The 72,089-nt window shown below is 43.8% G+C and overlaps 1 protein-coding gene and 1 non-coding gene across 2 annotated transcripts; one reads left to right on the plus strand and one right to left on the minus strand.

Moving 5' to 3' along the window:
- The first annotated feature begins 5,424 nt into the window (after nucleotides 1–5,424).
- Nucleotides 5,425–35,787, plus strand: ZNF180 (zinc finger protein 180). The gene is made up of 5 exons (XM_066271857.1): nucleotides 5,425–5,774; nucleotides 8,490–8,577; nucleotides 25,626–25,700; nucleotides 31,717–31,840; nucleotides 33,281–35,787. The coding sequence occupies exons 1-5, from the start codon at nucleotides 5,527–5,529 to the stop codon at nucleotides 35,029–35,031; spliced, it is 2,286 nt and encodes a 761-aa protein (XP_066127954.1). The 5' UTR covers nucleotides 5,425–5,526; the 3' UTR covers nucleotides 35,032–35,787.
- Nucleotides 35,788–37,505: 1,718 nt separating this feature from the next.
- On the minus strand, nucleotides 37,506–37,614 carry LOC136332672 (U6 spliceosomal RNA). The gene has a single exon (XR_010730838.1). It is a non-coding gene; the product is annotated as a U6 spliceosomal RNA (small nuclear RNA).
- Nucleotides 37,615–72,089: the final 34,475 nt, after the last annotated feature.

The raw sequence follows: 72,089 nt of genomic DNA on the forward strand, positions 1-72,089 counted from the left end.
GGGAAGAAGCCAACAGAAGAGAATAATTTCTTCAGGGGAGAAGTCAGACAGAGAGCCCTGAAGCTAAAGGTTGGATTCAAGAACAAAGAGAATAAACAATTCGCCATTTAAGATTGCCTTCTAGTCATAAACCTCCAATTCTTAAAACAAAAACTCAAGCCAGGCCTTAAAAACAGACACATTTAGACATTAAACAAAGACTTACACACACACAAATAATGAGCGTGCTTTACTTATCCTATTCAATAGTTTTCTGACAAAGACAAAGCTTCATAGATGAGGGAAGATTTCCCCCTAGTGGCCATTTAGGTGCACGCAGGCCACATCCCTTACATATTAATGCACTTAGGGGTTTTCCTTGGACAGAAACATTAAAAACAAAGACTGAGATCTTGACAAACACAAAGAAGTCTCTGGAAATTCGAGGTGAGATTAATCAATCCAGGCTAGCTCAGTCTCCACTGATTCAGTACGATGCGAGACTGATTAATCCTGAATGGACTCAATCTCCACTGATGTCTCCCTAGAGCACAAACAATTGTCCCCACTGATGTCTTTTACTGAGAGCATAACTAGATACCTCTGGAAGTTCTGGGCAGGATGAAGTCCCTACTGACGTCTCTCTAGAGAAACTGACATCTCTGAAGGCCCGAGCCAGAACTGGTGGACCTGGTCCACTCAGTTCCCACTAATGTCCTTCTAAAGTATGAGCAGATATCCCCAAGAGTCTGAGGCAGGACCTAATCCCCACTAATCATCCTTTCAGAGTATAACCAGATGTCTCTCAGCAAAGCCCCAGGCAGGACCTAGAAACTCTCCACCGACGTCTCAGTCTTGGAGAGCATATTATGTGAGTGAGACCACGTCTGATCCCCACGTAATACCCCACAACAAAACAGAAAAGCAAGAATTCAGAGGAAAACTAGAATTCAGTAAAGCCAAACAGTTGTTTTATCTACCTCCTTGATTTCTCTGCTGAATTGTCCAAATTGTCAAATTTGGGAACCGGGTGGCATCTACCAGAGAACAGTCCAGACCCACAGGAAAACTGGGAGCCCTGAAAACGTCTCAGGTGGTGCCTCTCTTGAGATTCAAGCAGTGTCAGGAGGCTCCCCAGAGAGACCGTCCGATTCGGGGTGTCTCTACCCGGTGATGCAGAACACCGCAGCCCCACGTTGGGTGCCAAATGTTTTTTTTTTTTTAATTTTTATTTATTCATTTTAGAGAGGAGAGAGAGAGAGAGACAGAGAGAGAGAGGAGAGAGAGACAGGGGGGAGGAGCTGGGAGCATCAACTCCCATATGTGCCTTGACCAGGCAAGCCCAGGGTTTCGAACCAGCGACCTCAGCACTTCCAGGTCGACGCTTTATCCCACTGCGCCACCACAGGTCAGGCGGGTGCCAAATGTTTTAAAGTACCCATACCCCAGATGCTGAAAGGTACTGTACCTCAATTCCGCGGGTTTACCTAGAGACACCAAGTCCAGATGAATTTTGGAGAGTTTTATTAAAGGAGGAGATTTATTAAATATGCCAGCCACATATAGCTGACATAGGGCAGTCTGGAAGCCCAAATCATATGTACCCCAAAACATTTCAGGGGCTGTTTATATACCCTTGATCACACATGGGCAGGGGAGAGTATGACATCATGGCACAAGCTTACAACATTTGTTTTGGGGATACACAGAAACGTTGAGACTTTCAAGGTAACACAATCAAAGATGATTACAAATCTTTTAGGGTTCCTTTGCCTAGAGGTATGTTACTCTCAGGATTCCAGGAAGGGGGAGGAACTACAATCAATGTAGGGTTGTAAAGCCAGTAGCCACAGCCACAATCACAGCCACCTGGCCTGTGCAGGCTCGCATTGGATTTGGACAGTTGGTAAAGAAACAATGAAGCCAAAAACTAGTGGGCCATCATCTGTAATCCTAGCTGGCACTCAGTGAGCAAGTAAAAACACACACTGGGCTCCAAAACCCACTCATTCAGCGCTCACAAAGCTACTGACTTATCCGAGTTTCCTAGAATCAAAGGATTCTAGCTCACCAGACTTACTCACCTCTGTTCCCCATCTCCTTCCTTCTCCCTGCACAAACTCTGCACAAACTGGCTTCTCACTCAGCACTCTGCCATCTTGGCTGCTTCTCCTGGCCTCCTCCATGTGGCCTTTCTGTGCTCTCCTCTCTAATGTTAATCTCAAGAACCAAGAGAGAGCAAGCTCCCTGTCTGCACCACTTTATAGTGTAGAAATCAAAACCCTTAATCTAATATACAAATAAGAAATTCTCTGATACAAAGTCACTTATCTGAGGCATCATGGGATTCCTCATGAGAGTGAACCACCCCACATCATGCAATCAGTAAAGGGTGTGGTGAGAAGCTTAGTTGTTTTTTTTTTTGTTTGGTTGGTTTTTTAGCTGGGCCATAATTTTATTTATCAATTTAGAACACCTCTGTACAGCTGTTAAGTCATTTGAATTATGGGGATTTTATAAGAATTTTTAAATTAATTTTAATGGGGTGACATTGATAAATCAGGGTACATATGTTCAGCAAAGACATCTCTACATTATTTTGACATTTGATTATGCTGCATTCCATCACCCAAAGTCCAATTGTCTTCTGTCACTTTCTAACTGGTTTTCTTTGTGCCCCTCCCCTCCTCCAACCCCCTCTCTCTTCTCCCCCCATAACCCCCACACTCTTGTCCATGTCTCTGAGTCTCATTTTTATGTCCCACCTCTGTATGGAATCATACAGTTCTTAGTTTTTTCTGATTTACTTATTACGCTCAGTATAATGTTATTAAGGTCCATCCATGTTGTTGTAAATGATCTGATGTCATCATTTATTATGGCTGAGTAGTATTCCATAGTATATATGTACCAAAGCTTTTTAATCCACTTATCCACTGAGGGACACTTGGGCTGTTTCCAGATCTTCGCTATTGTGAACAATGCTGCCATAAACATAGGGGTGCATTTCTTCTTTTCAAACAGTGCTATGCTGTTCTTGGGGTATATTCCTAAAAGTGGGATAGCTGGGTCAAAAGGCAGTTCTATTTTTAATTTCTTGAGGAATCTCCATACTCTTTTCCACAGTGGCTGCACCAGTCTGCATTCCCATCAGCAGTGCAGGAGGGTTCCCTTTTCTCCACATCCTCGTCAGCACTTATTCTGTGTTGTTTTGTTGATGAGCGCCATTCTAACTGGTGTGAGTTGATATCTCATTATGGTTTTAATTTGCATTTCTCTAATGATTTGTGATGTTGAGCATTTTTTTCATATACCTATTGGCCATCTGTATGTCCTCTTTGTAGAAGTGTCTATTCATTTCTTTTGCTCATTTTTTGATTGGATTGTTTGTCTTCCTGGTATTGAGTTTTACAAGTTCTTTGTAAATTTTGGTTATTAACCCCTTATCAGACGCATTGTCGAATATATTCTCCCATTGTGTAGTTTGTCTTTTTATTCTGTTCTTATTGTCTTTAGCTGTGCAGAACTTTTTAGTTTGATATAGTCCCATTTGTTTATCCTGTCTTTTTTTCACTTGCCCGTGGAGATAAATCGGCAAATATATTGCTGCGAGAGATATAGGAGAGCTTACTGCCTATGTTTTCTAGGAAAAAACTTAGTTTAAAAACTAAGCCTTAGGCTATTATGACCCAGCCTACTTACAGCCTGTCCCCCACACACAGTGCAAACTATATATAAGCGAGCAAACATATATGTCATATTTAAAAACTTATTTGACCAACAAGGGTGGTATGTAAATTCTTTCTCCCATTGAAAGAGAAGAAGTTTCTTGGTTAACCTTTATTTTAGATTTAAAACTAAATGACCCATTGTTCTTGCAAGCCAGAAACGTCTACATTCTTCTCCCTCCCCTCCCCAGAGGAAGGATGGGACAGGAAAGCCTGACAGGAAAGCCTGACCTTTCCTCCTAGAATATCAATATTAATTTTTCAGCTTTTTGGTACCTTACTACACAACCACAATAGCCAGTTATAAGAAATTTTGAGGGTCGAGATTACATTTTAAATAGCCTTTTTTTGGTCATTAAAGGTTAGAATTTATGTGAGGAAAACTATAGGAGTGTCTTAGAAGCATTTAAAGAAACTTATGCCACAGCTTCTTGCCAGCAGTAAAATTACTACCCTGGCCAAGCAGCAATAACATGGTCGCCGCCCTAGCCACATCCTTCTTCATTCTCCGGCAAGGTGGAAATTAGCAATTCAATGACATTTCCAAGGCAACCTAAGAACAACCCCACGTGTAGAAAACCCCTCACTATTACTTAACATACACAAAGAAGTAACTTCCTTCTAGTCCTTCCGAGGAACAAGGGAGGCAGGAAGAGCATCACAGCCTTTTGCAGGTTAATCAGGCAGATGAGGTGGGGGGTTGGGCAGACTGTCAGCTCACAGTCAGCTCCCAGCTCCTCTGTTTCCAAAATCCAGACTGCAAAATACCCTGCTGATTTTTCGGTCCCCAACAGCAAGGTTCCAGTTTTCTGCTTCCTCCATGAGGTTTGGTAAAATAAATGTCACAATTTTCAGTGATTGGGCTGGTTAATGAGATGTTGGCTGTTAAAAGTGTTTAATATAGAGCCAGGAACCTATACTTATTCAAAACAAAACAGGTATTTATTGAGCATCTATTATGTGCCAGGTACCTTAGGTGCTGGGGATACAGCAGTAATCAAAATAGATACAAATCCTTTCTCTTATGGAATTGACAGTCTAGTGGTGAAGGTGATGGACAACAGACCACATAATTACCTAAACTATATAGAATTTTCAATTGTGAAAAGTTCCCTAAAAATAAAGATGAGGTCAGAGGCAAGGATTATGTGGGGAGTAGGGGGTTTGTTTGCAAATTTACAACGGTTGGCAGGGGAATGGCTTATGAGAAGGTGACATCGACTCAAAGACCAGATGGTGGGGAAATCCATGCAAAGGTCCTGAGGTGGCAGTCTGCCTGGGTTGTTGGAAAAGTTAAAAAGGCCACAATAGCTGGAGCTGAGCCAAAAAAACAGGCAGGCGATAAAGGCAAAGAGAAAAGTGGAGGGAGGTACAAGACAGATCCTTGAAGAGCTTGATATGAGCTCCCTGGACTGTGTAACGGATTTGTAGCACCTACTTTTGGCCTGCAGGACCAAAGGAGGCGGTGCGCGCCGCGCTTCTGACCACACGCACTCGGGAGGGGTCCCGGCGGTTTCCAACGGGTCCCGGTTCCTCGCCCGCTCCTGGGCGTCGAGCGGGACCCAGGGTCAGCCTTTCCCAAGTCAGCCACGCCTCTCGCATAGGTGCCCTGGCCTCCGCCTCCAGGTCTCTCGTCGCTCCACACGAACTCCGACACGCACAGACCCAGCTCCCAGTTGGGACCCTAACTTCGACGCCCCCTGCCTTCCAGGCGCGCGCGGGAGCCCGTGCCCAACCCCAGTCAAGTGCTGAAACCCCGCCCAAATGCCGCTTTGCGGCGCCGAGGCTTCTGGGAATTGTAGTTCAGAGTCACCGACAAATGCACTTCCGGGTTCGGCCAGAAGCGCAGCCATTGTCCCCGGTTCGAACGCTTGGAATCCCCGTGCACTTCGGCATTTCGGAGGTTAACCCGAACGGCCTTGCGAATGCCGAGTGGGGGAGGAGATCGAACCAGAGTAACCCGAGTCTGTCGTGTGCAGAACCTGGGCTGGGGTTGCTCCCCCGAGCTCGTCCGGGCACTGAGGCTGGGGCAGGCCGGGCCTGGGCGGCGCGCCCGCAGACGCCCAGGTTGGTGAGGGGCGGGGCAGCGCTAGGTGTCCCCGCCGAGCTCGCGCAGGTTACGGGCAGGAAGCTGGGATGGGGGTGTGGGTGGGTGATGTGGGACCTGCGCGGAGCCGTTTCAGCTTCAGGTCACGGAAGTTAGAGGGACAGGTGCAGCTGCAGATTTCGGGACGTGCTCTGCGCGCTTGAGCGGGTGCTGGGTCAGGGGCTGCTCTTGCCTAGATTCTGAGAGAAGACAGCCGTGAGCACGGGTGTTCGGTGGGGGGGAGCCTGAGAACCCCTCCTCCCCTTCATCTAAGGTTGAGCCTGTTTAATGGCGGACCTGAGGAGCAGTACGTTGCTGAAGTACTTATTTGCAGATTCTGGTTCCTGGAGAAGAGCTGTGTCATTGTCTTTATACCCTTGAGCAGGTGTTTGAGTAGAAGGGTGGGAGGTGAGATTCTGGGCAGTCGGTTCTGGGACCCTGGAACAGACACTGCTCTTCTCGCAGGCTGGGGGCACCCTGGGTGGTGGAGAGACCAGGTGGGAGTTGCAGATTCTTGCCCCTGGAGAGGCAGTGTTGCTTCAGTGAACCCTCAGCGGTAATGGCTGATGGACCTCAGGTCGCAGGAGGGGCAGCGGCCTAGGGGCAGGTTCTAGGCAGAGCGCCCCCTGCACATGCTGGGGGTGGGGGTCTGAACGGGAAATAGGAATTTGGGCTAGTAACATTAGGGGCAGTGTAGGATCGTGCAGGGCCCCAGGGCGTTTAGGTTTGATGGAGATGCTGGGTTGGAGGTACAGAATCAGAGCCCTGAAAGGACAGAGCTGCCTCAGCTGCCATCAGATGGTCAGCTGTCTGGGGAGGAAGCAAGACGCTGCCAGCATGATTATGAAGTAGGTGTTCCCAGAAACTCTGCTCAGGGGCTAGTTTGCTTGCAGGCATGAGGAAGCCCAGGATGGTAGAAGAACAGGGGCTGTGTTGCAGATTTGGACCTGGAAGAGGTTGTATTCAGCATGGCATTTAGGTGTTCACATTTAATTGAGAGGAACTGGAAGATCCCACTTCCCATGGGAGCTGGTCTGTCATGGGCTTGGCAACCTCCAGGCAACTCCAGGTGTCCTTGGGTTGCTTCTGGATCCCTGTGTGTAAACAGCTGTTTGGCTGTTCTGATGGTTTGGTGGCAAGCAGACAGTGTACACAGGTGACCCCAGGACCCTCACGGAGACTTGTACGTGCCTTTTGTGTCTCGGGTAGGTTGAGACACAAATGGGAACTCCAGGTTCTCACCTGAAAAATAGGGACTACACAAGACCTGTAGGCTGACAGAGGGCGTAGGTCCTGGATGCAGGTTCTGGGCATGAACCTGCTTTGTGTATGCCACCTGGGGAGTGGCCTCTGTGCAGTGGTCCCTGCAAAGAGAGCCAGGATAGGCCCCTGGGAGTAGAGCCCTGGGGACCCGAGTCTGGAGCTGTAGGTTCTGGTCTTGGGGCTGCTCTAGCTCACTCTGCACGTGCGCAGACGTTTGGGCAGAATGGGGAAGCGTGGGCAGTCCTAGAGCCCAGGTACTGCCTGAGGATGCTCATGTGGGTGGAGGGAACTGCTGCAGATTCTGGGCTGGAGAGGGGTTGGCTGTATCAGGTCTCTGCACATGCACAGCTGTTTGGGTGAGAAACAAGAAGCTGGAGATGGGCATTAGATACAGGTGCTGGGATCTTTGAGCAGATGGTACCTAAAATCACAGCCTGAAGAGGCCCAGGTTGGTAAGAAGACAGGATCTTTCTGAGCTGAAGGTGCCTAGGAATATGTTTAGGCAGGAATCTAGGCAGGTGCGGCTCAAGTAGGGGCCGGTGGAGGAAACTGAGTGCAGGTTTAGGGTACGGCTGCATGGTGACCTCCATTATACTGTGCGTGAGAATCCAGTGGGGGTGCGGGGGTGAGATACATAGGGTGGGATTTGCCAGCCAGAAACATCTATTTGGTACAAAGACAACTGAAGTATACATTCTGGGCCAGGGAGGGGCGGCATGTGTGGGGTCTGTCAGGAGGCTACCAGAGCCATGCTGGCTCTGTTGCCATTTCAGGCCTGAGCTTATCCAGGTTGGTGGAAGGACTAGGTCAGAGCTGCAGATTCAAGGCCTAGGAAGGTTTTGGGGTGGGAATCTGGACTAGTGCTGTTCTGGTAGGGGCTGGCCGACCCCAGGATGGTGGAGGGACCAGGTCTGGGGTGCAGTGGAGCTCTATGCATGTGCTTGGCTGTTTGAGCTGGGAAGCAGTCGGTGACAGGTTGCTGGAGGTGACAGGTCCCTTGTTAATGGGAGGGTTGGACCCTTGTCACAAGCTTCCTGCATTTAGTTCATGAGTGTGGTTCAGAGCCATTGATCCCAGAGCCCTGCTGCTTGCCCTAGGAAGAGCTGCGGGTCTGGGGCTGCAGGTTTCATGTTGGGAAGGAAGGGGTGCACACTAGGGAGTCCTCATAGTGCTAGGTGTTTGTGGGAATCCCAGGGCCCAGGGTGTAGGGAGAGACTGATTTGTGCTGCAGGTGGTGGTGGGTGAAGGCTGCATTTGGGCATGGGTGGGCCTACTGGTACGTGGTCCAGAGGCCTGCGATAGAGGAGAGACCTTTAGAGTATGCTTCCCATGGGGATGCATCCTGGAAGCAGAGACTAATCCAGGGAGGGGGGTGCCAACGTGGATCTACAGGAGGATGCGAGAGGGTGCTTTACTTAGGGCTTCTCTTGCAGCTCAGGACCTCAAGCCCTTGCCCGCAGGGAAGATAGCATGGAGAATCGGGATGAGAAGCCCCCAGTGCCCCTCAAGGCCTGTGTGCAGGTGAGTGAGCAACCCTCCCCCCAGGGGTCCCAGAGCTTGCTTCCACACAGACCCCACAGCCCGACCCTTTGGGTTTGGCCTGCCCTGCCCTCTACAATGTTTGGGGGGTTTTTGGTCCCTACTGGCCTGTAGGCTCTAACACTTACACACTGTATTTAATGAGGCTTCCTGCATTTCTTCACGCTTTTAACCCAAATAAATCTTTCTGGGAGGAATTTGGCATCCTGTATCAAAAGCCCTTAGAATGTGGATTGGCCTTCGGCCAGCAGCTCACAGCCTTGCTGGTGAGTGAGCATTCAGAAAGAATGTTTGAGACTATGCACTGTAAGATGAGAGTTCAATGAGTTATGGTAAGACCATGAAATGGAATACGCTGTAGTTACTGATATGATACCGTCTATTTACCAGTACAAAAAGATATTAATAGTTTATATTTTGTCAATAACATTTCAAAATGATCACCTTTTAAAAAAGGGATGTAGTTTGTGTGAATAAGAAATATGTTAGGCCCTGACCAGTTGGTTCAGTGGTAGAGCATTGGCCTGGTGTGTGGATGTCCCCCGTTCAATTCCCAGTCAGGGCACACAGGAGAATTGACCGTCTGCTTCTCCATCCTTCGCCCTCTCCCTTCTCTCTATCACTCTCTTCCCCTCCCACAGCCATGGCTCTGTTGAAGCATGTTGGCTTGGGCACTAAGGATGGCTCCATGGCCTTGTCTCAGGCACTAAAACAGTTCAATTGCCAAGCAATGGAGCAGTGCCCCAGATGGGCAGAGCATCACCCCCTAGTGGGCTTGCCAGGTAGATCCTGATTGGGCGCATGTGGAAGTCTGTCTCTCTCCTCCTGGCTTCTCACTCAAGAAAAATTAAAAAAAAAAAAAAAAGAAAGAAATATGTTAAACGACTAAATAATATCAGTTAACAAAGATTACCTGTATGTTACATCCAGGAGACTGTCTTTTCATTTATTTATCTACATGTTTATACTTCTGTACATTGCATTTTAAGGTTAAGAAATTAACAATTTAACATATTTTTATATAGCAGATATTCTTTGAAAATGTTTAATTACTTAAAAATGTTAAATTAGGCCTGACCTGTGGTGGCGCAGTGGTTAAAGTGTTGATATGGAACACTGAAGTTGCTGGTTCAAATCCCTGGGCTTGCTCGGTCAAGGCACATACAGGAAGCAACTGTTTCTCCCTCCTCTTTCTCTCTCTTTCTCACTCTCACCCCTCTTTCTCCAAAAGTAAATAAATAAAAAATTTAAAACAAAAGTTAAATTAGGATTTCGGCTTTGCCATCCTGAACATGGCAGTTCTGCAGCCGCCAGGCAGGCGGAGCTAGGCAGGAGTCTGCAGTGCAGGGAGGGCGCCAGTGTGAGTGTCACACCCTGGTCAGAGCGAGGGGGGTGTCTCTGTGGGGGCAGCAGTGACCAAGTGGGATGAGGAAGATGGCATTGGGAGGCAGAGCCCAAGTGGGGTGAGGTCAGTGTCCATAAGGGAGAGGGGATCTGATTTGGGGTGATGGAGTCAAAGCAGGTGAGAAGGGCTTGCACAGAGGGGATGCCTTCTTGTGGGACCCCATTTGCAGTGAGGGTGTCCAGTGTGGGGAATCGGAGCTGGAGCAGGTTGAGGGCATCTGTGCATGAGGGTAGCCGAGCGTGGAATATCAGAGCCTAAGCTCAATGTCAAAAGCATCCGCACAGAATCCGAGTCCATGGGGCATGAGAGTGAGTCCATGAGAAAAGACCACTCGGCCTGCAGAGTCAGAGCCCTCATGGAGGGCCCCTTGGCAGAGGGTGGCTTCCTGTAGGGCTTCAGAGCCCCGGTGGGCCAAGGAGCATCTAGCCAGGGCTCTGACCATCAGATATGAAAAGAAAGAACACTGGAATGGACTGTGGTGTTTAGTGGGCATTGGAGGTATTGATGTGGCTCACTGCTTTCAGTATGTCAGTGTAGAAACATGTAGAGGTGGTCTGGCCGGTGGCCCAGTGGACAGAGCATCATCCTGGGACGCTGAAGTCCCAGATTCGAAACCCCAAGGTCACCAGCTTGAATATGGACTCATCTGACTTGAGCATAGGCTCACCAGTTTGAGTGGGGGGGTCACCAGCTTGAGCGTAGGATCATAGACATGACCCCATGGTCGCTGGCTCGAGCAAGGTGCCACTGGCTCAGCTGGAGCCTCCTGATCAAGGCACATATGAGAAGCAATCAATGAACAACTAAAGTGTTATGACTACGAGTTGATGCTTCTCATTTTTTTCCCTTCCTATCTGTCTGTGTCTGTCCATCCTATTCTCTCTAAAAAAGGGTGGGGGGGAAGAAAGGAGAAGAGGTGTGTGCTCTGTGTGTGTACTCTAGGTGCCCAGAGTTCCAACTTCTAAATGTGCACCATGGGTTATGGGTTTACTGTTAATGAGCATTTAGTGTTCATTTTTTTTTGCAATTGTGAATAACACTACTGTAAATGTTTTTGTATATGCTTCTTGTACACATGCACAAGAGATTTCAAGGAAGTTATGGAAATATAAATTTACATTCAGATCTTTATCTAAACTACATGTAATACACATTTTGATGTGACGATTGGCATTCTCCTATCAGCTAGTGACTTAATGTGTTTTGTGGGAATCTTAATGGCCATTCTACATCATACAACTAAATTAGCAATCTGGTCGTTATAATTTTTTATTTTTCTACATATTCATTGATTGCCTGTAATGTAGGAGGTCCAGACCCAGAAAATTGATCTGGTGTTGTGGGATCCTAAAGAAACCACACAGAGAACCAGATGGATCAGACCTAGCCTTTATTACTTACATACAAGGGCAGCACCCAAGGCAGCAGGTCGGTGAAAGTTCTGCACCCCACTTAGGGGTGCTGCGGTTTTTATAGATAAGCCCTGGGCAATTGCTTAAGTGAAACTCTGTCTACAAGCAAGCGAGCATATGAGCAGGCCAGCAGGGTGTAGGAGGGTGGCATGTGTGCTGTTCTGTGCTGTTTCTCCTTGATAATATCTGGTGACTCCATTCCTTTGTCCGTAGTAAAACCTCTGCTGCAGTTTTATTATTCTCTCTTTCATAGCTCGTAGCCAAGATCCATGAGCATGGCGCCAGGAACTGTGGAGGGTGAAGGACCATGTCCAGCATCGCCCCTGCAGTGTCTAACCAGTATTAGGCCCTACATGAGGCACTGGGGAGAAAGATGACTTAGTTCTCATGGACAGAATGGTGCTTCTTATATATTCCAAGTTTGCATAGGAAAAGCAAAAATATCTTTTCTCTTGTGTTGGTTACCTATGGTTGCATACCCTGAACTTAGCAGCTTAAAACAGTTGTTATCTCACATTTTTTGAGGGTCAAGACTCTGAGAGCAGCTTCTCTGGATGTTTCTGGTGCTCACGGTCTCCAGTGAAGGTACAGTGTTGTTGGCGGGGAGAGAGATTGATTAAATGTACCTAGCCAAGATGGAGCTCTGGAGTCTCTTATTGTCTGATCTTGGAAGTGACACACCACCACTTCCTCTGCACTCTGTTGGTCACACAGACCCACTCTGGTACCATGTGGGCAAGGACTATATAAGGATGTGACACAGCCAGGAGAGGGGATCATTGGGGGCCATCTTGGAAGCTGGCTACCATTCTTTTCAAATCTGACTGTCCTCTAGTTAATTTTATTCATCATAGAAGATGCACGGGTACTTTGTTTGGACCTGACAGATGTTAGAGCCCCGGCAGGGAGAGAGACCAAGGGAGCCCAAGTCTTGGCTTTGAATGAGGGACGTGAGAGTCCAGTGAGCTGGCCCAGGAAGAAACCGTGTTGGGATGTTGCCTGAGAGATTTCAGTGATTTACACACCAGGAAGTAGCTGGTCTGGGGAAGGCTCTGAGGCGACGGGCCCTGCCCACCTTCAGTGGCTGAGACATTCAGCGAGGGGTAGGTCCTTGGTGACTTAGTGACTCCATGGTGGAGGGTTTGTTCTGTATATGTGAGTTAAGTGAGAATTATTCATGAAGTGGTGGGGGACAGGAGAGATGATGGTGAGTGTGAAAACCAGTGAGACACAGAGAGCGCAGTTACCTTTTGCCTGTACCTCCTCTCTGTGTGGAAGTCTGATTCCTGTTTCCCTTCTATAGAGTGCAAAGGAAGAAGGAGACTATTCCTTCATTGCGTAGAGAGGTGACTGTTGGACAAAAGGGAACATTCAACATGGCGATGGCCAGGATGGGCAGAGCATCGCCCCCTGGTGGGCAGAGCGTCGCCCCTGGTGGGCGTGCGGGGTGGATCCCGGTCGGGCGCATGCGGGAGTCTGTCTGACTGTCTCTCCCTGTTTCCAGCTTCAGAAAAATGAAAAAAAAAATATGTTCCAGAAGAACAGCTGCTAAGTAAAAATAAGCCAGATTCAGAAAGAAGATACTGCGTGGTCTTTCTGATATGTGGAATCTAAAACACTCAAACTTTGGAAACAGAGGGTAGAGTGGTAGCCGCCAGGGCTGGAAGGTGCGGGATGCAGGGAAACGTTGGTCACAGGATGTGGGATGAGGAAGCCCTGAGGCCAAATGTACAACATGATGACTAAACCTAACTATACTCAAGTGTTCTCACCATACAAAGTAATCATAAGTGTGAGAAGATGGATGTGTTAGTTAGCTTGGTTGTGGTACTCATTCTACAACGTGTATCTGTATTCAAAACATCATGTTGTACACCTTAAATGTATACAATTTTTATTTGTCAAGTGTACCTCCAAAGTTGTGAAATAAAATAGTGAAAAGCAAGTGGCCCAGAGCACTGAGAAGTGGGAGCAAAGGCTTTTGATTCTATTCATGTATCTCAACCCTGCACATATCTCTAGTCCTGTCAAATTTGGATAACTCAATACTAGGAGAATACAAAGTTGGAAAATATATAGTTCTTTACAGTATGGATTTCATGACCCAGGGAAGCGGTATACAGAGATGGAAGTAATATGAGGAGAATGATTTTAATGGATTAGTAAGGGTCCAATAAAAACAGCTAAGAAATCTTAAGGAAAGAAGAAACAAGATTCTAGCTGGGAAGAGGTGGCCTTTGGTCTTAGGCTTGAATGATCAGACTCTGAGCTGAGGAGCAGTGGAAAGGGGAGGAGTTAGATCAGGCAATTGTGTGGGCCATCCCTGGTGAACTCCAGGGACTCAAATGAGTTTAATAAACTTTATTACCATTAATTTCTGTGTTCATGAAATAGACATCAGCCCTTTAAAAAAAATTAGACAGTTGTGTGAGATATTCTGTGTGGAAGTACTCTGTGTATACTGTCAAACGTAGTAGGCAAATGATAGCTTGTGGGAGTTAAGCTATAAATAAGATGAATATGGGAGACAGTCCGAAAATAGTAACCCTAAGTGGCCAGAAAGAGTGTAGATATGTATGTGTTCACACACTTGTGTCAAGATGGTTTTTGAGTCTTTAGTGTGAGGAAGTTGGGAGTAGGTTCTGGAGAATGATGCCTTGAATTTTCTGAGAAGAAAGGGCTCCCAAAGAGGTTTCTTGTAGCCAGAGAGCGACTTGTGCTCGGCAATGATTTGGTGACTTTGGAAACCACGGGGACAAATGTGTAGCACATTCCAGGTTCCTTTACTCAGTGGTCGTTTTACTGTCAACACACGTTTGTGAAGTGCCTACTGTGTGTCATTACTGACTTAAACCCAGAGAAGCCATGATGCTCCCTGGTTGCAAGTTTGATGGGGCCCTTAGAGTTTAGGAGATGTTCACCTGAGAGGGCAGAAAGACATGGGCGGGCCCTACACTGGCATCCTTTTTCTTGAGGGTTTTTGTCTCTCTTCTGAGGGCAAGAATCTTAGGGAGGGTTTCAGCAGAATATTCATCTGCTTTCCAGGTGTATTTTTAACATGCTGGTGCATCGAAATGAGCATGTAGGGGAGTTTGGAATTATTCTCTGGCCAGCTTCAGTGCTTTACTTTTATCTTGGTCTATCTGGCTCTGCTTGGGTTTTTGTTATTTGTTCCCCTGACTTCATCCCCCGGGTTTGGCTGGCACAGGAAGGCATTAACAGGGTCTCTGTCCTCTGTCTCCTTGGACAGAGAGGAGAGGTGTAAACCTCTCAGGTGCCCTTGGTTAGAGCAGATAAGGTCTTGAGATCCACTAGCTGCCTGTAAATTGGTCAGATTGTATGGCCTTGTTTAATTGTCATGTCTGTTTCCCAGTTCCACTTGCTTCTTACTGTCCTGCCTCCATCCCACAAGACCACCCACTACTTCATATACCAGCTGCAAGCCCACATTGTTATCTGTGCTTTTCCGACCGACTGGCTACAAACCACAGTTTCCCCTGGCCCCTCCGTGGGTTTAATTTGTTAGAGCAGCTCACAGAAATCAGGAAAACCCGTTTACTGACTAGATTACCAGTTTATTACAAGGGATATTAAAGGATATGAGTCAGCACCCAGATGAAGAGATACAGGGGACCAGGTCCTGAGGAAAGCAGGCGTGCAGCCAGGTGGCTCGTGAAAGCATGCTCGTTCCCCAGTGTGGACACTGGCCGAGGAAAGGGGCTGGGGAGTGCTCTTGTGGGTTTTTATGGAGGTTTCATTACACAGTCATGACTGATGCAGCTGCAAGCCCTTCCCCTCTCCCCGGAAATTGGTGTGGGACGAAAGTTCTCTAAAAATATTGTTGGCTTCTGTGAGCAACCAACCCCCACTCTTGGATGGGGTCCCAAAGTCACCTCATTAACTTATCAAGAGAGGAGATTCTAAGGACCTGTGAGCCAAAAACTGGATGAGGACAAGATATGTCTGAGACATGTATTTTGGTTATCTGAATGACCAAAATATATGTATATATGAAATATAAATACAATATAAGAAATGTAAATACAAGGCTGGGCAAAAGTAGGTTTACAATTTTGAGTACACAGCACAGTATTCTTTATTATCATGTTACGTATTTGTGTTACAACTGTAAACCTACTTTTGCCTATCCATCTATATTTATAAGAAATGTGCACGCACGCACACACACACACACTCAGGAATTATCTTGTTTTAAAGTGATTTCTCAAGAAAAATGCATTTTTGCTGGTTTCTGATGAATTAAGGAAAATAATAATTATTTTTAAAAAATGGTACAGCGTTCGGTTCCTGAGATTAGCAATAGAGGACAGAGCAGAAAAAGAGAGCAGAGAGAAGCCATGTGGAGGAGACCAGGAGAAGCAGCCAAGATGGTGGAGTGCTCAGTGAGAAGCCAGTTTGTGCAGAGTTTGTGCAGGGAGAAGGAAAGAGATGGGGAACAGGGGTGAATAAATCTGGTTTCCAAGTCTCAGCACCACCACTGACCGCCTATACAACCTTGGGCAAGTCACATCTGCAAGCCTCAATTCTTTACCTGTGAAGCTAAGAGAGGACTTCCTTCCAAGATGCAGCGAAGATGAATGATGGAGCTATATGTGCATGCGCCTAACACCGCACCTGACAAATAAGTGACTCCCCAGCTTTTAAAAACTAACAGCAGGAGAGACAAGATGGTGATGGAGTAGGCAGACGTACCAACTTCTACCTCCCAGAACCAAAGTGGATAACAACCTAATTTTAAGAACCATCATCTGGAAAAACCAACTTTGGACTAAACTAAGAGGACTCTTCAACCAAGGAACTCTGAAGAAGCCACACTGAGACTGGTTGGAAAAACAGAAACGCAGAGAGGACTGCCCAGCTCCCCGGAGCGAACGGCAGCTGGGAGAGACTCACGTGGTGGGAAGTGAGTTTAGCAGAGAGGGGAGTGTCCTGAGTCCCAGGAACAAAGCCCCAGCCTGCAGCCCCAGAGCCTAGAAGAGGTGTATGGACAATATTTAGTTGGAAACAAGTCAGGATACTGTTTGTGAGAAAGACACTGATTTCTCAGACCCAGGATTCTTCTTAAAGTGACTGTGCAGAAAACCTCTCTCACAACCACTCACCCAGGGCTCCAGGGGAGTGGGGAGAGAGGAGAGGACTGGATAGCAGGAAGAGAGTGTAATCTAGGAGGCACAGGGAGAAACACTTTGAGAGACAGTCACCCTAACCCCTGGGATTAGTCACTCCCCAATCTAAAGTGAGTATTTCCCCTGGAAACAGGAATACCAGCAAAGGGAAGCAGGACACCAGCCAAACAAGCTCTCCCGCGGTACTTAGAGCAGAGTCACTTAGAAAGAGGGAGCTTTCGGGACTACAGTAGTGAGTCTTAGGGTCTGAACTTCAGCACCCCCACCTACACGGCTGAAGGCTTGCCCAGGGCAGGTGGCGGCGGGATGCGGAAGCACGATTGTGTCAGCAAGGGCGGAAGCCGGCTGGCCACCACTGAGGCCCAGGTGTGAGCTCAGTCTTGCTCAGCTGGGGAGGAGGGGACGTGCGAAAGTGATCAAGCCCAGCTGCAGGCCGCCTGCAGTCCAGCCTGCGGGGGAAGGGCAGGAGCCCCAGAAGGGGTAGATACCTGCCCTTGAGCAAGAGCGCAGGAGCGCAGCCTTACCCTGCCCGCGGAACTGAGCCTTGTGGCCTGACAGGGGGTGGAGCAAAAGCCCATAACAGGCAGAGTCCCAGGACTGGCCGTGGGCACACAGCCCCACCCGGCCCTTGGAGCCAAGGCTCCTCCTGCAGGGGTGGGGCAAAAGCCCGGAATCAAGCAGAGACCCACAGCTAAGCAAAGGTGCTCACCCCTGCCCTCAGGGCCGAGCATAACCCCACCTACGGGGGCGGGGTGAAGGCCGAGGCCACTGAGGCTTGTACACCCGAGGACATAATCACAGCCACTCCTGTGAAGGAGAGGCAGAAACCACAGCAACAGCCCCAGTGGGCTGGCACTGGCAACACCCATACCTGACCGCCCTAGACAGCAAAAGCAGAGAGGGTGGTGGGCCTGCAGACAGACCACACCTAGGGAACACAGAGGCCACACCCAGTGGACTCCAGTGGCCAAAACCTTTTTTACACAGATAAAATGAGAAGGCAGAGAAATGCAACACAAATAAATCAAGAGAAATCCCCAGGAAAGGACCTGAAAGAGTCAGATATAACCAAATTAACAGATGCAGAGTTTAAAATAACAATTGTTAGGATGCTCGAAGATTTTTTTTTTTTTTACAGAGACTGAGAGTCAGAGAGAGGGATAAACAGGGACAGACAGGAAAGGAGAGAGACGAGAAGCATCAATCATCAGGATTTTTTCATTGCAACACCTTAGTTGTTCATTGATTACTTTCTCATATGTGCCTTGACCACAGACCTTCAGCAGACTGAGTAACCCCTTGCTCGAGCCAGTGACCTTGGGTCCAAGCTGGTGAGCTTTTGCTCAAACCAGATGAGCCCGTGCTCAAGTTGATGACCTCAGGGTCTCGAACGTGGGTCTTCCACATCCCAGTCCGATGGTCATTACGAACACCTAAGTAAAGAAATAGCAAATATAAAAAAGGGCATTGGAATAATAAAAAAGAATCAGTCAGAAATGACAAATACAATATCAGAAATGAAGAACACAATGGAAGGAAATAAAAGCAGGATGGACGAAGCTGAGAATCAAAACAGCGAGTTAGAGGATAAGATAAATAAAGGCATGAAGCAGAGCAGAAAAAAGAAAAAATACCAAAAAGTCTGAGAAAACTCTTAAGAGAGCTCTGTGACAACATGAAGAGAAATAACATCAGCATCATAGGGGTTCCTGAAGAAGAGAAAGAACAAGGAATAGAGACTTTGTTCAAACGTATCATAACTGAAAAATTCCCTAAATTAAGGCTGGAAAACATCTCACAGGTTCAAGAAGCACAGTGAACTCCATTAAAGAGAAACCCAAAGAAATCTACACCATGACACATCATAATTAAAATACCAAAGCTAAGTGATAAAGAGAAAATATTAAAAGCTACTAGAGAAAAAAAAGGCTATCACCTACAAAGGAGCCCCCATAAGGATGACTTCCGACTTCTCAACAGAAACACTTGAGGCCAGGAGGAAATGGCAAGAAATATTCAAAGTAATGCAGAACAAGAACCTACAACCAAGACTACTTTATCCAGCAAGGCTATCGTGTAAAATTGAAGAAGAAATAAAAAGCTTTCCAGACAAAAAAAAACAAACAAGGAATTCACTACAACCAAACTAAAGCTGCAAGAAATACTAAGTGGCCTGTTATAAACAGATCAAAGGAGAAAAAGAATATAGTAAAAGAGGAATACAGCATTAAAGAATAAAATGGCAATAAACAATTACATATCAATAATAACCTTAAATGTAAATGGATTAAATGATCCAATCAAAAGACACAGGGTAGCTGTGTGGATAGGAAAACAGGACCCGTACATATGCTGTCTACAAGAGACACACCTTAAAACAAAAGATGCACATAGACTGAAGATAAAAGGATAGAAAAAAATATTTCATGCAAATGGAAATAAAAAAAAAGCTGGGGTAGCAATACTTAGACAAAATGGACTTTAAAACAAAGGCTATAGTAAGAGATAAAGAAGGTCACTACATAATGATAAAGGGAGCGATCCAACAGGAAGATATAACCGTTATAAATATCTACGCACCTAATATAGGAGCACCTAAATATATAAAGCAGACTTTGATGGATTTAAAGGGCGAGATCAACAGCAATACTATAATAGTAGGGAATTTCAATACCCCACTAACATCACTAGATAGATCCTCAAGAAAGAAAATTAACGAAGAAACAGCAGACTTAAAGGACACACTAGATCAACTCGATTTAATAGAGATCTTCAGAACCTTTCACCCTAAAGCAGCAGAATATACATTCTTTTCAAGTGCTCATGGTACATTCTCTAGGATAGACCACATGTTAGGGCACAAAAGCAGTCTTAACAAATTTAAGAAGATTGAAATCATATCAAGCACTTTCTTTGATCACAATGGCATGAAACTAGAAATCAACCACAACAGAAAAACTGAAAAATACTCAAACACTTGGAAACTAAATAGCATGTTATTAAATAATAAATGGGTTAACAATGAGAGCAAAGAAGAAATTAAAAAATTCCTAGAAACGAATGATAATGAGCATACATCAACTCAAAATTTATGGGACACAGCAAAACCAGTCCTGAGAGGGAAGTTCATAGCATTACTGGCATACCTTAAGAAGCTAGAAAGACCTCAAATAAACAACGTGACCCTTCATCTAAAAGAACAAGAAAAAGAACAGCAAGTAAAGCCCAGAGGTAGTAGAAGGAAGGAAATAATAAAAATCAGAGTGGAAATAAATGACATAGAAGCTAAAGAAACAATACAGAGGATCAATGAAACCAGGAGCTGGTTCTTTGAAAAGGTAAACAAGATCGATGAACCTTTAACCAGACTCACCAAGAAAAAAAGAGAGAGGACTCAAATAAAATTAGAAATGAGAGTGCAGAAATAACAACTGACACAACAGAAGTACAAAATATTGTAAGAAAATACTATGAAGAACTGTATACCAAAAAACTAGACAACCTAGATGAAATGGACAAACTCCTTGAAACATAATCTTCCCAAAATTAATCTGGAAGAATCAGAAAACCTAAACAGACCAGTTACAACAAATGAGATTGAAACAGTTATCAAAAAACTCCCAAAAAAGAAAAGTTCTGGGCCTGATGGCTTCACAAGTGAATTCTACCAAATATTCAAAGAACTAACTCCTATCCTTCTCAAGCTATTTCAAAAAATTCAAGAGGAAGGAAGACTTCCAAGTTCCTTTTATGAGGCAAGCATAATTCTGATTCCAAAACCAGGCAAAGACAACACAAAGAAAGAAAATTATAGGCCAATATCCCTGATGAATTTAGATGCTAAAATCCTCAACAAAATATTAGCAAACCAGATCCAGCAATATATGGGGGAAAAAATCATACACCATGATCAAGTGGGATATATTCTTGGAGGCAAGACTGGTACAATATTTGCAAATCAATCAATGTTATTCATCACATAACCAAAAGGAAGGAGAAAAACCACATGATAATTTCAATAGATGCAGAAAAAGCATTTGATAAAAAATTCAGCACCCATTCATGATCAAAACTCTTAGCAAAGTAGGAACACAGGGAACATACCTCAACATGATAAAGGCCATCTTTGACAAACCCACAGCCAACATCATACTCAATGGGCAAAAATTAAAAGTGATCCCCTTACGATCAGGAACAAGGCAGGGATGCCCCCTTTCACCACTCTTATTCAACATAGTTCTGGAAGTCCTAGCCACAGCAGTCAGACAAGAAAAAGAAATAAAAGGCATCCAAATTGGAAAAGAAGTAAAACTATCATTATTTGCAGATGATATGATATTGTATATAAAAAACCCTAAAGTGTCAGTCAAAAAACTACTGGAGCTGATAAATGAACTCAGCAAGGTGGCAGGATATAAAATTAATACTCAGAAATCAGAGGCATTTTTATACAGTAAAAACTGTCAGAAAGAGAAATTAAGGCAGCAGTCCCCTTCACCATTGCAACCAAAAAAGTAAAGTACCTAGGAAAAATTTAACCAGGGAGATTAAAGACTTGTACTTAGAAAATTATAAAACATTGATAAAAGAAATCAGGGAAGATGCAAACAAGTGGAAGCATATACCATGCTCATAGTTAGGAAGAATAAACATCATTAAAATGTCTATATTACCCAAAGCAATTTATAAATTCAATGCAATACCAATTAAAATACCAGTGACTTATTTCAAAGATATAGAACACATATTACAAAAATTTATATGGAACCAAAAGAGAACACGAATAGCCTCAGCAATCTTAAAAAGGAAGAATAAAGTGGGACGTATCACACTTCCGGATATCAAGTTATACTACAAGGCATTGTACTCAAAACAACCGGGTACTGGCTTAAGAACAAGCATATAAATCAATGGAACAGAACAGAGAACCCAGAGCTAAACCCACACTTTTATGGACAACTGATATTTGACAAAGAAGGTAAGAGCATACAGTGGAGCAAAGACAGCCTCTTCAACAAATGGTGTTGGGAAAATTGGACAGCTACCTGCAAAAAATGAAACTAGACCACCAACTTACACCATTCACAAAAATAAACTCAAAATGGATAAAAGACTTAAATGTAAGCCGTAAACCATAGGCATCTTAGAAGAAAACATAGGCAGTAAGCTCTCTGAGATCTCTCGCAGCAATATATGATATTTGCCGATTTATCTCCACAGGCAAATGAAATAAAAGGCAGGATAAACAAATGGGACTATATCAAACTAAAAAGCTTTTGCACAGCTAAAAACAATAAGAACAGAATAAAAAGACAAACTACACAATGGGAGAATATATTTGACAATACGTCTGATAAGGGGTTAATAACCAAAATTTATAAAGAACTTGTAAAACTCAATACCAAGAAGACAAACAATCCAATCAAAAAATGGGCAAAAGAAATAAATAGACACTTCTCCAAAGAGGATATACAGATGGCCAATAGGCATATGAAAAAATGCTCAACATCACTAATCATTAGAGAAATGCAAGTTAAAACCACAATGAAATATCACCTCACACCAATCAGAATGACGCTCATCAACAAAACAACACAGAATAAGTGCTGGCGAGGATGTGGAGAAAAGGGAACCCTCCTGCACTGCTGATGGGAACGCAGACTGGTGCAGCCACTGTGGAAAACAGTATGGAGATTCCTCAAAATATTAAAAATCGGGCCCTGGCCAGTTGGTTCAGTGGTAGAGCATTGGCCTGATGTGCAGGAGTCCCGGGTTTGATTCCCGGCCAGGGCACACAGGAGAGGCGCCCATCTGCTTCTCCACCCCTCCTCCTCTCCTTCCTCTCTGTCTTTCTCTTCCCCTCCCGCAGTCGGGCTCCATTGGAGCAAAGTTTGCCCGGGCGCTGAGGATGGCTCTGTGGCTTCTGCCTCAGGTGCTAGAGTGGCTCTGGATGCAACAGAGCGACGCCCCGCATGGACAGAGCATCGCCTCCTGGTGGGCGTGCCGGGTGGATCCCGGTCAGGTGCATGCGGGAGTCTGTCTGACTGCCTCCCTGTTTCTGGCTTCGGAAAAATACAAAAAAAAAAAAAGAAAGAAAGAAAGAAAATTAAAAATCGAACTGCCTTTTGACCTAGCTATCCCACTTTTAGGAATATACCCCAAGAACACCATAGCACTGTTTCAAAAGAAGAAATGCACCCCCATGTTTATGGCAGCATTGTTTACAATAGCGAAGATCTAGAAACAGCCCAAGTGTCCGTCATTGGACAAATGGATTAAAAAGCTTTGGTACATATATACTATGGAATACTACTTAGCCTTAAGATATGATGACATCAGATCATTTACAACAACATGGATGGACCTTGATAACATTATACTATGCAAAATAAGTAAATTAGAAAAAACTTAACTATATGATTCCATACATAGGTGGGACATATAAATGAGACTCAGAGACATGGACAAGAGTGTGGGGGTTGGGGGAGAGGAGGGGCACAAAGAAAACCAGTTAGAAGGTGACAGAAGACAATCGAACTTTGAGTGATGGGAACACAGCATAATCAAATGTCAAAATAATCTAGAGATGTTTTCTCTGAACATATGTACCCTGATTTATCAGTGTCACCCCATTAAAATTAATTTTAAAAAATTGGTACAGCATTAAAATATAGACAGTGAATCTGCTCCTCAATTCTGCCCCTTCCAAGATAACTGCTTTTAGTGCTTTGGAGATTGTCCTTCCTGACTTTTCAAATCCAGGACATCCATGTGCCAGGCCAACACTCTGCCCACTGAGCAAACTGGCCAGGGCCTGATTGATTTTTTTTTTTTTTTTTTTTAGAGAAACCAAGACAGAGTGGGGGTAAGAGAAGAGAAACATTCCTTTGTTGTTCCACTAGTGCATTTATTGGTTGTTTACCATGTGTGCCCTGCCTGGGGATTGAACCCACAACCTTATTGTTTTAGGACGACACTCTTAACAGACTGAGCTAACTGGCCAAGGCCAAAAATATTTTCATTAAAAAGGAAGCATTTAAGATCTTATTTCTTGGTAACTGTTGTCAGTTTGCCTCAAATAAACTCATAAATAAAATTTTTCTCTAAAAATAAATAATAAAAATATTTTTATTAAAAAGACAAGAATAAAAGCAAAAAGTGTCTACAAAAACTGACAAAATCTAGCCTGACCAGGTGGTGGTGCAGTGGCTAGAGTGTCAGACTGGGATGCGGAGGACCTAGGATCAAAACCCCGAGGTCACTGACTTGAGCACAGACTCATCTGGCTTGAGTGCAGGCTCACCAGCTTGAGCTCAGAGTTGCTGGCTTGAGCGTGGGATCATAGACATGACCCCGTGGTTGCTAGCTTGAGTCCAAAGGTCACTGGCTTAAAGCCTAAGGTCACTGGCTGGAGCAAGGGGTCATTTGTTCTCTTGTAGCCCCACCCCCACCCGCGTCAAGGCACATATGAGAAAGTAATCAATGAACAACTAAGGTGTCACAATGAAGAATTGATGCTTCTTATCTCTTTCCCTTCCTGTCTGTCTGTCCCTATCTGTCCCTCTCTGACCCTCTGTCTCTGTCATAAAAAAAGAAACAAAAAACTGACAAAATCTGAAAAAAGTCTATGCCTGAGTTAAAAATATTGTACCACTATCAGTTTCCTGCTTTTGACAGTGTACTGTGGTTGTGTCAGATACTAGCGTCAGGGGAAGCTGGGCGAAGGGTACACGGAAATTCTTGGTTCTATTTTTGCAACTTCTTGTAAGTCTTAAATTATTTGTTATTTAAAAAATATATTGCCAATCCAGAAAGGTTGTATCAGTTTAAACTTTCTCTAAGAGTTTGTGAAGCTCTTGACCAGTGGGCCACGACAGAGGAATTGTTAGCATCAGGCAGAAGAAACACTCCACAGGTTGGGATTTTGATTAAGTACAGGGGCATTGAGCAAATCAGTAAACAGAAAGCAGATAATGGGAGGTGGAGAAGGAAGGTACAGATATGGCAAAGAGGAAGGCTAGCACTATTAAAATGTGCTGAATTGAATGGAGGTACCAGTGTGAATTTACAGTCTCTAGGATACAGAGATAGTTTTATCTGATTTAAAGAGGCAAGTATCTTTTTGTATATTCACTGGCCATTTTATTTCTTTGTAGTTGAACTGCATTGCATTTTCCTTTGTCCATGTTTCTGTCGAGGCTGCCTTTGTTTTACTGATTTGGAAGAAGTCTTGAGTAGATTTTTATTGGTGGTGCTTTTTGCCAAATGTTTTTATGAAGTTGATTTATTGATTTTTTTCATTGATCATCCTTTAGTCATGCTTTATTCTGTCCTCTTTGCTTACCATTCTGAGATCCAGGAATTTAGGCAGCACTCAGTGGGACAGTTCTTCTCATCTACAGGTGTCTGGGGTCATTCACTCAGCTCCCTTTAGCTGGTAGCTGGGCTGGCCTGGAAGATCCACAGAGTCCTCATGCCATGTCTGATGTCCCAGTGCCCCTCCAGATGTCCCCTCCACATGGCTCACTTGAGCTTACCAGTGGGAGGGAGCAGAAGTTTGGTTGGTGGGATGCATTAAAACAGGTGGTATGTCAAATCCTAGTCTACTCACAATGAGTTGTTTTGGGGTTTTTTTTGTATTTTTCTGAAGCTGGAAATGGGGAGAGACAGTCAGACAGACTCCTGCATGTGCCCGACCGTAATCCACCCGGCATGCCCACCAGGGGCGAGGCTCTGCCCACCAGGGGGCATCGCTCTGCCGCAACCAGAGCCACTCTAGCGCCTGGGGCAGAGGCCAAGGAGCCATCCCCAGCGCCCGGGCCATCTTTGCTCCAATGGAGCCTTGGCTGCGGGAGGGGAAGAGAGAGACAGAGAAGAAGGAGGGGGAGGGGGGTGGAGAAGCAAATGGGCACTTCTCCTATGTGCCCTGGCCGGGAATCGAACCTGGGTCCCCCGCACGCCAGGCCGACGCTCTACCACTGAGCCAACCGGCCAGGGCCACAATGAGTTTGAGCTGTGACTTAGGACCCTTTATTTTCCTTTCTCTCATCTGTTTTCCCTTGTTAGGACTCTCTCCTTCCTCAAGAGAGCATCTTCAAGGTCAAGAGAGAAGATGCTGGCTCACTGGCCGTCCCATCGCAGGTGAGTTGGACACATCACTGCTTTACATTGAGAAATGTGGGGGGCTGGTTGGTGGCAGAAGCCAGATTGAAATGAATTGGGGAGTGAGTAGAAAGCAATAGGAATGGAGAGAAGAGTGGGAAACTTTTACAGAAATTTGGTGATCATGTGAAGATTGAAGAGAGTGATAGCTGTCAGGAAATTTGAAGTTGAAGAGCTTTTTTTTCTTCTTAAATGATAGAAAAGATTTGACTAAGTGGTTGCAGGAAGGACTTAGTAGAGAAAAAGAAGTTAATGTCCAACAGATACCTCCACTGGCTTCACAGAGACAGACCCAAGCTTTCACACGACTCGCGCAGCCTCATTTGTCCTATGAGTCCTTCCTCTGTAGAGCCAGTTTACTCATATATGCTCTAAATTCATTCCCATGGCACTCATCAGTGACTCTGCTCGATAGTTTTATCTCCTTTCTCCTCTCTGACAAGTGTGGAGAAGCCTTAAAATAGGCATTTTGGGCCCTGGCCGGTTGGCTCGGTGGTAGAGAGTCAGCCTACTTGTGGAAGTCCTGGATTTGATTCCCAGTCAGGGCACACAGGAGAAGTGACCATCTGCTTCTCCACCCCATCCCCTCTTCTCTCTCACTCTTTTCTCCTTCAGCAGCCATAGCTTGAATGGTTTGAGCAAGTTGGCCCTGGGTGCTGAGTATGGCTCTATGGCCTTGCCTCAGGTGCTAAAATAGCTTGGTTGCTGAGCAATGGAGCAGTGGTTCCAGATTGGCAGAGCATCACCCAGGAGGGGGCTTGCCAGCTGCATCCAGGTCAGGGTGTATGTGGGAGTCTAACTCTCTGCCTCCCCACCTCTCACTTAAATTAAGGAAAGAAATAAGGCATTTTGGCTTATGGGAGAATAAGCTGCTCCAGGAGGCATAGCAGGACTGCAGGAGGCTCTGAAAGGATCATTCTAAGATAGTGACCTAGTGACCATTCGTTGATAACACTCTATCCAGTTGCCTTTGTGGGTCCCCCGCAAGAAGAAGCCTTTTGTAACCTACATTCCCTAGATTGTAGATTGAAATTTAGGTTTGTTTAGTTCTTGTAGCCATGGGCGTTCAATGAAAGCCCTGTCAAGGTAATATCTGAAAGAGAATTTTTGAATATATTTAATAGGGTTAAAATGAATGATCCACAGACTCTATGAGTAATTAAGATGGGAAAGATAAAGCGGACACTGCCGTGGACCAGAGCGGCTAGTAATTCCAGCTCCTGAGTAGGAACAGCGTGGAATGAAGAAAAGAAACTTAAAGAGAAATAGGATGGAATCGGGAGTTCTCTTTGCAGTGCAAAAGATAGCTTGCAAAAAGCGTCTCTACCCCCATACCTGCTTTATTTATAGGGCAGAATAAAGTCATTAGCAAATCAAAGAGAATCTTTAAAATAAAGTCATATTTCCAAGGCAACCCAAGAATTTTACCAAGTGCAGAAAACCCTCACCATACATAACATCTTAACTTCACAAAACAAAGGATAAAAAGAAAACTGCCTCCAGTCTCTGAGAGACATGGGGATAGGACCAGTAGAAACAGTCCAGCACCATAGCTAACATGGAGGTGTGGGGAAAAACTTAGCCTTTAGCAACTTAACCAAGTGAGGTGGGGGGTTGGGCAGCCTGTCAGCTCACTGCCAGTCCCCCACACCTCTGTCCCCCTGAAATCTAAACCACAAGGACCCTGTCAGCTTGTGGTCCCCAACAAGGACACTAACTGGAAAGGAAAAGAATACAAACTGATAGTAACAGTAGACATTTTAGTAATGACCCCAGACCTTCCAAGGATGAGAAACATAAAGGGAGTAACTGAGCAAGTAAAGTAGAGAAGTCTGCTGAGGGGTAGGGGGTGGTGGGAGTGGGTGAAAAGGGTGAAGGGATTTAGAAGTATCGATTGTTAGTTTACAAAACAGTCAGGGGATGTAAAGTACAGCATAGGGAATGTAGTCAATAATATTGTTTTGTTGTTATTATTGGTTTGTTTTATTTTTTAATTCAGTGACAGGAGAGGAGGCAGAGACAGACTCCTGCATGTACCCTGACTGGGATCCACCCAGCAAGCCCACTAGGGGGCAATGCTCTACCCATCTGGGGTATTGCTCTGTTGCTCAGCAACCAAACTCTTCTTAGTACCTGAGGCAGAGGCCATGGAACCATCCTCAGTGTCCAGGGCCAACTCGCTCCAATCGAGCCATGGCTGCAGGAGGGGAACAGAGAGAGAGAAGCAAGGGGGTGGGGTGGAGAAGCAAATGGGTGCTTCTCGAACTGTGTGCCCTGATCGGGAATTGAACCTGGGACATCCACACACCAGGCTGATGCTCTACCACTGAGCCAACTGGCCAGGGCTGTCTCTAATATTGTAACAACTTTGTATTTCTAGTGCTAGCTGGGTACTAGAAATATCAGGAGAGCACATTGTGAAGTATATGATTGTATAACCACTATGCTGTACACCTGAAATTAACACAAAATAATACTGAATGTAAACTGTAATTGAAAATAAAATTTTAAAAAATGATACTGTAATAAAAAAACATCTGATGTAATCAAAGAGTAGGCTGTTCTGTGTGTGTGGTGTGAGAGGTGGAGTACTTTATGTTAAGTCTGAGGTTTCGCCGTAAGAGTGGGGTGCTAAGGTGCAATTCTAGGATCTGGGAGTTTGGTTAGCCATATGAATTGATGACTTAAGAACACAGCTTCTCATGTTAAGCAACCCTGAGCTTGGATCCCAGCTACCAACCTTAGGCATATGAGTTAATTTCTGTAGTTCTTCATCTGAAAAATGGTGCTGCTGATAAAAATTTTCTCACAGGGACCTTGTGAGAATTAAATGAATGATCATCTGTGGCATGGATAGCACACTGCCTGTCACCACACAGAAAGTGTTAATTAAAGTTAGTTATTTTTATAGTATTATCAGAGAACTCTACAAGTAGATGCCAAAGATGGTGATTTTCAACTGCTGTGCCACAAGAAATTTTAAAACATGCAATATCTGCCTAGTTAGTCAGGGGCACGGACCTCTTTTTTCCTTAGATTGTCAAATAAAAAAATGATAACAGCCAACACAACAATAGCCATCCAGTATGAATGCTCTGTCTTGAACTATCAATAAGTCATATAATAGTTACATCTTATTGATCACAATGCATAATAAGGTTGTGTTTGTTGGTTAATTCTTGGTACCAGAAATCCTTATATGCAAGTATAGGCACCTGATTTTTTAAAAAGGTCACTTTGGAGTCCCTGGCCGGTGGCTCAGTGAATAAGGCCTCAGCCCAGCATATGGACATCCCAGGTTCAATTCCCAGTCAGGGCACACAGGAAAAGCAACCATCTGCTTCTCTCCTTTTCCTCTCTCCCTCTGTCCCTCTTCCCCTCCTGCAGCCAGTGGCTGGATTGGTTTGAGCATGGCCCCAGGTGCTGAGGATAGCTCTGTTGGAGCATGTCATCAGGTACTGAAAATAGCTTGGTACTTGAGCATTGGCTCTAGGTGCGTTGCCAGGTGGATCCTGGTGCAAGTGGGAGTCTGCCTCACTGTCTCCCCTACTTTCACCTAAAAAAAAACGTTACTTTGGAGCAAAAAGAGTAGGTAATTATTATTATATGTTTTTTGTAAATCAATCAAAATTATACCAATTTTTTTAGTCAGTTTGGCAATAATATATCCTTTTGCTGCAGAATTTAGTAATTAGTTTATGTGTACCATGAGATGAAGAAGGTTGAAAATCGCTGCTAGACAATAGAAAGTGAAGCAAGTCAAGTTCCTGAAATGGGAGATGAATCCTAGGTATTGTAAGTCTTCAGGTGATGAGGGTGGTGGTGATCAAGAGCTCTAAGAAGTGAGGTAGATAATAAGGGTTTCAGTGTAACCGGGAAGACACCCTCTCACACTCTTGAGACCTTGAGATGGGAGAGCATGACCCCCCTAAGCCTATGAGGACTGTGGAGGAAGGAGTGCACAGGGACGGGGGGAAGGGTAGGTTTCCATTAACAGGGATGTAGAGGGAATATTTGTGAAGCTGTTGAAGCTGTAGGATTTCATCATTACAGAAAATGTGTTCCTGAGGACACAGCTGAAGAAACTGGAGGAGGGGGGAGTTAGAGCCAGGTGAGAAGAAGAATCAGATAAGTGAGGATAGATGTTCAGAACAGCCAGTAGCCACATGTTGAAGGACTTTTATTCAGATGGGTATGTGATAGGCCCTGTGAGATCAGGGGAGGGAAGACCTAAATCAGAATTTGGACCAGGATTATTTTGGTATGTTACAAAGTTTATTAATTCTATTGATTCATGTATTGACATAACTTACCAAATATGTGTTTAGTATTTACTATACACCAACACTGTGCTAAGCACTGGAGTTACAGTTGCAAACTAAATACCTGTCCCTGCCTTCATGCACTGTAGCCTAGTGACAGAGGTGACCAGTATGCAATGGTAAGAAAGTGTGGAACTTTTGTTGAGACCACATAGCTGTGGTAGAGTGGGAGGTGTTTAGGCTAGAATTATTTATTTGCTATTGGAACAAGCTTGATATTAAAGGTACCTGCATTAAATAGCAAAGAGGAGCACGGGGTGGCCAAAAAATCATAACTTGCATGTTTTTTCCATACAAACAACTGTAAACCTACTTTTGCCCATCCTTGTATTTATTAAAAGGAAGCAGGGATTAGAGGGTGGAAAACAGTACTATAGATAGAGCCATATTCAACAGAGGTCACAGTTTGCAGATGACATTTCTCAATCCCATTTTGGGTTAATTGTGAAAACCTTTGAGATTTTGGTGAGATTTATGTCCCCAGCTTAGAAAAATCCAGCGCAGCAGCATTTGGCATGGGGTCTCATGGGATCAGGACCCCATGTCCTATATGTGAATTATAGCTTAATAACATCTGGTCTGTTTAAAAAGCCTTCAATGGTAAGTGGCATTCTATTTCCCTGGTTTTTGCTGCCTTTGGGTAAGGAGAGATCACCCTCTGTACTTTTTTTTTGGATCAGAATTCCTGCTCAGTCGTTTTGGAAATAGGTCCTTTCCTTCTGAGAGGAAGCAGTCCCTTTTATGTGGCAGCAATGACTGAACATCCAAAGGCAGGTGCAGCTCCGAGTGCGGACAAAACAGGACTGTCATCTGAAGACTAACGGTTCAGGGTAAAGGTTACCTTGGCTATCACTTAATTTCTCAGGGTTTTCAGACATGATAATCATTGCCAGCCTTTATATTTTGTTCAGTAAACTCTGCTAATGGCTTTATATATAACATCACAGTTAATTGACTCAACAACCCTATGAGTTGGGTATGATTAAGCCTAATAAATAGAAATAGAATAAACTCACCATTAAAACACAGATTGTCAGATTTGATTTTTTTTTTAATTCAGACATACACTGTTCATAGGTGAGAAAACCCAAGTCTCTTATCTTCTAGACCTGGTGCCCTCACCCTCTGTTCCGTCAGGGCCCACATTGCCTTTTCTGTTTCAGGCATCAGAGTAGAGCCTGAGGGCCAACCACCTGTTTTTGTAAATAAAATTGTATTGTAATAAAGCCACACCCATGTGTCTATCTGTTCTCTGTGGCTGCAGTCTTGCTACAGCAGCAGCCCTGAGTGTGACAGACTAGAGTTTGCAAAGCCTAAATGATTTCCTCTTTGGCCTTTGCTAGAAAAAGTATTGTTAATTTCTTGGGAATTTGTAGGTAATTCTATATACCAGTGCAAAAATTAGAGTAAGCATTTTCTTCCAGGTGATCAAGAGAGAAAATTTATATGAATTCTTATCTGGTGTTCCTGTTTGGAGTTGTAAAAACAGATCCAGCATCCAAAACCCAGAGGCGCTCATCTAATAGACACATGTACAGAACCCTTTGAATACTATCTCATGGCACCTTCCAGGCCATCAAGTTTCCTTTCTTCTATCTGGCAAACTTTTCTTCCTCTATGAACATTAGAAGGAAATGATGCCCAGCTGAACAGGAATGTGTGTCCTGTTTTAGGAAGGAGTGACCTTCAAAATTGTGACTGTGGACTTCACTCAGGAAGATGGCATTTTGAACCCTGCTCAGAGGACCAAGGACAGAGATGTGATCCCAGAGAACCACAGGGACTTGGTCTCTTGGGGTAAGGATACGGTCACTTGAATGAAGTCTGTATGTTAAATATTTCTTGTTTCCATTGCTTAAGAGTTACAGAGTTCAGGGGTAAGATTGACTTTGACCACACAGAGATTTTGTTTGTGCTTTTTATTCCCCAGTGAAGATTTAATTTTAATTTGTGGGGTAGACAAGGTATAGCTTCTTGGGTTTCAACTTGTTTGACCTTTATGGTTCCCAGAAAGCAAAGACTGGACCAAAATCTGCAGTAATTTCCTTTTGTCTCCACCCAGACACCCAATGTCCTACCAGCTTTTCAAACCAGACACAATTTCCTAGTTGGAGCAAGGGGATGAGTATAAAAACCATTTTCTGACACACATATCCTGGTGAGAAACAGAAACATAGGAGTCATTACAGGTATAGCAGGTTTGACTGAAAATTCCCCATAGAGCATGCTACATTTTCCTCCCATTTCCCACCTCCTAGTGGACTGTACACATCCTCTTTCTTAGGCATTCTAATGCTTGACTTAGCCTCCCAGGCTTCTGCTTGTGAGCTAAGCTCCACTCTCTCTCACTCAGAATCACAGGAATCCATGGTGCCATATTAGCCCCTGAGGCATTTAGGGAACTCTGGGATAACAGTGTCCCCATTTTTTTTCCTGTTCACAATTGTAGTTTGTTTGTGTCTTACTGACATAAGCCATGCTAGCAAGTTTCATGCTTTCAGAAATGCCTAGAAGTGTAGACACTAATTTCTATTTCAGTGGACATGTGTTTAGCACTAAAGAGGACCCTTTATTACTTTGCAAAGAATTGCAGAATTGTTTTGAGATTCTTTTTGTTGGTATAGATGATTTTTATTTTGGAATATGAAGATTTAGATTTGGTATCTATAGTCTTGATTATTTCGTAAAACTAAGATTAAATTGTTCCATTTGAGGTCCTGGCCAGTAGCTCAGTGGCTAGAGCATCAGCCCTCCCTATGTACATTCTGGGTTTGATGGACACACAGGAGAAGCGACCATCTGCTTCTCCCCCCTCCCACTCCCCCTTCCCTTCCTCTTCCCCTCTCACAGCCAGTGGCTTGATTGGCTCGACTGTGGCCCTGGGCACTGAGGATGGCTCCACTGGAATGCATCAGCCTCAGGTGCTAAAAATAGCTTTGTACTCGAGCATTGGCCTAAGATGGGGTTGCCAGATGGATCTAGTTGGGGCTTATGTGGAGTCTGCCTCACTATCTTCTCTCCTCCCACCTTAAAAAAAATTATTCCTTTTGAATGCCATTTATACTATTGGACTCTGGTAGTTTTCTGCTTACTGCTTCATCCCACCCTTTTGTTTCTCAGTTCTGATTATAATACCTGAAAGCAAGCCCACATGTATTCTGCATCCTTGTCAGCTTTATTCCACTATTCCAGCACTAACATTATTTAGCTAGAATATTTTATTTTACTTTCTTCCAGACTCGGCAACTGCACTTGGAAAAAGAGAATCAACATCAAAGCAGAGAATTTTTGATTATGAACCATCCTATGGAGTGAAGTTAGAAAAGTTGACAAGAGATGATTCTTGGTTATCTTCATGTGAAGAAGTTTGGATTTGTAAGGACCAGTTGGAGAAGCAACAGGAAAAACAGGAAAGACGTTTGAAGAAAGTGGCATTCACTCACAAGAATGCTGTTACTCAGGAGAGAGTCTGCAAAAGTGATGAGCTTGAGAAGAATGGTCTGAATTCCAGACTTCTTTCATCCCAGGTTATACCCATAAGAGACCATTTTCATAAACCTGCCTCACATGTTAAAAAATTACATCCTTCTGTTGTGAACAGTCATCAGATGATTAATGATAATGAGAAACTATGCGAAAATAATGAATGTGGGGAAAAATCCCAGTGCATTCACCTTATTCAGTTTACAAGAACTCAAACAGAAGATAAATCCTACAGATTTAGCAATAATATTCAATTGTTTAGCCATAGTACACCCCTAAATAGCCATGAGAAAAAGCATGCAAAAGGAAAGTCCTTTGATTCTAAGGAATGTGGGCAAGTTTTGAACCATAGCATATCCCCTAATGAACAACAGATAATTTCTGCGGAAGAAAGTCAGTATAAATGTAGTAAAAGCTCTGAGAATTCTTCCCTTGCCCCAAATATGAGAAATCATTCTGAGGAGAAACCCTTTGAATGTAACCAATGTGGGAAGTCCTTCAGCTGGAGCTCTCACCTTGTTGCGCATCAGAGAACTCACACAGGGGAGAAACCTTATGAATGTAACGAATGTGGGAAATCCTTCAGCCGGAGCTCTCACCTCGTTTCTCATCAGAGAACTCATACTGGAGAGAAACCGTATAGATGTAATCAGTGTGGGAAATCCTTTAGCCAGAGCTATGTCCTTGTTGTGCATCAGAGAACTCATACTGGAGAGAAGCCTTATGAATGCAATCAATGTGGAAAGTCATTCAGGCAGAGCTACAAGCTTATTGCACATCAAAGAACTCATACCGGAGAGAAGCCCTATGAATGTAATCAATGTGGGAAATCATTTATCCAGAGCTATAAACTTATTGCACATCAAAGAATTCATACTGGAGAAAAACCCTATGAGTGCAATCAGTGTGGAAAGTCCTTTAGTCAGAGTTATAAACTTGTTGCCCATCAGAGAACTCACACAGGAGAAAAACCCTTTGAATGTAATCAGTGTGGGAAATCATTCAGCTGGAGCTCTCAGCTTGTTGCACATCAGAGAACTCATACTGGAGAGAAACCCTATGAATGCAATGAGTGTGGAAAGTCTTTCAACCGCAGTTCTCACCTTGTTATGCATCAGAGGACTCATACGGGAGAAAAACCCTATGAATGTAATCAATGTGGGAAATCCTTCAGCCAGAGTTATGTTCTTGTTGTACATCAGAGAACTCATACTGGAGAAAAGCCCTATGAGTGCAATCAGTGTGGGAAGTCCTTCAGGCAGAGTTCATGTCTTACTCAACATCAGAGAACTCATACTGGAGAGAAACCCTATGAATGTAATCAATGTGGGAAAACATTCAGCTTGAGTGCTCGACTTATTGTACATCAAAGAACACATACTGGAGAGAAACCCTTTACATGTAATCAATGTGGGAAAGCGTTCATTAATAGCTCTAAACTTATTAGGCATCAGGCAACTCATACTGAAGAGAAACCCTATGAATGTAGTGTAGAATTTTCTTAGCCAGAATATATTCCTCCCTTCCTCCCTCCCTTCCTTCTTCCTTCTATCCCTCTTTTCTAAAGGAGCACATGTATCGGAAAGAACTAGTAGAAAAACAATTTATGTGGAAAAGCTTGAGTTAGCCCTCTGTTATTATGTATCCGGAAATTTGTTCTGAAGAAGGGAAAGGGGGACTATGGATCACATATTTTACTTAGTAATTCCATATGCAAAATCAAACTTTGTCTTTATGATGCATTCCAAACAAAATTAATAAATATTGGCACTTTTCCTTGGAGAAAGCACTCAGAATTACCATTAAATGGACACTGCTGTGGAGGGACTGCTGGTGAGGCAGACCTCTAATCCAATAAAGAATAAATGAGGATGCTAACTGGTGGTGGTGGTGAGAAGACTGGAAAATTGCTATAGTTACTAGAAATGAGGCTGGGAGAAAGTGTTTCAGTGTCTTATCTTACAACATGATTTCCCCACTACCTTATATTCTCTCTCACACAGCACTTTCTTTAACGTGAAGATTTTGTAAAAAATAGGAAAATGGCTGTTACACAAAAAATGAAAAAAGCTAGACAGAGTATATATAAAACATGATTTCCTAGAACTATTGTGATAAGAAATTTGTGTATAGAGTGGAATTAAAAGGGCTTCTATGGGTATCTATTTGATTTATAGATTTATGCCTGGTCTTTTTTTATGTATACTGTTTTGTTTGTTTGTTTATAAATAAATTTTTATTTTAATGGAGTGACATCAATAAATCAGCGTACATATATTCAAAGAAAACATTTCCAGATTATCTTGTCATTTAGTTCTGTTGCATACCCATCACCCAAAGAGAGATCGTCCTCCATCACCCTCTATCCAGTTTTCTTTGTACCCCTCTCCCTCCTCCCCTCCCCCCTCCTCCCACCCCCCGTAACCACCCCACTCCTGTCCATGTCTCTTAGTCTCATTTTTATGTCCCACCAATGTATGGAATCCTGCAGTTCTTGTTTTTTTCTGATTCGCTTATTTCACTCCACATAATGTTATCAAGATTCCACCATTCTGCTGTAAGTGATCCGATGTCATCATTTCTACTAGCTGAATAGTATACCATGGTGTATATGTGCCCCATCTTCTTTATCCAGTCTTCTATTTTTTTTTTACAGTGATTAAAAGCCTTTAAGCAAACTCTTGGCCAATACAGCAAGAATCCATAAAAGTGTAGTGTCCTTAACATGTTCACCAAGTCCAAGTTGGCCCCATCACCATGCCAAATTCCTGAAAAATGCAACCCAACCACAGTTCAGTCTGTTAGGAGCTGTCACAGGGAGCAGGAGTCCAGGAAAAGTCCTCCTGGCACTGGAATTGTTGTCCCCATTCTATACTTTGCAGCTCACGCCCAAGTCCCAATGACCACTGCTTCTAGCTGGTAATGATTCAGGTAGACTGGAAAAGCCATTTGCAGCATGCATGGATATGGAGCTTCTGTTCTCTGCCTGGAGTGATGAGACCAGGTTGCTTTTCCCTGGAGCTCTGCAACTGTGGCATGGTAAAGAGAACCTTGGGATGCACTAAGCTGGGTGGCAAAGGTAGATTCATAATAGAAGTTGGCAAAAGGGGGAAAGAGAGCTCTAAATTAGGAGTAGGTCCCAGCCTGAAATATGAGTGGGGCATTGAGGTAGGGGGAATGAAGGAAACACTATATATTAAGCAAAGCAGCAGAAAATAGGACTATCAACACCCACAACAGAGATCTTTGAGGGAAGAATAAAAAACCTGACTATTCAGGCAAAACATAGTTAAGTGGCCCTTGTGCAAATAAGATCAGTTTACCTGCTTCTTGGAAGAAATACCCTAGGCTCGTCCACAGTGTCGTAGATGGGGCCGACGGCCCTGGGCACCTTCAGCCTTCAGTGGCAAACCCCAGCATTCTGGGCAAGGTTAGGTCATAGGTGGCTGGAGCAGGGCTGGAAGAGACTGAACCCTCCCTTAGAGGAGCGAGGGGGAAGCCTACCTTCCAGTGTCCCTGTTTCCTCACAGTAGAGGCAAGTAAGCCTGGCAGGCTTTAGCTCAATGACCTTTCCACTATTGAAGCAGGACCCAGGTGGCATCCTATGAGACCCCTTTGGGGCGTTGGAGCCTTTAAGGGTGTATCCTAAAAGCTGGTAGTTCCCCTGATCTCTATTGGGCTTTTTCTGCCTCTAGGTATCTTAAAAGCCGTGCTCAGAAGATCTCGCTGAGGGGTTTGAGGATCCCCATCCGCTTATATAAATCTTTTCCATATATCTGGAGCTATTTGGAAAAAGACAAAACAGTGTTATTAGCTGGATCTAATAAAGAAGGTTGTAGTTTGCAGGCGAAAAAGATTTGGTGTCTCCTGTTCATCAGCATTCAAAAGAAATGTAATTTTTTTTTTTTAAGTAAGAAGCATGATATGGTAGACCCGTAGGAGTTCCAGGATATGACTCCCCCCTTTTAATTTTTTTTTTTTAAATATGGAACGCTTCACGAATTTGCGTGTCATCCTTGCGCAGGGGCCATGCTAATCTTCTCTGTATTGTTCCAATTTTTTAGTATATATGCTGCTGAAGCGAGTACTATACTGTTTTGATATAATAAATGATATGATAAAGAAACAAAGAACGGTTGATTTTCATCTCCTTTGACCATTTAGGGAAGACTGGACAGCCAGGTAACAATGATAGCTCAGGGTTCCGAAATTTTCATTTGGATTAGAATGATCAGGTCACGTAAGCAGAACTTAGATTCCCTGGAGTATTCCTCACTGAAAAGAAAACACTGCCATGGGGATGTGGAACTGGACACATGGGCGGTGTAAGAACAAGTGGACTTTTTTTTTAGTGCATTCAAAGCAGTGTAAAGGAGTTCTGTTTTTAAGGTGTTTTTCCCCCTCCTCTCACATAGATTGTCTTTTTTTTCTTGAAATATATTCCTTAATGTGAGAGTCCTCTTAATGGGAAGACACTGCCCTGGCCAAGTGCTCACAGCCTAAGCAAAGCTTGCAAGAATGCTTTCAGTGAGGTAAGATTTATAACTTCCCATTGATTTTTCTTTTTGGATTTGGTTCGCATGTCTGTCTGGCCTTTCCCTCTAAATCATAAATTCTAATTCGGTGGATTGTGGACTTGGAAACTCTCATCCCAAAGAGTTAATATTTTACAATCTGAGAGTTGAACTGAGAGACCGGAGAATAGAGGTAGGTGTTCTGGAGAAAGAAAAGGCTAAAGTGCCATCTGATGAGTTTTCTTAGTAAAATTCTATCCCTATGACAGGACCCAACAGCCATCTCTCTGAGCTTTCAGCCAGAGAATGCAGCACACCTGGTAGTAACAAGTGTTAATGGCTGGAAAACGGACTCCTCACCCCAGGAGAACCCGCAGTTACTCCGAGACTGTACAGAAAGGAGTAGCCAGGGTTCTCCGTGCATTGCGTTTTGGAGAAGACATAAAATTGTGAAACTCTAACAATGGGACTTGATTAGCACCCCCCTTCGATTATAGCTAAAAATTGATGCCAATGCCTAGGTATAGTGGGTTTTTTTCATTGGGCATGTTGAATCTTTGAAAGCAAGGAGCCATATTTCACAAATACGTATAAAGCCAGATGGCCTAACAAGTAGGGATCTGAAGATTTCAAGTTTGGGAAGAGATTTATTACAAAGTAATATATATTTTTAAAGATTTTGTTTATTGATTTTACAGAGAGAGGAGAGGTGAGAGTGAAAAGTACCAACTCGGCCCTGGCCGGTTGGCTCAGCGGTAGAGCGTCGGCCTGGCGTGCGGGGGACCTGGGTTCTATTCCCGGCCAGGGCACATAGGAGAAGCGCCCATTTGCTTCTCTACCCCCACCCCCTCCTTCCTCTCTGTCTCTCTCTTCCCCTCCCGCAGCTGGGGCTCCATTGGAGCAAAGATGGCCCGGGCGCTGGAGTGGCTCTGGTCGCGGCGGAGCGACGCCCCAGAGGGGCAGAGCATCGCCTCCTGGTGGGCAGAGCGTCGCCCCTGGTGGGCGTGCCGGGTAGATCCCAGTCGGGAGCATGCGGGAGTCTGTCTGACTGTCTCTCACCATTTCCAGCTTCAGAAAACTACAAAAAAAAAAAATACCAACTCATAATTTCTTCTCATATATGCTTTGACCAGGCAAGCCTGAGATTTCAAACCAGCAACCTGAGCATTCCAGGTCAGTGCTTTATCCACTGCACCACCATGGTCAGGCTAAAGGAATCTCTTGAGTAAATGTTAAAAACATTTTGTTGAAAATGTGAAATTGATAAAATGGCAAAAAAAAAATTGTGATTTTTTTTGAAGTATGTGTTTGTGTGTTTCTGGATTGGTTGACTATGATTTGTCTGAGTATATTGTATCAGTTCCTAGGTGGTAATTTATGGTTGCCGAGTGTTTTGAATAGATAGATTCAGTAAATAAACAAAAATGTTAATTTCTATCATTTCCCTTTGTTAGAAAGGTAGTGTTTTAAGTTTAAAATGATCAACCAAAAGTAAAAAATTGAAGTGACAACATGCCAAAAATACGTAATTAAACTGCTGAACCTAAAATTTAGATTCAAAAAGGAATCAGTAACTTGACTTTAATGACATGTATGCCATATATAATGACTTATCACCCTTGCTTTAGAATTGTGTAAAACGTACAAAAATTAAGTTGCTTTTGACATAGAAAAATATATAGAGGTTTTTTTTCCTGACAGAGAGAGAGTCAGAGGGACAGAGACAGACAGGAAGGGAGAGAGATGAGAAGCGTCAATTCTTCATTGCGACACCTTAATTGTTCATTGATTGCTTTCTCATATGTGCCTTGACTCAGGGGCTACAGCAGAGTGAGTGACCCCTTGTTCAAGCCAGCGATTTTTGGGCTCAAGCCAGCCACCATGTGGTCATGTCTATGACCCCACACTCAAGCCAGCAACCCCGTGCTCAAACTAGTGAGCCTGTGCTCAAGCCGGATGAGCCCACGCTCAAGCTGGCGACCTCAGGGTTTTGAACCTGGGTTCTCCACGTCCCAGTTCGATGCCTTATCCACTGCACCACTGCCTGGTCAGGCAATATATAGAGATTTTATAGGCTAAATTTCACCATACTCCAGTAAAATTAGAAATAAATGAAAGGTGACCAAAATGTTTTTAACTACATGGATGTGAAGAAGTACTCTCCTAGCACCAATTATGTTTTATATTTTTTCCAGTTTTATTGAGGTACAATTGACCAGTATGAGTTTAAGGTGTACAACATAATGACTTACATATATCATGAAATGATTATCACAGTTAGCTAACATTTATCATTTCATAGAGATACAAAAAAAGGACAAAATGGTTTTTCCCTGTGATGGAAAAACCATGAAAATCTTATGATTTACTCTCTTAGCAACTTTCAGATGTACCACACAGCAGTGCTTTTTCCATATACGCCTTTTATAGCTTATTTCTTCTAGATTTTATACTCAGTATCATATATTCCATATGTCTTATTTAGTATATTTGGTGAGGCCAGTTTATCTTACTTCAGCCTTTAGAACTTGATTTTAACAAGTCAGTATTTTTCCAGTTTGTCGAAAGAGGTTGTATGTGGAGTCAGTTTCCCTTTAGAAAACTTGATGAATTACATCAGTAAATAGCATTCGGCTCTTTACAATTGTAGCAGCCTGAGTTCTTCATAGAAAGCACATACATACACGAGCCAGCTCAAGCAAGGTGATTCAGAAAATGGAGTTCATTGATAGAATGTTAGGTGGCTCCAAGAACTGGCAAGAAAGACAACATTCAGGGCTTTATTGATAGAAGCAATTGGCAGAGTCGTGCTGCAGAGCCTATGAGAGTTCCTTAATGTTCCCAAAGTTCCTTCATTTATCTCTGCATTGATTACTCCTGGTCCCAAGTCTGGGGTATGCATCTAGGTCTGGTGGAAGCTCTGTGGAAGGTTGGGAAACCAAGTGTTTCCTGGAGAGTCCACAGCGGTCAGCGGGCTCTATCTTCCACTCACTCCAATTATGTGAGCAATTTGTCATTCATCGAATTGTTACTCATTTGCTAAGCAGCAGCAAAGAAAGGTTTCTAGTATAGCCCACCCTTTTGCCTAACCCATTTTATTCACTTTCTACACTTCCACTTATTTAAATGTGTATATGTAGCCTCCTACTTAACATAATATGGCTGTCTCTCTTACAACCAAAAACATGCAGTCCCTTCTCCACAAAGGATTAACCAAGAGCCTCACATCCTGACATCCAGTTCCAAGTCTGGGACCTCTTGGTGGTATTCATTCCTTTTTTAGTGAAAAATTCCTCGTGTAAAACAATGATTCAGATGCTGGGCATCAAGTTCCTAAAACTAGGTCTGATTTTACCAAGCTAATGTCAGTAACATTGGTTGTGGGAAAATGGCTGGAGATTAGAACGCCCTGAAGCAAACCTTACATGTGGACTTTGGAACACCAGGTCCTGTGGGGGTAGAACGCTACCCGGGCAAGCACCATAAGATTGTTAGCCCTTTCAGTAGTGGGGGTTTTCATGCTCGCTGACCCCCAGGAGTGAGGTTTTTTTTTCAAAAGTGAAATTAGTTCCACTTACAGTTTTATTAACTTAAAAAATCATGTTTGTTTGATAATCAATTTATGGAAACAAGAAGAACATACATTTGCCTTTTTTTAATGTTGCCTTACACATTTTTAAAATAAAACTTTTTGTTACGATTGTACTCTGGATGGTCAGGAGGCACGAGGACGTATATGAATTCGCACTACTCAAAAAGTTCATGGGAGCTTCTGACCCTTACAGCCATTTCCTGCATACCTACAAGGTTTTAGTTAATCGTCCTTCTCTGTTCGTGAGCCTGTGCTCTGCTAACTTACTTGCTGATTAAAGAAACAAATAAATACGTTGCAGCTGCAGAGATCTGGGCTCTCAGTCCTAGAGGCTGGGAGTCCCCTGTGCCCATCTTTTCTCTATGCTGTGTCTTGTGTGTTTTTTCGAAAGTCCTGCAGCACCTTCCTCTCATGCACACCCACTGCCGAGCTGGTCTCTGCACTTGGTTGTTGCCTTAGATATTCAAAAACTTTCTAAAACCGCTTTTGTGAAACCACCAAGTTAGTAACCTAGTTTTTACTGCTTAGGGTAATTTAATCCTTATTTTGGATTCACTCGGGGTCTAATAAATCAGTAAGTTTATATATTTTGCAGTAAAAAATATTGTTGCTTTTGAAAGTATCACGTTTGGCATTTGCCACATAGATCTTCACATTGGAACTGTAATGTTGGGTTTTTGAAATAGCTTATGCTCAATATGGTATTGATTTATAATCCACTGATAATGGCACTTCTGTGGTTATAGGTTGATAGATTGGATTGATAAACCATTCCATGGTTCTCACATCACCTGTCTGGACTCTTAACATCTTCTATATTCTATTGATTGTTCATTCTGAGGTCATGACAGTGTTCATGATCATTGCATCTCCTCTTCAGGGAGGATCCCTGGAATTTAGCTGTTGGGTCAAGTTCTTGAAACTTGGGTAGTCTGAGATACTGTACCTCTCTCATGCCCAGGTTCTCCTAGTGCCTAGGTCAGCAAACTGCAGCTCACGAGCCACATGCGGCTCTTTGGCCCCTTGAGTGTGGCTCTTCCACAAAATACCATGTGCGGGCGCTACCTTGATAAGGAATGTACCTACCTATATACTAGTTAAAGTTTAAAAAATTTGGCCTCAAAAGAAATTTCAATTGTGTACTGTTGATATTTGGCTCTGTTGACTAATGAGTTTGCCGACCACTAGTGCATTCTCTGCAGTATTTGTTTGGGTCTGGATTGTTGAATCCATGCCTTTGGCTGACAATACTACAGGTCTAACAGGTTGGTGATTCTTTTTTTTTTTTTTTTTTTTTTTAGGTTGGTGATTCTTTTGACCAACATTCTTGTTCTATATTTGGTTTGTCTATATTTTTCTCCACTGTTATTCACTTTCTGAAAGGACAAGGACCACACTACCCCTGTAGGACCTTTTGTGGCAGACTGGAACTTTCTACGGGTGTAAATTAATGATTTTGCTGTACATTTGAAAAAGTTCAAGGACATGCAGTTAACCTGAGTTGATAGCTTTTTTTTTTTTTTTTTGTATTTTTCTGAAGCTGGAAACAGGGAGAGACAGTCAGACAGACTCCCGCATGCACCCGACCGGGATCCACCTGGCACGCCCACCAGGGGCGACGCTCTGCCCACCAGGGGGTGATGCTCTGCCCCTTCGTGGGTCGCTCTGCCATGACCAGAGCCACTCTAGCGCCTGGGGCAGAGGCCAAGAAGCCATCCCCAGTGCCCGGGCCATCTTTGCTCCAATGGAGCCTCGGCTGCAGGAGGGGAAGAGAGAGACAGAGGAAGGAGAGGGGGAGGGGTGGAGAAGCAAATGGGCGCTTCTCCTATGTGCCCTGGCTGGGAATCGAACCCGGGTCCCCCGCACACCAGGCCGACGCTCTACCACTGAGCCAACTGGCCAGGGCCATAGCTTATTTTTTTTAATAGTAATATGTAGCCTGACTGGTGGTGGTGCAGTGGCTAGAATGTTGACCTGGGGACACTGAGGTCCCAGGTTCAAAACCCTGAGGTTTTTGGATTGAGTGCGGGCTCATCAGCTTGAGTTCAGGGTCTCTGGCTTGAGTGTGGGATCATAGACATGACCCCATGGTCACTGGCTTGAGATCAAAGGTCGCTGGCTTAAAGCTCAAGGTCAGTGGCTTGAACAAGGGCTCACTGGATTGGCTGGATCCCCCTGGTCAAGTCATGTATGAGAAGCAATCAATGAACAACTAAGGGGCCGCAACTACAAGAGTTGATGCTTCTCATCTCCCTCCTTTCCTGTTTCCCTGTGTTCCCCCACACCCCGCGCTACTGCTACTACTACTATGTAGAATGCAATCATAAGTGGAATGTGCTGAATTTGTGAAGTGGTGATTAGGTTATAAAGGAACCAAATCTATGGAAAAGCCAGGGGGGATTTTTCTGGTGAAATCTCAATCCATGTATTTGTATTCTCTACTATTATTGTTGTCTACTAATTGTATGAGGTCTCCATCATTGATATTGATGTACTCACTGCTCTAATATTTCTTTACTCAATGCTTGCACTGGGGTAGAGGCAGAGGCAGGTAGTGGGAGTTGGAATCTCTTCATAATCTGGTGCTTTCATTAGATATTGTTGAGTGTTGGTCATGTAGGCCTGTATACAATTCAGCCAATTCTAAGATGTGTCCCCAAGAAATTGGATACCTAGTCACCACGGGCTACATCCATACTTGAGTACTGTAGCCTCGACTTGCAGATAAGTGTCCAGTTATGTCCAGATGGGAAGATGGGATGAATACTGTGTTTGGGGTATTGTTCTTTATTGCTGGATAAAGTCCAGTTGTATTTTTTTCCTAAAAGGAAAACTAGCCTGACCTGTGATGGCACAGTGGGTAAAGCGTCATCCTGAAACACTTGAGGTCTCTGGTTCGAAACCCTGAGCTTGCCCGGTCCAGGCACATACAGGAAGAAACTATAATAAATTGATTCCCACTCTTCCACCTCCATCTCTAAAATCAATAAATAAAATCTTTAGAAAAAGAAAACTAAACTTTCTAGCTTTAAAAGAAACTATAAAATTGTGGGAGTTTTGTGTTTATGAAATATTCAAATTGCTCAGAAAACACTGAATGATAAAAAAAAGGGTGTAGTGTAAGTAAAACATGGCAACTAGGTTTAAATGAGTTAAATGGAAACAGTGGAGTTAGTTTGAACCCCAACAGGCCAAGCAGCCCCTTGGGTTGCACATCACTCTGAGATCATGTTATGCAGCAGCATTGTAGAACCAGGGCTGTTTGCTGAGGAGCTTATCTGGAGGCAAAATAATAGAAATGGGCTTGTAATATCTTGTGGATATGGATAAAAGTGCTTTCAGAGACATTTGGGTGTTATAGCAGCCACTAACCTGAGTGGAATTCCTGTCAGCCAGGCAGGAACAATTAGAGCTTTGAGAAACCTTTAGTTAGGAACAGTGGACCCAAGTAGGCCTGTACAGAGCCATGTGTTCCTTATGAGGTGCAGTATCAAGAGTGCTGCAGAAAGGCACTGTTTTTATTTGATCAGGCTGCTATGACAAAAATACTGTAGCCTAGGTGACTCAAACAACAAGAAAGATCAAGGCATCAGCAGATTCGGTGTCTGTTGAGGACCCACTTCCTGGTTATTAGATGGCCACCTTGCTGTGTCCTAACCTGGGAGAATAGTCAAGAAAGGTCACTGGGGCTTCTTTCATAAGGGCACGAATCCTAGTCACAAGGACTCCACCCTCATGACCTTATCACCCCCGAGAGGCCCTCACCTAATGCAATCACATTGCGATTAGAATTTCAACATGAATTTTGGGGGTACAGGAACATTCAGTCCATAATGGGCACAAACTCAACTTCTAAGAGTCTTCACAAAAGGTCCTTATAAATCAGTCCAAACTGTCCTGCAGACAAGTGTTGGTCAGCATCTAAATTTATGACAAGTGATAAAATAGGCTTACATGTGGGTTCACACAGGAAATAAAACCTTCAGTAGACGGATGATGGGGAAACCACAGGTTTCATCTCACACTGAATGAAAGGGCATCTAAAAGTCCAGCTCAGGCCCTGCGCTGACCCTTGGAGGTTGGCCTCTTCATTACTCTGTACTCTGGTGGGTAAGCCGTGAGCTGTGGAAGGACACATAAAGGTACTGTTAATGAGTGGGCTCTCAGGTATGTTTAGTCATGCTTATAACTGAAGGGGGCAGATTTTAAAAAATAATTGGAGAGTGATGTCAGAGAAATGGTGCCATGAGGGGTGCTCCCGATATCTCCCCCTGAAATTTCAACAAATTCAATAACTAGAGACAAAGAAACAATCTCAGGAGCATCTGAAATATACATACACCAAACAAAGGTACAATTGAGCGAAAAGGTGGCTGACTATATAATCCACTCTGAAGGAAATAAGACGGAGAACGGAGTATTCCACTTTCCTCACTGATCTGAGGAAGGGCTGCTTTTGCTTGGAACCCAGAGAAAGGAGGATTAGGGGCGAGGGAAGAAGCTGGGCTAGGGCAGATGATCAAGCCAAGGAGAGAGCACACCGGCAGCTCAGCCTGGATTGCGGACATGGAGCTAGTGCGAGCGGCAGACTCCAGCGGAGGTGACCGGAGTGGATTGCCTGCAGAGGCCAGCACCAGAGCGGCCTTTGGGCTTTGTTTGCTCCCTGTCTGCGTACGCGTTCATGGCCAGAGGGGCTAGGCTGGAGATTATCAGCAGTGGACCTTCTGTGTGGGCTGTACCCAGAGTTTCTTTGTGGTCCCAGCTTCCCTACCAACAGCACAGGAAGTACACAAGGGCCGGGATCCCTAGGCCTGGACCTGTCTGGGTGGGGCGCCTCCGCCAGCCAATACAGGTTACAAAGCATATCCCCATGGAGCAGACCTCAGAGAGCACTGTGGAAGCTGTGGGAGCTGGACTGCGGGCTTCCAACCAGGGCACAAGGGAGAAAAGCCTGTGGAGATTAGACCCGCGGAGTGCTGAGGCAAACTAGACATGCCCAGGGGCCCTTAGAAAGGCACCTGAACAGCAATTGGCTCCCTGCCCTGCCTGCTTACACTGGCGGCTTTAGTTGGAAAAGCCTTATTTAGAACTGTGCTTTGAGCAGACCTGGAGGAGGGACTTGGCAGCTCTCAGGGCCTCCTGCTGTGCAAGCAGTGGCTGGGGCAACTTCACAGCTGAGTCTCCAGGCTGCTGGCTCAGGAAGGAGAGATGTGGGGAGAGGCACCTGAAAACTGACTTTCTCATTGTTGGAGCCTGCAAATCCTAACAAGGCCCGCCTACTAATGGGACTGATTACTACATGAAGTTTAAACATGAGAGTTTGGAGCAGAAAGACAGTAACATACTGACCGGCACAGCTTCCCACTTTGCTCCTTCCAGCGGTTATTTGTGTGGAAGATAGATGATGTGGCATGTGCTTGATGTTTTAGGAAACTGTGACCTTCAAGGATGTGGCCATGATGTCCACGGAGGAGGAGCTGGGGCTGTTGGGCCAGTCCCAGAGGACGCTGTACCGAGACGTGATGCTGGAGAACTTCAGGAACCTGGTCTCCGTGGGTGAGGACAGGCGCGCTGTGACTCAGATTCAAACCACTGTCCTGTTTCTTCACATGATCAGTTTCAAACTAAATAGAATGTTTCAGTTGAAGTTTCTCCAAAGAGAAACTTCAGCCAATGGAGAGAAAACTCTGAAGAGATGCATAAGCAGACGAGAATTGTTGGGGACCGAAAAGCCAGCAGGGTTTTTGCAGTTTAGAGTTTTGGGGGACAGAGGTGTGGGGAACCGGCAGTGAGCTGACAGTCTGCCCATACCCCCACCTCACTTGTTCTGAGGAGTTGCTAAAGGCTCTTAAGCTGTGGTGCTGGATTGTTTACACTAACCCCCATATCCCCTGGAAAGACTGGAGGCAAGTTTCTTCTATCCTTTGTTTGGTGTAAAGTTAAGATGTTATGTATGGTGGGGGTTTTCTGCACTTGGTAAAATTCTTGGGTTGCCCTGGAAATGTGATCAGATATCTCTGATTTGCTAATGGCCTCACTTTTCCCTATAAATAAAGCAAGAAATGGGGGTGGAGCGTGCTCTCTTCTTGCCAGCAGCAATTGCAGAGCCCTCTCGACCCCATCCTTTATTTCTTTTCTTTTTTTTTCTGTATTTTTCTGAAGCCAGAAACGGGGAGAGACAGTCAGACAGACTCCCACATGCACCCGACCGGGATCCACCCGGCACGCCCACCAGGGGGCAACGTTCTGCCCACCAGGGGGCGACGCTCTGCCCCTCTGGGCGTCGCTCTGTTGCAACCAGAGCCACTCCATCGCCTGGGGCAGAGGCTGAGGAGCTATCCCCAGCGCCTGGGCCATCTTTGCTCCAGTGCAGCCTCGCTGCGGGAGGGGAAGAGAGAGACAGAGAGGAAGGAGAGGGGGAGGGGTGGAGAAGCAGATGGGCGCTTCTCCCATGTGCCCTGGCCGGGAATCGAACCTGGGACTTCTGCACGCCAGGCTGACGCTCTACCACTGAGCCAACCGGCCAGGGCCTCCATCCTTTATTTCTTTAAGCCTATTTTCTTAATTCCACACTATTCCCGCATAGCTGCGCTGGTTCACAGCAGAGAACCCTGCAGTTAATGAGTTTAACAGATAAATGTGAGCAGGTGGACCCAGGAAATGTTGCTGAGGGAGCTCTCCTTTACCCTGCACCCACCTGTGGGCCTCCCGTGTGGTCGGTGAGCCTACCCCAACTGTCACAAGGTTAGGCTCTCATTCCTTTCCTCATACTCCTCAGTGACATTAGTAAAGTTCATGCACTACCAATGGCCTGAGTCCCTTGATTCCTTATAGAAAAACATTAATGCCCATCTGCTTCTCCACCCTTCCCCCTCTCCTTTCTCTCTGTCTGTCTCTTCCCCTCCCGCAGCCAAGACTCCAGTGGAACAAAGTTGGCCTGAGCACTGAGGATGGCTCCATAGTCTCTGCCTCAGCGCTAGAATGCTCTGGTTGCAATGGAGCAACACCCCAGATGGGCAGAGCATCGCCCCCTAGTGGGATTGCTGGGTGAATCCCAGTGTGGCGCATGTGGGAGTCTGTCTCTCTGCCTCCCTGCTTCTCACTTCAGAAAAATACAAAAAAAGGGAACCAAACCAGGGCCTGGTGTGTAGTAAATTGCTTGTTTCTATAACCTTCCAAGGTACTGGAATGGCCGTGTGACCCATTGTGTCTCTCACCATGACTAGCACTCCATTGTTATGTGACATATATGAATCATCTTCATCTGGGAGCTTTTCCCATTCCTTTTGTAGCAAAACGATTGCAGGGTTTTTATTGATTATTCATAGGAGGGAGGTGAATTTATTCTGTTATAAATTTTCCCCTAGGTTTCTTTTGATTTCCCTGCAAAACCTGATTTTTAAAAACTGAATTTATTAGGGTGACACTGGTTAACGTAATTATACAGGTTTCACATGCCCAATTCTACAACATATCTTTGTGCACTGAAATACCTGATTGGCAGCTCACAGACAGAATCTCTGAGGTTCTAATTGTTTCTCATGTGAATAGAAGCCAGTGACAACTTCTCACTCCATCCTATTTTATTTTCTCAAAACCTCTGGATAGACAATTCACTTGTCCCCATAGCCAAATTCTCTTTCTCCTTATAGGAGTTGGGATTAAAAACAATGTTTCAAATCTTCAGGAAAAAGGGTTGAGTTGTCTCTCCCAGGAAGTTCACTACTGTTGGTGGATTTGGAAACAAGGGGCCAGTGAATTAATTGTAAGGAGTATTCCATGAATCATCAAGGAAGTTGTCTCCAGTATTTAGAAGATGTTTCCCTCTATGAAGAGTGGGCAAGAGTGTCTCTTCAGATTTATGAAAATGAAAATTATGTAATAGATGCTATTAATTTAGAAAGTCAAGATGGCAGAGCTTGGCAAGGCCTGACCCAGATCCTTACCCCAGCATATTGGAGGAAAGCCCACATGATGACCGACCCCAGACTTCTCAGGGAAAATGTATGAGCATTCATACAGAAGAGAGATTGTATGAATGTGCTCAGTATGGTGACAGCTTCAATCAGGCTCACGTGATTGCGATGGGCCCCAAGAATGTAACAGGAAGAAATCCTCTAGCCACACTGTAATGCTGGTGGCCGAGGCCAGGCAGGTCCACACCAGATTCAGGCAGACAGTAGAGAAACTGCGGAGCCAGAAAGCGTTGGGCCACTCTGTTTAATAAGAATCTCACAATGGCAGACAAGAACATAGGCAGGGGAAACTGCTTCTCAGGCAAACGAACAGCGAAAATGGCCCCTCACAGTGGACAGGCAATCCGCCATCTGCATTCCCCCTGAGCACAAACACCTGCAGCCTTATATTGACTATGCACACGTGGCACAGGCACATGCTCATGCAATCAGGCCAAGTGCTCACAGCCGGTAAACCAGTGAGCAAGCCTAACACAGCTGCCCCATACACACCGACTGTGGGAAGAACTTGCTTATGAAATCGACAAACAACATAATGTAGTCCATCTGATACTACAACCTTTCAGATGTAATAACTATGGAAATGGGCTTCACAGGTGATGCAAGCCCTCACATTCACCACCGTGCTCATGTCACAGAAAAATTTTATAAATGTGACTCATGCGAAAAGGGCTTTCGTCAGAGCTCAGATCTTAATCTTCATTATGAAACCCATTCGGGTGAGAGAATTTATGAATGTTAAGAGTGGACTGAGGGCTTCAAACAGAGCTCAGACCTGTCCAGATGTCAGAAAGGCCCCTCAGGCGACAAACCCTATAAATGTCTCAAACATGGTAAGGGCTTCCGGCCCAGCTCCTCTCCTCACAGCCATCACCAAGGCCACACGGGGTGTGCCCGACAAGTGTGGTGTGTGTGAGGAGTTCGTGTTCAGGTCTCTTCTTTGTATTCATCAGGGAATACACGTGGGCAGAAAACCCTATCGATGTGAAGAGTGTAGGAAGGGCTTTCATCAGAGCTCCAATCTTCTTGTCCACCGGAGAGTCCACCCCGGAGAGAAACCCTACAAATGCAGTGAGTGTGGCAAATGCTTTAGTTCAAGCTCCGTTCTTCAAGTCCTCGGAGGTTGCACACTGGGGAGAAGCCTTACAAGTGTGGTGAGTGTGGAAAGGGCTTTAGACAAAGCACGTACCTTCACATTCACCGATGAGTTCACGCCGGGGAGAAACCCTGCACATGCAGTGTGTGCAGAAAGGAATTTGCATACAGTTCCTGTGAGAGCCCAGCTATGAGCTAGAGCCGGAGCACCTGCGCAGTAGCTATGCCAAAGGACATGACCCGGAAGTGGGAGCATGTGCACAGTTGCTCCCACAGTTATATAACCTGCTGCCTTAGCTATAGTTTGCTTCAGCAGAAGAGGGGTCACGCATGCGTGAATTCCTCTGCACTGTATAAAACTGGCCTTGGAAAATAAAGTGTGCTGCAGCTGCTGTAACTTTCTCTCCCCCGTGTCAACTCCTCACACATTCTTTTCCCTCAGCACTACCTCACCTCCCAAGGGGCCTCTTGACACTGACAGTTTCATTCTTCACACTCACCAGAGAGTGCGCACAGGAGAAGAACCTTACAAGTGTGAAATGTATGTTAAGGGCTTCAGTTACAGCTCTTACTTTCACCTACATCAAAGAGATCACACCAGACAGAAATCATATAAATGCGATGAGTGTGGTAAGGGCTTCAGTCATAACTCTTAAATTCTTGCTCACCAGAGAGTACATATAGACGAGATGCAATACACACGTCATGAGCAGGGCAAGGGTTTTAGTTACAGCTCAGACCTTCTTACTCCTCAGAGACTGCACAAGGGGAAGCATATAAGTGGAGTAAGTCAGGGTTCCACTGGGAGAACAGAAGCCACTCTATGCATTCCAGATGACAGAGGCTTACTCAGCGATTGGAGGGCTGGGGGAGCAAAGGACAGGGACACTGATACCTGTGATCTCAACCTGTAGCACCAAAGCAGGTGGTTCTAAAGAGCATTCCAGGCAACTTTTGTGAATCTCAAGAACTTCTCTGGAGCTCTCATCATTGTTGGATGCAGCCATGGCAAAGTAAGTGACTCTGAACAAATGGGTGGATGTTAGCAATGGCAATAGTTAGAGGCCAAATTTCCATTAATGGAGGTGCCCAGGAAAGAAATTCTAATTGGGATGAGTACAATAGGACTTCAGTCCGATCAAAATCTTGAGTGTTTTTTAAGAGTGTCCCCACTAGAAAGATACTGTATGTAAAGAACATTCAAAATAGTGCTTAGAAATGAAATTGATGTTATTAGTGTGATAAGAATATTAGTCCATACTCAGGTTTTCAAATCTATTTGCTTCTCTACACAAGACAGAAACTCTTCAGAAGTGATATTTTATTTTTAATCTTTATTGATTGATTTTCATGAGATGAAGGGAGAGAGGGACAGAGAGAAAGTGAGGGAGTATCATCTATCTGTTCTTTTATGTGCCCTAACTAGAATGGGAGCCTCTGTATTTCAGGAGGATGCTTTAACCAATGGGCTATCTGGCCAGGGCCAGAAACAATATTTTAAGGGTGTGGCAGATACATTTCTGTGTGCTCATCACATTGGTTCCATTTCCTGAGAAAGTGGAAGGACTCCCTTTCCCAGAAACTCTTGAGGTTAAGAATGGGTACATGTGATTGAGTTCCAACCAATGGAGTGTGAGCAAAAGTGATATAAAATACTTCCAGGCCCCACCCCTTACAAATAACTGATGTCTTCTAGGTTTCTATTTTCTGTTACGGTGACCTTGGAAGCTGTGTGTTACAGGCTGGGTTGATGAAAAGTGGCTAGCTGACCTCTATTGGACTTTTGTTGTTGTTGTTGTTTTAGTAAGAAATAAACAGCCTGACCAGGCAGTGGCACAGTGGATAGAGCATCGGACTGGGATGCAGAAAACCCAGATTTGAGATCCCAAGGTCACCAGCTTGAGTGCAGGCTCATCTTGTTTGAGCAAAAGCTCAGCAGCTTGGACCCAAGGTCGCTGGCTCGAGCAAGGGGTCACTCGGTCTGCTGAAGGCCCACGGTCAAGGCACATATGAGAAAGCAACCAATGAACAACTAAGGTGTCGCAAGGAAAAACTGATGATTGATGCTTCTCATCTTTCTCCGTTCTTGTCTGTCTGTCCCTGTCTATCCCTCTCTCTGACGCTCTCTGTCTCTGTAAAAAAAACAAACAAACAAACAAACAAACAAAAAAAACTATTTGCTGTGTTACATTGAGATTTTGGGGGGGGGTTATTTGTTACTAGCATTGCCTATTCTTAAGTGACCAACTTTTTTACAATGAAAAGGACAAAAATAAATTGAAGAAAACAATATCGTAAATAAAAGAAACATTTTATTCATTGCAACAATAATACACTATAATATAATAAATGCATAATAAAAACATTTGTAATCTTTTATATTGTAATTATGCTTACATGCTTATTAATTTTTAACAATAATTGTAAGAAAAAGGTACTCATTTAGTAAAACTAAATATCAGACAAAACCACTAATTTGGAGTGATATTCGGGTGTATTTATCATTTTCTAATTAAAAAAATCTGTTTTGTGCAACTATTTAATCAAAATATGTTATTAATAGATATGGTTTGAGGTTAGATTTCCACTTTAAAACTCAAATTTTGGGAAAATACTTGTAAATAAAATTATACGTATTTGGAAACTATTGAATAGATAATGAATTAATAAAATGTGAATTGTGCTTACCTGTCTATGATTAAATATTCACTGAGAAAGACATAATCATGAGTCTACAATTTTGTATGTGCTGTGTTGTGTTTCAGTAAGAAGTACACAAAGCCATTTGTGCACTCGGTATATTGCGTGCTCTCTCAAGGTCTCCCGTGTGGAGTGCATGCACCTCATAATTGCGTCTCGCCACACTGTACTGATTCTTGATGAATAGTCATGTCAAATACAAATACATCACATCACATGCAATGGATCAACTCTGCATCGATTGAATACGGACATTTACAGGTTAGTCTTCCAATATCAAAAAGGAGGACGTGTAGGATGACACTTTTTTTTTTTTTTTTTTTTTTTTTACAGAGGCAGAGATAGACAGGGACAGACAGACAGGAACAGAGAGAGATGAGAAGCATCAATCATCAGTTTCTCATTGCGCGTTGCGACTTCTTAGTTGTTCATTGATTGCTTTCTCACACGTGCCCTGACCGCGGGCCTTCAGCAGACCGAGTAACCCCCTGCTGGAGCCAGCGACCTTGGGTCCAAGCTGGCGAGCTCTTTGCTCAAGCCAGATGAGCCCGCGCGCGACCTCTGGGGTCTCGAACCTGGGTACTTCCGCATCCCAGTCCGACGCTCTATCCACTGCGCCACCGCCTGGTCAGGCAGGATGACACTTTTTGAAGGAGGACGGAACTTACAAAAGAAGGACTGTCCTCCATAAAGGAGGAAGATTGGTTACCTTACTGATTAGTACAGAGGGATTTAATAGCAACTTAGTTCACAGTCACTGGAGTCCACATAAGAAAGCAACATTATGCCTGACCAGGTGGTGGCACAGTGGATAGAGCATCGGACTGGGATGCAGAGGACTCAGATTCGAGACCCTGAGGTCGCCAGCTTGAGCGCGGGCTCATCTGGTTTGAGCAAAAAGCTCACCAGCCTGACCTGTGGGGGTGCAGTGGGGTAAAGCGTCGACCTGGAACACTGAGGTTGCCGGTTCAAAACCTTGGGCTTGCCTGGTCAAGGCACATATGGGAGTTGATGCTTCCTGCTCCTCCCCCTTCTCTCTTTCTCTCTCTCTCTCTCTCTCTCTCTCTCTCTCCTCTCTCTCTCTAAAAATCAATAAAAATAAAATATTTTTTTAAAAAAAAGCTCATCAGCTTGGACCCAAGGTTGCTGGCTCGAGCAAGGGGTTACTCAGTCTGCTGAAGGCCCACAGTCAATGCACACATGAGAAAGCAACTAATGAACTAAGGTTTCGCAACAAAAACTGATGATTGATGCTTCTCATCTCTCCATTCCTCTCTGTCTGTCCCTATCTATCTCTCTCTCTGACTCTCTCTCTGTCCCTGTAAAAAAGAAAAGAAAAGAAAACAACATTATAATTCATACTTCTAATGTTTTAAACCTTTATTGTTCTGTGTGGCAGTCAAACCAGCTAAAATGGTGTGGATAGCACTTTTCAGTGAAAATATTCATTCATTAGTGTGTATATGAAAGAGAAATGTTTCAGATGATATGCATGTGGTAGAACCACCAAAAGTGTGATCTAGAGACATTAGAAAGTTCATGCAATAGATAAACTCTATGATATGTAATGGAGGAAAAGTTTGTTGGCTCACATCATTTATTTTCTTTTTAAGAAAGAGAAAGGGAGATAATGAGACAGACTCCTGCATGCATCCCGACTGGGATACACCTGGCAACCCCTGTCTGGGGCTGATGTGCAAATCACGGAGCTATTTTTAGCACCTGAGGCTGACGTGCTCTGAAACCAACCGAGCTATCCTCAGCGCTCAGGGCCACACTCAAACCAATTGAACCACTGGCTGTGGGAGGAGAAAGGGGAGAGGGAAGGAGAGAGAAGCAGATGGTCACTTTTCTTGTGTGCCTTGACTAGGAATTGAACCCAGGACATCCACATGTCGGGCTGATGCTCTATCCATGGAGCCAGGGCCCGCTCACATCTTAATTGCAAGAAAAAATGTAGTAGCACCTGACCAGGTGGTGGCGCAGTAGATAGAGTGTTGACCTGGGATGCTGAGGACCCAGGTCACTAGCTCGAACATGGGATTATAGACACGACTCCATGGTCACTGGCTTGAGCCCAAAGGTCACTGGCCTAAGCTAGGGTCACTGGCTTGCCTGAAGCCCCTGGTCAAGGCACATATGAAAAGCAATCAAGGAACAACTAAGGTGCCACAACTATGAATTTATGCTTCTCATCTCTCTCCCTTCCTGTCTGTCTCTTTCTCTTTCTCTCACTAAAACTACGGGGTGGGGGGGGGGGGAATTAAGTAGAATAGGTATCTAGCAAATAGTCTTAATAAAATTAATTAAAACTAACATTTTCCCTGGCCGGTTGGCTCAGCGGTGAAGCGTTGGCCTGGCGTGCGGGGGACCCGGGTTCGGTTCCCGGCCAGGGTTTTAAAAAGAAAAAAAAACAAAAAAACAAAAAAAACTAACATTTACTGAAGTAAAATTGACAGAAGGCCAAAAGTGTTTATCGTCAGAAACAAACACTGCCTATTCCCAGCAGTCTGGTTTAATAACGGGTTTTTGGAGGATACTCATTTTGTCAAGTTCCAAAATTATAATTTAGTTTGGGATTATAGATGGATTTAGGAGGAGGCAATATTTTCACAATATCTTTCTTTGTCTTTAATAACAATGTCTTTGTGTGCGTGTGTATGTGTAACTTAGTTGATTTATAGGTTTCTTCCTTTGGATCATGTTTTATTTCTACTTTTTTTTATATTACATGTTCTTATTAGTTGTGGTTTGTATAGCAAACAGTCATTCAAATGCCAGTAAAATCATCCCAGAATTGTCATGTTCTTGTGATGCAGGTGGGAAACAGTGAAAGATGAGCAAACACAGTGTCACTGAGGGCGTGGAAAAATCAGCATTCTGCTGTAAGTTGGTGAGAAAATAAAAACAGATACAACATTTCTGGAGAGGATTTTGTCTCTCTGGAACAAAATGTATGTGTGCTTTGTCTTTGAATTTGTAATCCCACTTCTCAGAATTTAGCTTTAGGGCTTAATTGCGCAAGTAGCTAAAAAAAGATGGTTTCAGGGGGGATCATGTTTCAAGGATATTTACAATAATAAAAATTATAAACAACCATGAATAAGATTGAGTAAAATATGACACTATAATGGAATAAAATAGCACCATTATTCTAGACCTATAACCCTGGCTGGGTAGCTCCATTAATTAGGGTGTCATCCCAATACGCCCAGGATGGCACACACAAGAATCAACCAATGAATGCATAAACAAGTGAACCAACAAATTGATGTTTTTCTCTCTTTCTCTCCCTTCTTTCTCTAAAATCAGTCACTAATTAAAATAATTTTAAAAATAATCTAGATCTATAAAAAAATTTCACACATTGTTTGGAGAAAAAGAAATCAAGTTGTAAAAGATCACTATAGTATGACCACTGATGGATGCACAAAAAACTGAGAGTGCTGAGTAGCACTGGGAGCCCTCCCCTCCCCATTGCACATTTTACTTTCCAGTCATTTTAAGCATTGTTTGGAATATTTAATCCAGGTGGGGATATCCATAAAGTAGGAAATGCTTCCCCAAAATTATTTCCTTCTCTATATTCAGACACTTACAGTAACAATTTGGTCATAGCAACTTGAACTGATCTTGAGATCATTATTCTGAGTGAAAAAAGCCTACTGTGTGATTCCAATTGTGTATATTCTTAAAATGACCAAATTATAATGGAAAATGGATTGGTGGTCTCTTTCTACATATTTACTGTTACTTTTTTTCTCTTCAGAGGGAAATTTGCCCAGGATTTACATTTGGCTTTATTTGGAGGAATACAATTTCTTGTTTAAATATTTCCAGTCCCTTCTTCATGAAGTATTCTTGCCTCCCAAATGAGTCTGTATCTAACCACCTTTAAATCAAAATTCTATGCTACAGGAAACAGTATATCGGGAGAGAAAGTGTGAGGAAGCCATTAGACAAACCAGTCTTTTGACACGTAATTTGACATTGTGAATTGTCCATCAGTCAAGGACATGTAGAGTGATGATAGTGGTGGTAGGACATAGTTCTAGAATAAAGGAGCTTCAATTGAAATAATGGAATACAATGAATTTATCTGTTTGGCTATTGATAGGAATAAAGAAGCTCTAAAAGGCGGTTGCCCAGTCCTTGGCCTCCAGGAGGAAAAGTGCTGGAGGACAAAGGACAAGGGGTAGAGGTGTTTGCGAGTCCCTCTCAGCAGCGCCCCCTAGCATTTAAAACGGTGCATACACTCTTCCCAGATGGAGGCGGGCCAGCGTGCATCGCAGTTTGATGGTTTCCGGGGTTCTTTGCTCCCGCAGCCCTCTTCCTGACTCGAGGGTCAGCCTCGCCACTAACAAGCGCTTTGACATGGGGTGTTACTTAATCTCTATGAATCGGTTTCCAGGGGATTAGTATAGTACTTACCCAGTGGATAAATGAAGTTAATAGTTTTAAGGCAGGAATTTGAGACTAGATATGTCTACCTGTCTCGCAGTCTAGAAAAAAAAACAACAACCCCACAAGGAGGACCAGAGGGAGCAGACCTAGTCTTTATTACTTATATACGGGGAGGCTGCGATAGTGGCTGGTCAGGTTGTGGGTCCAGCCAGGCAGTCTGGATTTTAAGCAGTTGGACAATAGCTGCACAAAGGCAAGGGCAGGAAGTGCAGGAGCTGGGAGTCAGGAAACAGAAGCCTTCCTCGGGGTCTGTTTATTCCTTGGCAGATGATGATGCACATTCAAGAGCGGTCTAAAACTACACAATAGGGCCCTGGCCAGTTGGCTCAGTGGTAGAACATCAGCCTGGTGTGCGGAAGTCCCAGGCTCGATTCCTGGCCAGGGCACACAGGAGAAGTGCCCATCTGCTTCTCCACCCCTCCCCCTCTCCTTCCTCTCTGTCTCTCTCTTCCCCTCCCGCAGCCAGGGCTCCATTGGAGCAAAGTTGGCCCGGGTGCTGGGGATGGCTCCATGGCCTCTGCCTCAGGTGCTAGAGTGGCTCTGGTCGCAACAGAGTGACACCCCGATGGGAAGAGCATCACCCCCTGGTGGGCGTGCCAGGTGGATCCCAGTTGGGCACATGCGGGAGTCTGTCTGACTGCCTCCCCGTTTCCAACTTCAGAAAAATACAAAAAAAAAAAAAAGAAAAAAAGAAAAATAAACTAAAACTACACAATGGGAGAACATATTCAATAATACATCTCATAAGGGGTTAATAACCAAAATTTATAAAGAACTTGTAAAACTCAATACCAAGAAGACAAACAATCCAATCAAAAAATGGGCAAAAGAAATGAATAGACACTTCTCCAAAGAGGATATACAGATGGCCAATAGGCATATGAAAAAATGCTCAACATCACTAATCATTAGAGAAATGCAAATTAAAACCACAATGAGATATCACCTCACACCAGTCAGAATGGTGCGCATCAAGAAAACAACAGAATAAGTGCTGGTGAGGATGTGGAGAAAAGGGAACCCTCCTGCACTGCTGGTGGGAACGCAGACTGATGCAGCCACTGTGGAAAAGAGTGTGGAGATTCCTCAAAAAATTAAAAATCAAACTGCCTTTTGACTCAGCTATCCCACTTTTAGGAATATACCCCAAGAACAGCATAGCACTGTTTGAAAAGAAGAAATGCACCCCCATGTTTATAGCAGCATTGTTCACAATAGCGAAGATCTGGAAACAGCCCAAGTGCCTGTCAGTAGTCAAGTGGATTAAAAAGCTTTGGTACATATATACTATGGAATACTACTCAGCCATAAGATATGATGCATCGGATCATTTACAACAACATGGATGGACCTTGATAACATTATACTGAGTGAAATAAGTAAATCAGAAAAAACTAAGAACTATATGATTTCATACATAGGTGGGACATAAAATTGAGACGCAGAGACATGGACAAGAGTGTGGGGGCTACGGGGGGGGTAAGGAGGGGGTTGGGGGAGGGGAAGGGAACAAAGAAAACCAGTTAGAAGGTGACGGAAGACAATTGGACTTTGGGTGATGGGAATGCAGCATAATCAAATGTCAAAATAACCTGGAGATGTTTTCTCTGAACATATGTACCCTGATTTATCAATGTCACCCCATTAAAATTAAAAAGAAAAAAAAGAGCGGTCTACCAGGAAGTATGGAAGGGCTGTATCCACCGTTAACTCTACAATACTTTAAAAACACTGTATGATGTACCACAATTTGTTTACTCATTGTGGGGTTTTGATTAGGAAATATGAGGACTTAATTTTTATTTTTTAAAAAGATTTTATTGATTGATTATTTTTTAGAGAGAGTAGAGAGAAAGGGGTGGGGGAGGAGTGGGAAGCATCAACTCTCCCATATGTGCCTTGACCAGGCAAGCCCAGGGCTGTGAACTGGCCACCTCAGCATTCCAGGTTGATGCTTTATCCACTGCGTCACTACACATCAGGCAAGGAACTAATCTTTTAATTTGTATTTTCCAATGATTTATGACATAACTATTCTTGAGGCCAATGGCATACAAATTAGAATTTAAAAGTTTGGCTATGAGATAAAAATGGGAAATTCACACTTTGGTGTTTACAGATCTTATATGTTAAAACAGACTAAAATGCGCATTAACAGAGAGCTTCAAGGTAATGTTCTGTTCCTACAGCTGAGTGGTAAGCACTTGGTTGTACAGCTTATTAATTCTTAAATAGCACATAAATGTTATATACCACTTTCTCAAAGGAGAGATGGTTTTAGACATACAGACGAGTTACATAAATAAATCTGAGGAGACCTGAAGATGGCAGCGGAGTAGGCAGATGTACAGACTCCCAGCTCACACCACCAAACTGGATTATAAACTCATTTATGAACAATCATCGTGAAAAACCAAATCTGGACTATAAGAACAGCTTTCAAAAACCAAGGAGCAAAGAAGAAGCCACAACAAACCTGGTAGGGAGTGCATGAATCTCCCCTGCTTACAGGAACAGAGGGGGGGGGGTGAGGCTGGGCTCTCACTCCAAGGAAAAGAGCATTAAATACTGCTCACAGCCACTTGCCTGGTGACCAGGGAACGAGGTGTGTTGAAAGGGCATGCTTGTCTTCCAAAAAGAAAGGAGAGAGAGAGAGACGGATGGTGAGGGAGAGAGGAATATAGATGATGACATAAAAAGCTGACTCATTCAGTGCTGGAGGCAGCCATAACTGGGGGAGGGGCTGATCCTTCCACAAAGCAAAATACAAAAGTATTTCCAGGTCACAGAGATACAGACATCTCTCCAGCTCCAATCAGCGCAAAAAGACACAGCTGAAAACAAGAAGTGGGGAGGAGGGGCAGTAACTCAGGTCTCCATGGAGATCTGAGATACACCTCCCCCTACTGAAGCTGAGAAAGCAACCCGCCCCCAGAGAGATTAACTGGCAGAAGAGGACTTCAGAGCCTCAGGTCACACCCACCACATTCCTGGATACAGTTTCAAATAAGCCCCCTGCTGAGATCAGCAAACAAGACAATCATCTGTTAAGAAAACAAACAGATCAAGACTTCAAAGCGGCCCAAATCCTAAAGTGTATTACAAATAATAGGGTTTGATTCCCGGCCAGGGCACACGGGAGAAGCGCCCATTTGCTTCTCCACCCCTCTGCCGCGCTTTCCTCTCTGTCTCTCTCTTCCCCTCCCGCAGCCAGGGCTCCATTGGGGCAGGGATGGCCCGGGCGCTGGGGATGGCTCTGTGGCCTCTGCCCCAGGCGCTACAGTGGCTCTGGTCACAACATGGCAACGCCCAGGATGGGCAGAGCATCGCCCCCTGGTGGGCAGAGCATCGCCCCTGGTGGGCGTGCCGGGTGGATCCTGGTCGGGCGCATGCGGGAGTCTGTCTGACTGTCTCTCCCTGTTTCCAGCTTCAGAAAAATGAAAAGAAAAAAAAAAAAGCTGATGCCAACCCAAGAAGACTTAGAAACAACACAAGTAAAAACCGGAGGCAGACAACACCAAGCCTAGACTCAACCAGCTCTACAAAAAAAACACCCAGACACCCAGACACAATGAGAAGACAAAGAAGTGCAATCCAAATGAAACCACAAGAGAGACCTTCAGGAGATGAACTGAGTGATATGAAAATAATCAAACTTCTGGATGCGGAGTTTAAAATAATGATTGTAAGGATGCTTAGGGATCTTAGAACAGCAATGGATGGTCATCACGAACACCTAAATAAAGAAATAACAAGTATAAAAAAGGATATTGAAATATTAAAAAAGAATCAGTCGGAGATGACAAATACAATATCAGAAATGAAGACCACAATGGAAGGAATTAAAAACAGGATGGATAGAGCTGAGGATCGAATCAGCAAGTTGGAGGACAACTGGAATGAAGGCATGAAAGCAGAGAAGAAGAAAAGAGACTCAAAAAGTCTGAGGAAACTCTTAGAGAGCTCTGTGACAACATAAAGAGAAATAACATCTGCATCATAGGGGTTCCTGAAGAAGAAGAGAAAGAACAAGGGATAGAGGCTTTGTTCAATCATATCATAGCTGAAAACTTCCCTAAATTAATGCAGGAGAAACTCTCACAAGTTCAAGAAGCACAGAGAACTCCACTAAAAAGAAACCCAAAGAAACCTGCACCAAGACACATCATAATTAAAATACCAAAGCTAAGTGATAAAGAGAAAATATTAAAAGCTGTGAGAGAAAAAAAGGATATCACCTACAAAGGAGCCCCCATAAGGATGACATCTGACTTCTCAACAGAAACACTTGAGGCCAGAAGGGAATGGCAAGAAATATTCAAAGTAATGCAGAACAAGAACCTACAACCAAGACTACTTTATCCAGCAAGGCTATAATTTAAAATTGAAGGAGAAATAAAAAGTTTCCCAGACAAAAAAAAAAAAAACAACTCAAGGAATTCATTACAACCAAACCAATACTGCAGGAAATGTTAAGGGGCATGTTGTAAACAGATTAAAGTGGGAAAAGAATATAGCAAAAGAGGAATACAGCTTTAAAGAATAAAATGGCAATAAACAACTACATATCAATAATAACCTTAAATGTAAATGGATTAAATGATTCAATCAAAAGACATAGGGTAACTGCATGGATAAGAAAACAGGACCCATACATATGCTGTCTACAAGATACATACCTTAAAACAAAAGATGCACATAGGTTGAGGGTAAAAGTATGGAAAAAAAAACATTTCAAGCAAATGGAAATGAAAAAAAAGCTGGGGTAGCAATACTTATAGCAGACAAAATGGACTTTAAAACAAAGAATAGGCCCTGGCTGGCTGGCTCAGTGGTAGAGCGTCGGCCTGGCATGCAGAGGTCCTGGGTTCGATTCCCGGCCAGGGCACACAGGAGAAGTGCCCATCTGCTTCTCCACCTCTCCCCCTCTCCTTCTTCTCTGTCTCTCTCTTCCCCTCCTGCAGCCGAGGCTCCATTGGAGCAAAGATGCCCGGGCGCGGGGGATGGCTCCTTGGCCTCTGCCCCAGGCGCTAGAGTGGCTCTGGTCGTGGCAGAGCGACGCCCCAGAGGGGCAGAGCGTCGCCCCCTGGTGGGCATGCCGGGTGGATCCTGGTCGGGCGCATGTGGGAGTCTGTCTGACTGTCTCTCTCCGTTTCCAGCTTCAGAAAAAAAAACACAAAAAAACAAAAAAACAACTTCCAACAAAGAAAAGTCCTAAGCCTGATGGCTTCACAAGTGAATTTTACCAAATATTCAAAGAAGAACTAACTCCTATCCTTCTCAAGCTATTTCAAAAAATTCAAGAGGAAGGAAGACTTCCAAGCTCCTTTTATGAGGCAAGCATAATTCTGATTCCAAAACCAGGCAGAGACAACACAAAGAAAGAAAATTATAGGCCAATATCCCTGATGAATATAGATGCTAAAATCCTCAACAAAATATTAGCAAACCGGATCCAACAATATATGGAAAAAATCATACACCATGATCAAGTGGGATTTATTCTGGGGAGGCAAGGCTGGTACAATATTTGCAAATCTATCAATGTTATTCATCACATAAACGAAAGGAAGGAGAAAAACCACATGATAATTTCAATAGATGCAGAAAAAGCATTTGATAAAATCCAGCACCCATTCATGATCAAAACTCTCAGCAAAGTGGGAATACAGGGAACATACCTCAACATGATAAAAGCCATCTATGACAAACCCACAGCCAACATCATACTCAATGGGCAAAAATTAAAAGCGATCCCCTTAAGATCAGGAATAAGGCAGGGGTGCCCCCTTTTACCACTCTTATTCAACATAGTCCTGGAAGTCCTAGCCACAGCAATCAGACAAGAAGAAGAAATAAAAGGCGTTCAAGTTGGAAAAGAATAAGTAAAGCTATCATTATTTGCAGATGATATGATATTGTATATAGAAAATCCTAAAGTCTCAGTCAAAAAAACTACTGGACCTGATAAATGAATTCAGCAAGGTGCAGGATATAAAATTAATACTCAGAAATCAGAGGCATTTTTATACACCAACAATGAGCAGTCAGAAAGAGAAATTAAGGAAACAATCCCCTTCAGTATTACAACCAAAAAAATAAAGTACCTAGGAGTATATTTAACCAAAGAGACTAAAGACTTGTGCTCGAAAAATTATAAAACATTGATAAAAGAAATCAAGGAAGATACAAACAAGTGGAAGCATATACCATGCTCATGGTTAGGAAGAATAAACATTATTAAAATATCTATATTACCCAAAGTAATTTATAAATTCAATGCAATACCAATTAAAATACCAATGACATACTTTAAAGATATAGATCACATATTCCAAAAATTTATATGGAACCAAAAGAGAACATGAATAGCCTCAGCAATCTTAAAAAAGAAGATTAAAGGGGGAGGTATCACACTTCCTGATATCAAGCTATACTACAAGGCCATTGTACTCAAAACAGCCTGGTACTGGCATAAGAACAGGCATATAGATCAATGGAACAGAACGGAGAACCCAGAAATAAACCCACAGCTCTATGGACAACTGATATTTGACAAAGGACGTAAGGAAATACAATGGAGTAAGGACAGCCTCTTCAACAAATGGTGTTGGGAAAATTGGACAGCAACTTGCAAAAAATGAAACTAGACCACCAACTTACACCATTCACGAAAATAAACTCAAAATGGATAAAAGACTTAAATGTAAGGCGTAAAACCATAAGTATCTTAGAAGAAAACATAGGCAGTAAGCTCTCTGACATCTCTCGCAGCGATATACAATATTTGCTGATTTATCTCCATGGGCAAGGGAAATAAAAGACAGGATAAACAAATGGGACTATATCGAACTAAAAAGCTTTTGCATAGCCAAAGACAATAAGAACAGAATAAAAAGACAAACTACACAATGGGAGAACATATTTGACAGTACGTCTGATAAGGGGTTAATAACCAAAATTTATAAAGAACTTGTAAATCTCAACACCAGAAAGACAAACAATCCAATCAAAAAATGGGCAAAAGAAATGAATAGACACTTCTCCAAAGAGGATATACAGATGGCCAATAGACATATGAAAAAAATGCTCAACATCACTAATCAATAGAGAAATGCAAATTAAAACCACAATGAGATATCACCTCACACCGGTCAGAATGGCGCTCATCAACAAAACAACACAGAATAAGTGCTGGTGAGGATGTGGAGAATAGGGAACCCTCCCGCACTGCTGGTGGGAATGCAGACTGGTGCAGCCACTGTGGAAAACAGTATGGAGATTCCTCAAAAAATTGAAAATTGAACTGCCTTTTGACCCAGCTATCCCACTTTTAGGAATATACCCCAAGGGCACCATAGAACGGTTCCAGAAAGAGAAATGCACCCCTATGTTTATAGCAGCATTGTTCACAATAGCGAAGATCTGGAAACAGCCCAAGTGTCTGTCAGAGGACGAATGGATTAAAAAGCTTTGGTACATGTATACTATGGAATACTACTCAGCCATAAGAAATGATGACATCGGATCATTTACAATAACATGGATGGACCTTGATAACATTATACTGAGTGAAATAAGTAAATCAGAAAAAACTAAGAACTATATGAACACATGCATAGATGGGACATAAAAATGAGACTCAGAGGCCCTGGCCGGCTGGCTCAGTGGTAGAGTGTCGGCTTGGCGTGCAGAGGTCCCGGGTTCGATTCCCGGCCAGGGCACACAGGAGAAGCACCCATCTGCTTCTCCACCCCTTCCCCTCTCCTTCCTCTCTGTCTCTCTCTTCCCCTCCTGCAGCCGAGGCTCCATTGGAGCAAAGATGGCCCGGGCGCTGGGGATGGCTCCTTGGCCTCTGCCCCAGGCGCTAGAGTGGCTCTGGTTGCAACAGAGCAACGCCCTGGAGGGGCAGAGCATCGCCCCCTGGTGGGCAGAGCGTCGCCCCTGGTGGGCGTGCCGGGGGGGATCCCGGTCAGGTGCATGCGGGAGTCTGTCTGACTGTCTCTCCCCGTTTCCAGCTTCAGAAAAATGCAAAAAAAAAAATGAGACTCAGAGACATGGACAAGAATGTTATGGTAACAGGGAGTGGGGTGGAGGGGTGGGGAGGGGGCAAGGAAGGAGAGGGAGGGAGTTTGGGGAGGGTAGGGGCACAAAGAAAACCAGATAGAAGGTGACGGAGGACGATTTGACTTTGAGTGACGGGTATGCAGCACAATCAAAGGTCAAAATAATCTGGAGATGTTTTCTTGGAACATATGTACCCTGATTTATCAATGTCACTGCATTAAAATTAATAAAAATAAGATTAAAAAATAAATATATCTGAAAAACCCTGTATCCCCTTCTCCCAGGGAATTTTTGAGGTCTTGGAAATATTCTGTATCTTGATGTATTAGTAGTTGCTCATCTATATATATTTGTCAAAACTCATTTGCCTCTACACTTGAGTAGATTTTATAAAGTATATACATTATACCTCACTAACCATGACTTTTTTCTTTCTTTACAGAGACAGAGAGAGTCAGAGAGAGGGATAAATAGGGACAGACAGACAGGAACGGAGAGAGATGAGAAGCATCAATTATTAATTTTTCATTGCAACACCTTAGTTGTTCATTGATTGCTTTCTCATGTGTGCCTTGACCCTGGCCGTCAGCAGACTGAGTAACCCCTTGCTTGAGCCAGCAATCTTGAATCCAAGCTGGTGAGCTTTGCTCAAACCAGATGAGCCCATGCTCAAGCTGGCAACCTTGGGGTCTCGAACCTGGGTCCTCTGTGTCCCAGTCTGACGCTCTATCCACTGAGCCACCACTTGGCCAGGCTAACCATGACTTTTTAAAAATGTCCAGAACTCAAAAATCTCATAGGAAACCACAGAACTAAATTTAGATTTATTTTATAATTCCTCTAATTCCTCTCACATAAACATTTTCATTATGACTTATTATATTTTTGTAGATTTATTCTTTTCTTTTTTTTAGTGAGAGAGAAGGGGAGAGAGACAGACAGACAGGAATGGAGAGAGATGAAAAGCATCAACTCATAGTTGCAACATGTTAGTTGTTCATTGGTTGCTTTCTCATATGTGCCTTGACTAGGGGGGCTCCAGTCAAGCCAGTGACCCCTTCCTCAAGCCAGTGATCTTGGGCTTCAAACCAACGACCTTGGGCTTCAAGCCAGTGACCTTTGAGCTCAAGCCAGCAACCATGGGGTCATGTCTATGATCATGTGCTCAAGCCAGTGACCATGTACTTTAGCTAGTGAGCCCGTGCTCAAGCCTGATGAGCCAGCACTTAAGCTGGCAACCTTGGGGTTTTTTTTTAAACTTTAGTGAGAGGAGGGGAAGCAGACTGAGAGACTCCAGCATGTGCCCCTACCAGGATACACCCTGCAAGCCCACTAGGAAGTGATGTTCTGTCCATCTGGGGCCTTTGTTCCGTTGCTCAGCAACTGAGCCCCCCCCTTTTTTTTTTTTTTAGTGCCCGAGGTGTCGGCCACAGAGCCATCCTCAATGCCTGAGCCCTACTCATTCGAACCAATCGAGCCATGGCTATAGGAGGGGAAAAGAGAGAGAAGGGAAGGATGAGGGGGGGGTGGGAAGCAGATGGTCACTTCTGTGTGCCCTGACTGGGAATCAAACCTGAGGCATCCACATGCCAGGCCGACGCTCTACCACTGAGCCAACCGGCCAGGGCCTGGTGAGCTTTTTGCTCAAAGCAGATGAGCCTGCGCTCAAACTGGTGATCTCGGGGCCTCAAACCTGGGTCCTCCACATCCCAGTCCGGTGCTTTATCCACTGAGCCACCACCTGGTCAGGCTAAGACATCTTTCTTGAAAACTGATCTGGTTACTTCAGCAGGTCAAGGTCATAAATTAAAAATGGATGGAAGAGGATACTCTTTTAGATTGAGAGACTCAAGACTACAACCAAATGCAACAAGTGGATATTTTTGATATGGTTACAAAATTTGAAGAGTTGCCTGACCTGTGGTAGCACAGTGGGTAAAGTGTCAACCTGGAATGCTGGGGTTACAGGTTTAAAACCCTGGGCTTTCCTGGTCAAGGCACATATGAGAAGCAACTACTTTGAGTTGGTGCTTCCCACTATCCTCCTCTCTCTCTCTCTCTTAAATCAATAATAAATAAAATCTAAAATTTATTTGAAGAGGCTTTTTTAGGTATGAAATAATACTAAAAAATTACAATCAAAAATTTTTTTAGTGTGATGTAGTGAGGTTATACCGGAAAATGAACTATTCAGGGGGGAAATAATTCAGTGTTATGGTTTTGTTTAAAAATATTACAATAACAGCCTGGCCTGTGGTGGCACAGTGGATAAAGCATCAACCTGGATTGCTGAGGTCTCTGGTTTGAAGCCCTGGGTTTGTCTGTTCAAGGCATATATGATAAGCAATCAATGAACAACTAAAATGGGGCAGCTATAAGTTGATACTTCTCACTCCCTTCGCCCTCTCTCTCTTCTCTCTGTAAAATCAATAAATAAAATCTAAAATATATATTACAATAATAAAAGGGAAGAAAGATAAAATTGATAGATCAAGAAAACATGGCAAATGTTGATAACTGTTGAATCTGGGAAATGGGGGATGAGGCTATGGTCTACTTCACTCTCTTCTGTACTTTGATAAATATTTGAAATTTTCCATCATACAAAGGTATAAAAATGTTAGTTTTTATTTAGAGGAAATCTGAAAAGTAGATAATTTGTGTATTTTTTTGTTGTTGAATTTTCTGAATTTGCAACCTTCACCAATTTACCTTAATGCAAAATCATGGTCTTACTGGTTTCCGTATTCCTAAAACTTTATTGTATTTATGATATCAAGAGCAGGATGGAAGTAGGTTATGTATTGCTTGAACTTAAATAAAAAGCTATCTCAAAAATTTATACCATATTTATCTCTTCATATTATAATGTCTTCAATCAATTCAGTTCCTTTCATTCGCCTCCAGATCAACATTTTGTAATGCGTAGTTAGCATCCAGAAAGAGCTGAAAGTTTTTTGCTGCTTCTACATTATATTTTAATAAAGCCCATATTACTTTCTTGTGGGTTCTTGCATCTTGGAATGAATAGCAAATGCCATATAACACTGAGTTGTAGATGTATCCAACACATGTGGGATAAAGTGGGAAATCCACTCTAAGTAGAGTTGAGATTCTATGTCCCTTACATTGATACCGTTTCAGTGTCTGCATTTTAACCCACACATATCTAGCCCTTTCTAACATACAGCTTAGTTTCCTTTCTCTAGGAGAAAGGAAGTCTGTCTGGCTGCCTCCCCGTTTCCAGCTTCAGAAAAAGCTGGAAGACTTTGTTTTCTACAAAAGGGATTTATTTTAGATGTTCACATTTGCTTTGTCATATATGAAAAAAAAAAAAAAAAAAAATGAGAAAAAGGAACAGGAAGGCTGAGCTAGACCAGCAAGATTCAGCTACCCAGTAATCCAAACGAAAAAGGGAAAGGCTGGGAGCACTACCGGAAGAGGATTCTGGAAACTTGGATTCACACGGATGGAGCCACTTGCTGGAGATATTAAGTAACAGATTAGAACCCTGCGCTTCTAGAGGAATCTTTGTTCAAAGAAGACAGGGATGACAAATTTGTGCTCTACTCTAGATTCCCTTGAAATAAAACCCAAGCTCTAAGCGCAGTAGCCGAGCTTCCGCCCTAGAAAGGCAATGACGTTGCCATTGCTTCCTGAGGGTTCTGGGAAGTGTAGTCTAAGAGCTCTGTGTAGCCGGCGAACTTCCGCTGCAGGGGGCGGGGCTGTTGCAAAGAGCTTCTCGGGAATTCTGGGAGTGTTAGGCCAGAATTATGGGTAGAGCCACTTCCGCTCCAAGGAAGTAAGGTAATGTCCTTCATCCTTATGAGGAGGATAAGTCAAGCACCGGGCAGCAACGCACTTTGCTTGGTATGGAGCCAGCTGCAACAGTCTTTGGACTTCTGGAAGAGAGTCGTTAGCCAGCGGCAGAGGTTGACATTGGGCCCCGCTGGTCGCCGGGTTTAGGGTCTCCGGGTTGTGCCCCCAGTCCCTACTCCCGGACTGACCGGACAAGGTCCTATCCTAGGGGTGTGGAGTGGGGCGGCTAACCAGCCCTGTGTGCCGCGCGGTCCTTCTCTGTACAATGAGGGAAATAGCACACTTGCCTAATAGATTTGTTTGGACAATTAAGTGAGATGGTCACAAAAAGTTTAAAACAAGTGATAGATGGGTTTATTTTAATTAGTATATTGTAATTTCCTGAGAAACCCCCAAGTACCTGAAAGTTTGTATTATCCTGGGAAGGGATCAGAGTTTCACCTGCAGTATTTTGAAGGAATCTGGACTATTCTGGGCTTCTTTCTGCTCTCTCTCCTTCACACTGTTTCTCTTTTTTAAGAAGTAGGGGTAGGAAGTGTGTATGTGTGTGTATCACTCCAGGGTAGTGTATAAGGGATGCCCTCGGTGATTCATGCAGAAGGGAAACACAGTAATGATTTCTCAGTCGCCTTTGCTTCCCCAGCCCGGATTTCTGGAAGAGGCTACAAGGAGGGGGCGGGAATGGATCTTTGGCTGGTGGTATCAGAACCTCCTCTGAGTAGGACTTACCATCTTTCCTGCCATGTCATCTCTTTTCAGGGGGAGAAGATGCTGCTTTTAATAATTATAATTAGCACATTTTGCTACATGTTCAAATGTTTGTTGAATAAAAGTGGGAATGGGTGGGAGGAGTACTTGGGCAAAGTATTAGTGATAATTAATATTTAGTGCTAAGTGCTGTTTAGTGCTGTTTCTTTTTTAGCAGGAGAGAGAGGCAGTGAGACAGAGAGGTTCAGTTAGAGACAGACAGGAAGGGAGAGGGATGAGAAGCGTCAGTTCTTCGTTGCATCACCTTACTTATTCATTGATTGCTTTCTCATATGTGCCTTGACCCCAGGGGTGGAGAGGCTACAGCTGAGCCAGTGACCCGTTGCTCAAGCCAGCGACCTTGAGCTTCAAGCCAGCCACCTTTTGGCTGTCTATGAGCCCATGCACAAACCAGCAACCCCACACTCAAGCTGGCAACCTCAGGATTTTGAACCTGGGTCCTCTGTGTCGCAGGCCAATGCCCTATCCATTGCACCACCGCCTGGTCAGGCTTTATAGCACTATTTTTTTAATGATCAGGATTTTTTTTTTACATTTTATTTATTCATTTTTATAGAGAGAAGGCAGGAAGGTACAGGAAACATCAACAACTCCCATAAGTTCCTTGACTGGGCAAGCCCTGGGTTTCGAACCAGTGACCTCCACATTCCAGGCCAATGTTTTATCCACTGTGCCACCGCAGGTCAGGCTAAATAGTACTATTTTAAGGGCTTTATATAAATCATTTAATCCTCACAACTGCCTAATGAGGTCGGTTATTTACTCATTTAAAGAGGAGGAGCCTGACCTGTGGTGGCACAGTGGATAAAGCGTTGACCTGGAAATGCTGAGGTCGCCGGTTCGAAACCCTGGGCTTGCCTGGTCAAGGCACATATGGGAGTTGATGCTTCCTGCTCCTCCCCCCTTCTCTCTCTCCACTCTCTCTCTCTCCACCCCCCTTTCTAACATGAATAAATAAAAAAATTAAAATAAAAAAAAAAGAGGAGGAAATTGAGACACAGAGCAAAAGTTACCTACCAGAGGTCAATCAACTATTAAGAATCTGACCTGGAAATGAACCAAGTTATTCTCAGTCCCCAGCTTTGTTCCTTAATCTGTTTATTTTCAGATTTGGACGTGATAGTTTGTAAAGGACTATGAAAGCTATTAATAAGTTTTTTGCTTTTAATGAGCTTTTAAAGTCATCTTTTATTACAAATATTGATCGACTTATGACCTATGCAACTTACGACCATTCGACTTTACGATCACAGTCGCTAGCCACGACTGCTCCGCGTCTGGCAGCGCAAGCGTTGCCCAGCTGGGCATATGACAGTCCGAACCAGCTTCCGGCAGCACTACCATCTCCGCCTGTACCATTTCAACTGTTATCCCGGACTCAGTACGGCAATTTGTGTTTTGTGTCTTGGATATTTTTCATCAAACCCCTCCCAAGATGTCTACCAAGAGGAAATTGTCTTTGCAAATATTAAACCAGTTGTACTAGTAATGCAGTGTTTTACTTAAACTTGAGGAATGTAAAAATAAGAAACAAAATGGTGTAGAGATGATACAAATGGCATAAAATG

This window comes from Saccopteryx bilineata, chromosome 3 (genome assembly GCF_036850765.1).
Source record: "Saccopteryx bilineata isolate mSacBil1 chromosome 3, mSacBil1_pri_phased_curated, whole genome shotgun sequence".
Lineage (NCBI taxonomy): Eukaryota > Metazoa > Chordata > Mammalia > Chiroptera > Emballonuridae > Saccopteryx > Saccopteryx bilineata.

Excerpts from the sequence above, each read along its gene's own strand:
- ZNF180 (XM_066271857.1), top strand. The coding sequence starts at position 5,527 with ATGCACTTCCGGGTTCGGCCAGAAGCGCAGCCATTGTCCCCGGTTCGA. Across the intron at positions 8,578-25,625 it reads CCCTCAAGGCCTGTGTGCAG|GACTCTCTCCTTCCTCAAGA; the intron begins GTGAGTGAGCAA and ends TTCCCTTGTTAG. Across the intron at positions 25,701-31,716 it reads CACTGGCCGTCCCATCGCAG|GAAGGAGTGACCTTCAAAAT; the intron begins GTGAGTTGGACA and ends GTCCTGTTTTAG.